Genomic DNA, 72,089 nt, shown 5'->3' with positions numbered 1-72,089 from the left:
GCATGCATGGCTGTCATTGCCCCTCAGTTTGGCCTTGTGCCCCTCAAACCAATGGCATAACCTGACTCCTGAGGCCACAGTGGCCTTAATGCCCCAGCTGACTGTACCACTTTCTCCTGTGTCTCTTTCTTGTCAATATGTAGACAGTAGACACCAGCGCCGCGTTGTGAGCTTGGAGATCGTCTATTTTCACCACTTCTTGAATGTGTTTTCTAATTTATGGAATTTCTTAAAATAAATTATTTTTGTAAATTTAATTACAAAAAGAAAATAATTGAATTTAGTTTTTAATTCATACATCTTTTTCGGGATTTTGATGTATTATTTTTGTTTTGAAATAATAATTAAAAACAAAAAGTAGAAAACCCAAAAATTAAGGGACCCACAAAAATGTGTTCCACGATACACAAATGGGTCCCTTCCCAGTGTTTGGGAAACAGGAGGCAGTCAGAAGTCAAGAAATTAGACAGAAAAGGTAATGGAAATGTGCCCATTTTAATTGGCTAGTCAGCGTCTTCCACAGAAGAGGGAGTGGTGAAGTCACCAGGAAATGTATCTTCTCAGACATCAGCATATCAGTTAACATGAATTTAACTTGGAGTCAGTGTATTCCACAGAAAAAGGGAGTGTACACTGTAAAATAATTCGCTGTAAATTTACAGTAAATTACTGGATAATAATTGCATTACTTTCACAGTAATTTTCACAGTAAATATTGCGCAGTAAATTACTGTAATTTCACGGCTGTGAAATTTTAGTAATTTACTGTGATTTAGCAGTATGTATTGCAGTTATTTACTGTAATATTACAGTAGTTGCCTGTATTTTTACACTATTACTGTGAATGTAATGCAGCTCAGTAGGCAGTAATTTACTGTAAATTTACAGTAAATTGTATCTAATACAGTAAGATATTGTAAATTTGAATTTATAGGCCCATTCCCACTGGGCCAGATAACAGATAAAAAAAGCTCTTTCTCCAGATATTTTTCCATTCAAAGTGGATGGTAGATACAGATAAAAAATATCTGCCACAGATATTTCTTTTATCTGTGACAGATATTCTTTATCTGTATCTATCATCCACTTTGAATGGAAAAATATCTGAAGAAAGAGATTTCTTTTATCTGTTATCTGGCTCAGTGGGAATGGGCCTTAACTGTGATATTACCATACGGTTACACCCCGCCATACCGACGCCCTGCCACTCCGACCATTGACTTCTATGGGTCGAAATGGCGGGGTGCTCCCTCTTTTCTATGCACATCGCCTTTACGACCCTAAACGTCTCGATTTAGAAACAACGCCATTTCGAATAAACCTGTCGGAAAGGCAGGGTGTCCCCGTTTTGCTATAGACATCACCACTCCGACCCTAGGAAAGCCCTTCTATTTTTGCAAAAGCAATGCGCGGCCGCTGCTTCTATAAGCGAACGATTCAGCTGTGCGTAGAGCAACACGTAGAGCGGCAGTTCATAGGGGTGGAAGAAGAAAAAAAAAGGAATGAGTTTATGTGCATCTCCCCTCCCCCCCATCTCTCTCTCTCTCTCTCTCTTTCTTTCTTTCTTTCTTTCTTTCTTTCTTTCTTTCTTTCTTTCTTTCTTTCTTTCTCTCTCTTTCTCTTTCTCTCTTTCTCTCTCTCTCTCTCTCTCTCTCTCTCTCTCTCTCTCTCAACGCAATCTTGTAACGGGCTAGTATTATTTCTGTAGGCCTACTTCAAGCTTGATGGTTTGATGGAGGGACAATTAAAACATTTATATACACATACAGACACTTCACAGATATACAGTACTTAAAATTAGAAAAATCCCTTGAGAATTGACCGAGCAATAAGGCTTTGTGCGTCCACCGAGGCGGCGCCAACACCCAGGCAGCATCGGAGCTTCCTCCGGGGGTCCCCGGGCCCCGCGGACCACCGCCTGTCACCCCGCCGTTCAGTGGGCACCTGGGCCAGCCTGCCAGGCCCACCGGAGCCCCGGGCAGCCCCCTACGCCCTACTGGAGCCACGGACAGCAACGACGCGCCATTCCCCGCATTAATGATTGAATAATATCCTACAGAACAGATGAAATCACGTAGCTGTAATGTAGGCTATATTGGCTTAATTTGTTAATTATCAGGAGCAATAAATATAGTCTATATATGCCTACTTGATTTAACAATAAATAGGCTCAAAAAAGTTGCCAAATTACAATGGGTCACTGTGACATGGCTTATTTAATCAAATCTAATCAAAGCTTTATAGTATGCCTTTGGGTAGCTCACCAGATCTGCAAACTCGCAAGCATGCATGTTGTGTAGTCTGTAGACACATCTCTTTGTGAGCTTGTAGATCGGCAATTTTTCGCAGTTTGGCTGGGGTCTGTCTTGTTATCAAATGATATCGTCGGCCCAAAACTGATGGACATGGAATATATAGCTACTGACAAGTCGCACAGTTGTGCACAACGCTGTCTGTCTGTCTGTCTGTCTGTCTGTCTGTCTGTCTGTCTGTCTGTCTTTATTTAGATCAGATTGGTCATGTAAATGCACCTATTGTCGCGCTGTTGCATTAGGCCTATATCATTATCATCATCACATAAACAATCCATATGTGTGCGCCTGACGGCCCATAGGCCTATAAGATAGTCTAATAGGCTCCAATCGCTCCATATACAAGTGCATTAAACGAACAAAAATGCTTAAATACTTCTAAAATGGACAATTTCTTATATCCCTTTACCCCAGTCCCCTTAATTTATCTGATGAAGGATATAGGATATTTTGCTGGTGGTTTCGTTATTCGTAGGCTATTTATGATCGCAAGCCAAGAAGACAATTAAGGTGGCGTTTCCAAAACGTTTCTGGACACACACGCACACACGCACGCACACACACGCACACGCACACATTTGCGCTCTTAAGTTATGTAGGCCAATCGCCCCTCGGGAAAAACGAATAGGCCTATACACGTAGGCCTAAATGAGTGAGCTGGGAGCTGGGAGTGGATCGATCGCTCTCTCCCTCTCTCTCTTTCTGTCATTTGATTCTTAAATAAGCAGCAGCAGTTAACGGCTGCATGGCGCTGTCAACTAAATGATCAGGTCGCTTTTGGCTGTATCCTCTATATATGAACCTCTCCCTCTCTCGATGAGTCGTTACTGGTCTGGTAGTATGGTAACTGTCGTTTCCATTCTGTGAGAGAGAGAGAGAGAGAGAGAGAGAGAGAGAGAGAGAGAGAGAAGCGCTGGTCGTCTGTCGCGCTGCCTGCCTTTCTGTCTGTCGCGCGCGCTCTGGATGGATAGATAAATACCGGGGGGGGGGGTGCAAGCGCCGCTGTGATGGACGGACGGACGGACAGACAGACAGACAGACAGACAGACAGACAGACAGACAGACAGACAGACAGACAGACAGACAGACAGACAGACAGACAGACAGACAGACAGACAGACAGACGCGTCGCGCTCCAGACAGACAGACGCGTCGCGCTCCGTGCCAGCTATACCGTCAATTCATTTTACGCTTACAGTTAACGGGTGGGTCCATTTGGTTTCATTTTAGTTACAGATATAAGGTGGTCCACAACTCTTTAGCTGGGGACCACCTGGGATCCCCTCAAGGACCACTGGTTGAAAAGCAGCCATAAAGAAATGTGTCCTCCGCTTAAGGCTGTCCATATAGCCTACAGTAACAGTCCATTGATGCCATTAATCCCTATACCCGTTTAATTAATTCATTGCATATTAAATAGGCCTAAGCAAAATAGGCAGTAATAAGCACTGGTGCAAAATGCATGTATGATTGAATAAAGCAAATAGCCTACTCCAAGAAAAAGTACAATGCGTTACTGTTATATGGCCAGCTCAATAACAGACCTACCCAGGGAGTGTGTCTGTGTGTGTGGTAGGCTTCTGTGGTTGGTACAGTAGGTCAAAGACGCACAGGAAAGTAGCCTATAGACAGGAGGGTCCAGTTCAGTCCCCACACGCACACACCTTTCTCTATCTCCTCTGAATCAGAGGAGATATAGAGCACGACGCTACAGCCTCTTATTAATCAGAAACTCTGATTAATAAGAGCCTATTAGCGTCGTGCGAAGGTGCGCCTTGTCAGTAGCCTATATTCCATATCCTTCAGTTTTTGGCCGAAGATTGATAACAAGACAGACCCCGTGCAGCCAGAACCCGCGGAGGGTCGGGATTGGTCGCCAAACAGCGAAAAATAGACGATTTAGGCCTACAAGCACACAACGAGGTGTATGTCTATACAGACTCTACACAACATGCTTGCCGAGTTTGCAGATCTTTCGGTGAGCGACGCAAAGCCATAGCCTATATAAAGCTTTGATTAGATTTGATAAATAAGCCATGTCACAGTGACCAATTGTAAATTTGCAACTTTCTTGAGCCTATTTATTGTTAAATCAAGTAGGCATATATAGACTATATTTATTGCTCCTGATAATTAACAAATTAAGCCAGCAATATAGCCTACATTACAGCTACGTGATTTCATCTGTTCTGTAGGATATTATTCAATCATTAATGCGGGGAATGGCGCGTCGTTGCTGTCAGTGGCTCCAGTAGGGCGTAGGGGGCTGCCCGGGGCTCCGGTGGGCCTGGCAGGCTGGCCCAGGTGCCCACTGAACGGCGGGGTGACAGGCGGTGGTCCGCGGGGCCCGGGGACCCCCGGAGGAAGCTCCGATGCTGCCTGGGTGTTGGCGCCGCCTCGGTGGACGCACAAAGCCTTATTGCTCGGTCAATTCTCAAGGGATTTTTCTAATTTTAAGTACTGTATCTGTGAAGTGTCTGTATTCATTCAATGTATATAAATCATGTTTTAATTGTCTGGAGAGAGAGAAGAGGGAGAGAGAGATGGAGAGAGAGTATGAGAGCAGGAATTAGTCATTAGCCTATTACGCACCAGACCTGCGCCATAATAACAATTATAATAATAATTATAATAATAGCAATAATAAAGAGAGAGAGAGAGACAGAGACAGAGAGAGAGAGAGAGGGAGGGAGATGGAGAAAGAGAAGAGGGAGAGAGAGATGGAGATGGAGAGAGAGAATGAGAGAGACTGCGGGATCCGTGGAGGTCGCTTGCACACCCCAGGTCGGAGTGGGGGGGGGGGGGGGTGGTCGAAATGGGGGGGGGGTCGAAGTGGGGGGGGGGGTCGAAGTGGGGGGGTGGTGCGCGGTCGAAATGGGGGGGGGTCGAAGTGGGAGGGGGTCGAAGTGGGGGGGTGAGGCGAGGTCGAAATGGGGGGAGGTCGAAGTGGGAGGGGGGGGAAGTGGGGGGGTTTCGAAGTGGGGGGGGGTCGAAATGGAAACCTGTTCCCTACCAGGCATACGCAAACATGCTAAAAGAAAAAAAAGAAAGAAAGAAAAACAACTTCATTCATTTAAACTTTTTATTGTACAATTCCAATACAAAGTGCAACATTTCAAATGGACAAAGAAGAACCACACCAGTCTCTCTTAAAGCCTTTTACTCAGTAGAAGTGTTAAGTCTACAAACACTCCTGGAGTTTGGTCTGGTGTCTGGAGGCCAGTTTGAAAACTGGTTGTCATAGACTTTAGTTATTTAGGAGGCTGCAACACTGTTTTCCTGTGAAACTTCCAGGAGTGATTTTGTGGACTAAAAAACTTAACCTGACTTTGTATCAGCATGGTGGTGAGTAGATACAACATTTTCCCTTTTGGGTGAACTGTTCCTTTAACTGCAAAATAACTCATCTACTCACCCTCATGCCAGTTGAACAAAAATATATATACATCGACAAAACTTAATTCAGTGATTGAAATCTGGGGCTGTTGTTGGCTATTTAACAGATAACGCATAATAATGGCACCTTGACTTTTGAAATGGATGATTAACCACTTGAAATTGTTTTTAACAATGCAGTGTTCCCAGATCATAGGGGAATTACATTTATAGAAATAGGCAATATATTAATACTTTTATTTCAACTGATTGCATTGTAAATCATGTTGATGGCTTAATCACTGTATTTTGTTTTGTCAAAGCTTTTTTGATAAATGGCAGTTAATGGTTGGATACTATTTATTTCTTAGCGTAATGTGAAAAGGATGGGTCCTTCATGTAAAATGAACTTGATTAGGAAATAAATCATTGGGTTACTGGAGCCTACTTGTGTCCACAATAATTTATTATTATTTATTATTTTCACTTCATGAAGAAAGCACCAAATGTCACACCGCAGAAATCACATTAGACATTTGTTTGGTTTAAAATTGTCAGTGGGCAATCTGTAGTGCAATTCTGTTTGAATGGGATGGGGGTGGGCAGAGCCCATTGATATTACTTCACTTGCACATACTGTATATATTGATATATACATGCATATCCTCATATACAATTATGCATAGAGACACACACACAACACGTGTCAATGTACTGTACTGTGAGTGAGAGAATGTATGTATGTGCGTAAGTATTTGTGTACATGTGTGTGATTATGTAGGCTTACTGTATGTAGCCGTGTGTGCGTGCGTGCGTGCGAGCGTGTGTGAGAGAGAGAGTTTAAGTATGTCTGGATGCTTTAGGAGCAGCCTGAAGGCAAGACCTAAGGTATTGCAATAATCCAAGCCAGCTAGATGGCATGGGTTTCTCTGTTACTATCTGGTTCAAGAAAGTGAGTGACTATCAGCCTGCATGCTTCAGCACACTTGAACACCCTCCAAACCTTCAGACTCATGAGACAAAGGACTCAACAAAACAAACACCATCTGGCACTAAAAACATGACCACATCACTCCTGTCTTGGCCCTACTTCGTTTGCTCCATATTCATTTTGGAATTGATTTTAAGGTTCTGTTATTTGTTTACTAGTCCAAAAAGCGTTTGTGAGCTCATTAGTACTTTAATAGGAGGCTACGTATTAGTCTACTATTCAGCATTTTTGCCATTATCCTCTGACATTTGTCCATAACCATGTGTTAAAGAGCCATTATGAATTTCCTTAAAACATGTATTGACCTCAATACAGACTAGAATACAATGTGTAGAGAGAGACTATCTATTACTACTGTTTTATACTGTATTATGTCAAATGAAATCATAATAGGCCTACATATTAAAACCGATTTGAGTAATATTAATTGTAGGCTACTAATCAAATTAGGCTATTCAATTCGGTTAATCCAAAACATTTCCAACATCATTTGATGTAGTAACAAATGAACATTTTCTAATAGCCTCCTGTCACGACCATGGCAGGAATTTCATGGAGGCCATGAAGGCCATGCATGCATGGCTGTCATTGCCCCTCAGTTTGGCCTTGTGCCCCTCAAACCAATGGCATAACCTGACTCCTGAGCCCACAGTGGCCTTAATGCCCCAGCTGACTGTACCACTTTCTCCTGTGTCTCTTTCTTGTCAATATGTAGACACCAGCGCCGCGTTGTGAGCTTGGAGATCGTCTATTTTCACCACTTCTTGAATGTGTTTTCTAATTTATGGAATTTCTTAAAATAAATTATTTTTGTAAATTTAATAAAATATATTTTAATTGAAAATAATTGAATTTAGTTTTTAATTCATACATCTTTTTCGGGATTTTGATGTATTATTTTTGTTTTGAAATAATAATTAAAAACAAAAAGTAGAAAACCAAAATATTAAGGGACCCACAAAAATGTGTTCCACGATACACAAATGGGTCCCTTCCCAGTGTTTGGGAAACAGGAGGCAGTCAGAAGTCAAGAAATTAGACAGAAAAGGTAATGGAAATGTGCCCATTTTAATTGGCTAGTCAGCGTCTTCCACAGAAGAGGGAGTGGTGAAGTCACCAGGAAATGTATCTTCTCAGACATCAGCATATCAGTTAACATGAATTTAACTTGGAGTCAGTGTATTCCACAGAAAAAGGGAGTGTAGTGTAGGTAGTAGAGTGCAGTGTTTCCCAACCTTTATTTCTGCCAAGGCACACTTTCCAAAGCCAAAATATCCCAGGGCACACCTAGATATAAGGTGTGTGTGTGGCTACTGGCTATTTTCAAAATGTTTGCCTCTTCCTTATATTATTTTACAATTTACCAGTTGATTACTTTTGATGCAGTGATGGTCTTTTTTCTTTCTTGAGATATTAAAAAGGTTTTAGAAGTCCTTAAATTGTGACTTAATTGTCAAATTTCAAAGGGCACACCAAAGCATCTCAAAGGGTACGTCCGTGGCACACTGGCTGCACTTCACTTAGACAAGTGCCCAGTTGTCCAAGTGCCCACAACCCACATTTCTATCTCTATTTTAAAAAATACAAATGAAACAGGTGCCCACATGTCCCTAGCCACATCTCTATCTCTATTTAAAAAAATACAAATGAAACAGGTGCCCACATGTCCCTAGTGCCCAGTTGTCCAGGTGCACACCTCTCCAAGTGTCTACATGTCCCTAGCCACATCTCTATCTCTATTAAAAAAACAAATAAAAAAAAGTATGCCTGGCCCTGCACCACCTACTGACCAACATGCCAATATTTGGGGAAAGTTATTAAACATTTTGTGATTATGAGAAATAGAGACACATCTGAAGGTTGGAAAAATAGATGGTCAGCAATGCAGAAGGATTATTGATTTTTGTATGTGTATTGAACAATTGCAGGACACGGAGTTAGCAGAAATACGAACGGGCGGACAGACACACATGTGGCTGGTACGCATTCAGGTAGTGATGAGATGAGATTCTGAAATCTTAACTCTTTGAGTCTCCATCTTTAAACCAATCCAGTGACTTTGATTGGTGCAGGGCTGAGCATGGATCAGATTGTAAATGACATAATTTATCTATTTCACTGCAGATTAGGTTATCATCCTTAACCCTTAAATTCAACAAATTCTTTCAATGGACTACAATCTTGTTTCATTTGATGGCCTTCCTGCCCTGGCGTTTGGCCTTTGTGCTCGAAAAAAATGGACAACACCAAAGGCCAAGTGGCCTTGCCCCTAAAATGATGAAATTCCCAGCAAGAGCCGGGCGACATGTAGGCAGAGGAGAATTTCTGCCCCCAGTTTCCGTGAATCTTTTTACTATTTTTACTATTTACAAATTTTTCTTCTCTTTGTTGTTGAAAGGAAAGTGTTAGAATTATACTTTAGTCGTTATTTTTGTCTCGGATCTGTTGAAATAGCGAGGGACAGAAAATGCTCTGGGGGCAGAGTTCTCCTCTGCCTACAAAATGATGTCACGGCTTAAAAGCCCCGTAGGCGAGGTTAAAATGAGACTCTCCCTAACATTCATGGTGCACTTCATAGGAGGTGCACATTAATTCACAACAAGTTATCTTTGAAGGATACCCATAGACCGGTATGTAGGAAGTAGGAACCATTAAACGTTACATGCACGCGCACGGTCGGTGACTTTACGATGTGACCACCACCTGACAACAACGCGTGTAACATGTATTTGTGTCCCCTGTCTGGCTGGTCAGCTGAAAGTGAAAGACATGGCAGGTCCAGATCTGATCCAGACGCTGGTGTACACCGTCAACAACCTGTTGCAGCAGGAGAAATATAAAGCTGCTCTGGCAGTTCTGAAGGGATTCAGAAATGGTGCCGTGTGAGTTATTCCTTCATGTGCACGTTATGGTTCAGTGTGTGTAGGAGTTTAACAGGCAGCTCAGCTGTTACAGTAGTCTGTGGTGGATTAAATAACAAAGTATTTCTACATTGCAGTATGGATACTTTTACTAAAGTAAAACCTTTGAGTACTTTATCCACGGTGGATAAAGACGTACTCAAAGGTTTTACTTTAGTAAAAGTATCCATACTGCAATGTAGATTCTTGTAGAAATACTTTGTTAGGGTGCCCACACACCAAAATACCTAGAGTGGAATCCGCCAATGCATTTCAATGAGAATGGAGCATTTTTTTTTGCAGAAATCCTCTACTGGCAAAAAATGCTCCATTCTCATTGAAATGCATTGGCGGATTCCACTCTAGGTATTGGCGGATTCCACTCTAGGTATTTTGCTGTGAGGGCACCCTCAGACCAAAATACCTATGAGAGTGGAATCCGCATTCCTCCAATGGATTTCAATGATAAAGGAGCGTTTTTTGCAGAAATCCTCTGCTGGCATGAAACCACTTCACTCTAATTGAAATGCATTGGCGGAACGCGGATTCCACTCTCGTAGGTATTTTGGTCTGAGGGCAGCCTTACAAGTAAAAGTCTGGTATTCAAAATGTAGTTGAGTAAAAGTGCTAAAGTATTGGCATCGGAATGTACTTAAAGTACCAACATCTTTTGAAATAGCAGATCTTCAATCTCACAATGCCTAGCATCGCGAGCTTGTTCGGCTATTTTCAAATAGCCAATATTGATATATATTATCACAATCTACAAAGTAACTAAAGTGTTCAAATAAATGTAGTGGAGTAAAAGTACAATATTTGGATCCGAGATGTAGTGGAGTAGAAGTAAAAATATTGGAAATTGGAAATACTACTACAGTAAAGTACAAATACCTCAAAATTGTACTTAACTATTACAGTACTTATTAAGAATGTACTTTACACCAATGGTGTTTACCACACCACTCAGCTGTAGTGCATAACATTACCTGTCAATATAAGTTAGGCAGTTACAGTTAGGGATGGGACGATATGAAAATTTCATATCACGATTATTGTGACCAAAGAAATCGCGATTTACGATATTATCGCGATAATCAAAATATCCCCAACATCCATTATCCTTGGGCAAAACATTTGCCAAAAAATATTGTGAGCTTGTAGATCGGCTATTTTTTGGCAAAGATAATTGGTAGAGAGTGAAAAAAGGACTGTATCAAGTTTGTACAGTATATTATAAGTACCTTTTACCAATTATAGAGGGTTTAAGTGGTACCGGATGTGCAGCTCAGCAAATAAAAGGTGAATTGATCCCAGTGCATGACAGAGGGCGATATCACGATAAATTAAATCTCCACGATATGATTATCGCAAGTGTTTTTTATCACGATATACGATAATATCGCGTATCGTCCCATCCCTAGTTATAGAGTTATGGCTAACGCAATTTGTCAGTATCAATTGCCCTTCTATTGAGTAACAATAGCCTTTCTATCTGATTAATCTTAAACACTGACTTAGTTTGATATGTGCATCTTTCCAGATATGGGGCCAAAATCAGAGCCCCACATGCCCTTGTGATGACATTCCTATTCAGAAGTGGAAGGTGAGAATTAACCCTGCAATGTGCTGCCTGTTTTGACAAGACGGTATCTAAACTGTTTACGATACGGTAGTAATAAATGTTTTATCTCTTCTGCCCCTAGCTTGAAGGACAAACTGATGGCTATTGCGAAAGCCACGTACACGCACTCCCGCAACCTGGCCTACTTTGTGTTCACATATAAAGGACTGCAAGCCTTGCAGAGGAAGATCCAGGGGAAGAGCCTGCAGTCTCAGTCTTTCCTGGCTGCTTGCATAGGAGGATGGTTAGTTTTTGGAGATAACAACAACATCAATAGCCAGGTATGGCCATTACCGCAGCCGCCTACGAAGCTAGGGGTGAAATCACGTGACAGAAATTAATCAAATTAAAGTTGAAGTAAAGTAGGAATCAAGTAATTCATTTAGTGATATATTGTGTAACTCAGTGGTTCTCAAAGTGGTGTGTCCGGGGCGGGGACCAGGACCCCCAGGGCTCTTTGCAGGGGTTCCAGTAGGTCCCCAGCTAAATGTGTTAATATAGTATCATTTTAACCACTTCATCTGTTTATATGTAGGCTATTCAAAAATTGCAGCTGCTATTTTTGTCAAAATTAAAAAATGTTTAGAAGGTTTTTAACCATTTTTTTTTAACACAAATCTTCTCTACTGGGGTTCCCTGGCACAAAACATTTTCAGATGGGGGTCCGAGACTAAATGCATATCAATTTGCATGTAAAAAACAAAAAGGTTTGAGAACCACACGTGTAAATGTGCTATTTACAACATCATCAAAATGTGATTCCTTCTTTGCTGGCTATTAGGCTTTTAAATGAACAACTAGCATCACAATCTCAAGATTTGGATAGCATTGGTAAAATGATGCTATTTGGCACTCTGAATGCCCTCTCCTCTCCAGATCCTTAACCCAATCAGAACTTCACCAATCCCATAGCTATTAAACTGAACTATACTGTACCAACAGTGCCTAACCTTGCCCTTTGAAATTTGACAATTAAGTCACAATTTAAGGACTTCTAAAACCTTTTTAATATCTCAAGGGTTCAACAGCTGAATATCTTCTACCGTAGCTAAACTGAACCTTGATTTGTGCCTTCATCTCTCTTTCTCTGATCTCCAGATCAACATGTATTTGCTGTCCAGAATCATGTTTGCCCTGTCTCGCCTGGCTGTGGAGAAAGGCTATGTACCCCGTCCTAAGCGGGACCCCTTCCCTCTGTTTGCCACCTTGGTGTGGGGCATCGTCTTGTGGTTGTTTGAGTACTATCCACACACCCTCCAACCCTCACTGCAATCGTCCATGAACTACCTCTACCATGACAGTAACGTGTGGCATGACATCTCTGACTTCCTCATTTACAATAAGCCAAGGACTGCTGCACAGGAATGAGGTGGCAAAGCATTTGTTCTAAAAGGTTCTCTCACAGCAAAGTAGAATTAATTATACTTATTCCAATTATGATTTTCAAGTCTGTCACAATTATTGCATCATTAACGTGTGCGATTCAGTCTGACGTTTTAATGTCATTGACATGAATTGCATCAGTGTGGGTGTTATTTTGAAGTAGGACTAAAATTGTGATTCGTTTTTGCGGTGTGACACCACCTATGTGTACTCACTCATCGTTTCCCACACGGAGCAGCCCAGACACACACACACACTGCTGCTCGGCTCGAGTCTTGTCAGAGTGTTAATTTGCTTAAGACAGGCATTGACACTAAGGGTTGCCCACCTGCCCCCGGCAGGAAATAAAACTTTCGGGCAGGTGAAGTTTGCTATAAGGTTGCCCGACTAGGCAAGTGCTCATTTTGAGAGGGGACGCAACCGTCTATAAACACAACACCAGATATCTGTCTAGACACCTGAACGTGGCCAGAGCGCTCTGTCTTCTGGTCTGTGGAATGTAACAAGTGTGAAACGATAGACATATTCAATCATAGCTATGAATGTATTTGGAGGCATTGAGGTATGACATTTTTTATTGCACAACCCCAGAAAGTAAAGACATAAGTGTTAAATTGAGCTGTAAATATCTTACAGTACCTCTCATTTTATAATGGACAATTTACTTTTCAGGGCAAGTGGGCATGACCTTTGGGCAAGTAGAACATGACCTGTACTTGCCCGATGGGTAAGTGCCTTTGAGACCTTAATGTCAACCCCTGCTTATTAAGATGACAAGTGTGCAGAGCTTAGCCTTAGACAAATGAGACCATGTTCTGAAAAAAAGTCAGCTTCCTCTTTCGATCCCTCTTTGGCTTGTTCAGAACAGCCAGAAAACCGTATAAGTCCTGTTTAGAAATGCAGTACTTCGCATTTGAGGTGAATTAACTATAAAAGACAAAGCACGCCCATAAGCAATACAGAGCAGTGGCAACAAAGGCTGCTAAGATTCACTGCCCTTAGTGCCCTACTTTGCAATACCAGGAGATGATGATAATGTTCCATTAAAAACAACCAGTAAGGTAATGATGCATTCCTTCAGTGAATAAATTCCCACTTTCCCTTCAGTGTGGGACCATTACGAAGCAAACATTAGTGAATTTTCAAACGGTACTAGACCATACAGTACTTCTAATAATCCAGTTGGCATTTATTTTAGTTAAAGGGGAAGACCACCCATTTTCAATATTGAAATATGTCATTATTATACCTTAGAGTAGTTGTGTGGTAATAGAAAAAAAGTTCCCCCGCTTCTGTGTTGCCTAGAACTGGAGGATTGATTTTGGGGTTTGTATTGTAAAGTACAATGTGTGATGTCATCAAGTTGTAATTTACAATACAAACCCCAAAATCAATCCTCCAGTTCTAGTCAACACAGAAGGGGGGGAACTTCTTTTCTATTTCCACACAACTCCTCTATATATATTAATGACATATTTCAATATTGAAAATGGGTGGTCTTCCCCTTTAACTACATTTTTCTTTGCATGCCAATACGAGCAACAGCGTAATTAATTTTATAATAATTGTTGGCGACATTCATATTCAATGTCACCGTGTTTCACAGGGTGGTGTTTCTTTATGGCACAAGGCAGGCCATCTTGAGATGTTGTGGAAAATGCAAGAGTATAGACACTTCTCCAGACACCACTACACCACTGAATATACCTATTTTATGCAGATTCCGCTTTAATTTGGTGTTAGTTTGGTTCAAAGTTTTTTGTATATTTGATTTTAAATGCAATGAAAAACATTTGATTACATTGTGATTAATGTCATTATTTAGTTCATGTTTTTAACCTTTTGACATCAATTTTATGATCTTATGTTCCCTGATTTAATTTAGTAGTAGAAAACATTATATAGATGAATCTTTCCACTATAATTTGACAGTTTTCTTTTTAAACTGTCTGAGTCTGATACTGTTCATTCGTTGTTGCACTACAGGGGGGTGAACAAAAAATGTGAGATACATTTACCTAAAACAGCTCTTATCGTGCAATACTTTTGCATTATACCTCATGTGTTGTGCTTGAGTGCCAACAGTTATTCTGATCTGAAATGTCATTGGAATTATTTGTCTTTGTTTTTATTTCTTTTTAGTTTTTGGCTAAAATAGAATACCAGTCTCTCTTTAGTGCTTCAGGAGAAATGCTTTTAGTTCAACTTGATGTGTTTGATGTTGTGAAAGCAACATACAGCAATATTATTGCCATACATGTACGGTATATGGTCATCTTATCATAATTCATGTCCTATTTAGGATGTGGGTAAGGGGCCCATCATGTCAGAATATTTTTCTGTAGCCTTCAACATAGTTTTGTGTAGCCTTCTTTTTCAATAACATTAATGATTTGCACTGAATTAAAGTTTGCCTTTTTTGGAAAATAAATGCATAAATGCCTTCAACATTACTAGTACGCAGTGAGAACAACAATAATTACTATGATACAATAACAGCAAACAGGGGGCATGGTGGCGCAGTAGTTAGCGCTTCGCCTCACAGCTAGAAGGTCCTGGATTCGATTCCCGCCGGGGGACGCTGGGGGCGTGTTCCTCCCTCCGCGTCATCAGCACCCACACCCTAGGTGGGGTTGGCGATAGGGCCTTTCTGAGTGGAGTTTGCATGTTCTCCCTGTGTCTCCCAGGGTAGATGCCCTGACAAAAACATGCAGTAGTCCTGGTTTCTATACTACCTCCCCCTAGCCAGCCAGGCCCTCCCCAATTCCCCTGGCGCGGCAGGGGGAGAGCGGAAACCAGGACTACAGGTTAGGTAGTTGGCACTGGGTGAGAAAATGGGTTGCAAAACCGTGGGATAAAAGTTATTAAGTTATTAAAAAAAAATAACAGCAAACAAGCTCAAAACAAGTCACGCACACCACAAACCTTTGGCAGGTGCTGCTGGTTGCAAAGAGATTGATGACAGAAATTAATGTTTGCACACTGTTGCTCCCTTAGTCACTTAAGGGAGCAACAGAGTGCACATGTGTGGACATTCATTTAGCCTTTTATGGCGTAACGCCTCCTCTCAATTGCAAGACATAATTTTCCTCATAGATGATTTACATTTAACTGTATAAAAACAATGAAAACAAACAGCTCAAGGTCACTGCATAATACTCATACATTTGGGTGCAAATACATTTATGGAATTATGTATTGCAGAATCCCAACATGGTCATGTTCTTGTGTAAAAAAAAAAACAAGGCTGGTATGCTACATACTTCTCGTTATGTCTGTTGCAAAACCTGATCTGAGCGAGCAGGGGACATTGAAGAATTTGAGTTTGCAAACTGCAATCTACACGTGTGTACTGTGTAGTACTAGTTACATTTTGAAGTCACAGAAAATAATTTTCACAAATGTGTAGACTTTCTTCCATGGCTGTGCCTAATCAAAGCAAATGAGTGATGTGTGTTTGTATGCGTGAGGATTGACTGTCAACGGTAGAGTCCTTTCAGAATGAGTGATCCAGGTTCTGGTTGGTGATGAAAATGATGCTTTGGTAATGAACCTGGTGGCAGCAGTGAATAAGTGCAGCTGGAGCTGGTCATTGTCTCCACGATATGCCTTTTCAGAGGTATCGTATATATCGTGATACAATTGAGGGAGCCTTGTAAGAAATCCTGTTTAATCGTTAATACAGAGATTCATTGCAGAATTCAATTTAAACCTGCATTTTGGTCTAAATCAGTAGTTCTCAAACGTTAAAATGTCAAGGTCTCCCTTTAACTCTGACAGTATACAAATGAAACCAAATGGACCCTTACAGGTCCATTTGGTTTCATTTGTATACTGTCAGAGTTACATACTTGTAAAGTTCAATTTAGACCTCCCAAAAGGAACCCAGAGAGTCTAGTTTTTGTCAAGTAACTTGAAAAATAACCATATAAACCAACATGAAAAAGAATCGTGATAAAATCGTGTATCGTGATACAGCTTGGGAAAATATTGTGATATTGTATTTTTCCATATCGCCCACCCCTATATCCAAACCATATAGACCTGAAACCATTTGGGTCCATGATCCAATGAATACCAAACTGGGGGTCCACTAGCAGGTCTGTTGTGTAGTTAGTTAGTTAGTTAGTTAGTTTAATTTTATTGTCCACAATGTGGAAATTTGTCTTTTGTCTCATATACATTTACAACAATAAAACAACAGATAACAGTAACAAACATTAACACACAAAGCATCTTTAAGGCCATTCAGAGGACAACAGTGGCATATGTGAAAAAGAGCAGGCAGATCAACGAGACATGACATCATTCATTGCCTTAATGGCATTTGGAATGAATGAATTTTTAAAAAATATTACGGCTGCGGTGTGCCCAAGCTGTTCTATAGCGTCTACCAGAGGGAAGTAAGTCAAACTCCCTATGGAGTGGGTGAGAGGGGTCATTTATTATCTTGACAGCTTTTTTCCCAAGCACTTCATTGTAGATACAACTTAATTGTTTTTGTTTTTTCCCTATGATTTTTGATGCTAGATTTATTATTCTCTGCAGCTTGCCTCTACATTGTATGTTGAGATTACCGTACCACATTGCCATGTTGAAAGTTAAGATTCCCTCTATGAGGTTCTTATAAACCGTTTCCATAATGTGCTTGCTCACCCTGAAGGAGTTGAGCTTGCGTAAAAGGTGGAGACGTTGGTTACATGATTTAAAAATATAGTCAGTGTTGTCCCTGAAGTTAAGGTTGCTGTCAATTATAGTGCCTAGATATTTAAAGTTGTTTACTATCTCTACATTGTGTCCCTTAATTGTAAGGGGCTGCACAGGGTTCTTTTCATAAATGACCAGTTCCTTTGTTTTTGATATATTCATCTCTAAGGAGCTTACATCACACCAGTTATGGAGAGAAGATACTTGTTTTCTGTATGCTTCTTCCCCAGCTGTGTCCTCCTTTAATAAGGCAACCAGGGCCATATCATCAGCATACTTAAAGAGGCTAAACTTCTCCTGATCTAATTGAAATTCATTGGTATACAAGGAGAAAAGTAAGGGTGATAAAATTGTCCCCTGAGGAGCACCTGTGTTAAGCACAGTGATGTCGGACCGAGTGTCGTTGACACGGACCTGCTGAGGGCGGTTAGAGAGAAAATCTCTGACCAAATACCCCCATTTACCCCCAGATCAATTAGTCTCTGCAGGAGAGTGTGTATCTGCATGCTGTTAAAGGCCGAAGTGAAATCAATAAAGAGAACCCTGGCAAAGCAGGTGGGGACCTGGATATGCTTAGTCAAGGTGTTAACCAGGCTGACAGTTGCATCATCGGTTCCCCTCTGACTTTTGTATGCAAATTGAAGATGATCTAAGCGGTTAGAAACAGATGCAGTAATTTGTCTACTTATAACTCTCTCAAAACATTTTCCCAAGATGGAGGTAAGGGCAATGGGCCTGAAGTCTTTTAATTCAGTGGCTCCAGGTTTTTTGGGGAGAGGTACAATGCAAGACATTTTCCATACATTAGGCATAGTTAAAGAATCAAGCAGGTACTGAAAGAGGTCCAAGAGAATACCTTTAAGTTCATAAATATTTTCTTTCAAAACTCTACCTCTCAGGCCATCTGGCCCAGGGGCAGAGTTAGGCTTAATACAAGACAAGCTGGCTACGATTTCATGTTCATTGAGTGTAATAGGAACATACTCTGGAATGGACCTAGACACACTATCACGCTCAGCACTGAAGTCATTCTTATGTGGCTGCTGATAACAAAGATGTGTCCGTTCTCCTACTGCTGGACCAATCGGCGGCTTTTGACACAATTGACCATACAATTCTAATACAACGTCTCGAACACTGGGTAGGACTGTCAGGTACAGCTCTGTCCTGGTTTTGCTCTTATCTGACAGGCAGAAGCTACTCTGTTAATCTAGCTGACTTCGAGTCAAACAAACACAACATCTGCTCTGGTATTCCACAGGGCTCGATTCTTGGTCCTTTATTATTCTCCCTCTATATACTGCCGCTGGGAGAACTTATTTCCGCTCACGGTGTGAATTTCCATTTCTATGCTGATGACACCCAGTTGTACCTTTCGGTGGCTACGGACGACCCCTGTGCTCTAGACCCATTGCTGACGTGCGTGTCCAGCATAAAATGCTGGATGAGTGAGAACTTTCTCAAGCTAAATGAGGACAAGACAGAAGTTCTCATAATAGGTTCTACTGCCCAGAGAGAATCAATAATAAATAGACTTGGTAACCTGGCTAAAGAAAATAACACCTCTGTTAAGAACCTGGGGGTGATCATTGATGCTGAATTAAATTTTAATACACACATTAATCATGTCACGAAGATTGCCTTCTTTCACCTTAGAAATATTGCGCGAATTAGAGCCTATCTGTCGCTGAACGATGCAAAAACGCTGATCCACGCTTTTGTTTTCTCTCGGCTTGATTACTGCAACGCACTTCTCTCTGGTCTGCCAAAGAAAACAACTGACAGATTACAACTTGTTCAAAATGCAGCAGCCAGAGTTTTAACAAAAACTAAGATAAGAGAACATATTACTCCAGTTTTAGCGTCGCTACACTGGCTCCCGGTTGTTTTTAGGATTGATTTTAAAATTCTTTTACTTGTTTATAAAGCTCTAAATGGTCTGGCACCTTCGTACCTCTATAACTGCCTGCATAGATATGTTCCAACCCGCCCACTCAGGTCCTCTAGTGCAGACCTACTTGAGGTGCCAACAATGACATATAAAAAATATGGTGAAGCAGCTTTCTGCTTCTATGGACCGACAGCTTGGAATAAACTACCACTACACCTAAGACAGGCAGCCTCGGTGGATAGCTTTAAAGCACAGCTCAAGACCTATTTCTTTACTCTTGCTTTTAGCTAAATTTTTTAATCCCTATGCTGCTATTGACGTCCGCACGGCTCTGAAATTGTTCTTCAATGTTCTATGCTTTTATTTTTTCTTGCTTTATTGTAATCATTTTACTTATCTCTTTTTTATGTATTTTTTATTTCTATTTTACTTTTTCTCTGTTAAGCACGTGTGCTTCATTTTATGCTCTGTAAAGCACTTTGAGCTGCATTTCATGTCATGAAAGGTGCTATACAAATAAAGTTTTATTATTATGTTTTATTATTATCAAAACGACTAAAAAAGATGTTTAAGTCATTTGCAAAAGATGGAGAGGGGGCGGGCTGGGGGGGGGGGGGGGGGACAGTATCTCTGTAGCCATTAAACGAAACGGGTTTCTTACATTGATGCTCCTACATCATGCAAGCACCAGTTAAAGTTACTTTCCATCCCTCATATACTGTGTGCACAGTGCACATCCCATAACCCACACACTGCACATCATTTTGGAGCTCATATCTTTGAACGGGTAAGGGCTAGTTATATTCTATTTTTGCTTTTGTCAGTTTAGATCTTAGTTCACATCTCTTTTGTCTATAACTCAACATTACCATTTTTAAAAGCACGTTTTTGCTCACGAATGCATCCCTTCAGATCACTAGACATCCATACGTTGTTATTAGGGAATATTTTAACAGTTTTAGTTCTCATGATTTTACTTTCATTAAACAACACATAGGATGTAAAGGTGTCAATTCGTTCATGAGGGGTATCACATGAGTTCAGAAATAACCAGTCAGTAGTTTCCAACTCACATCTCATTTCCTCCCTACAGTCATCTGTCCAGGTCACAATGTCCTTGGTTACTGTCTTTTCCCGTCTCAGCCTAGCCCTATAATGTGGAAGAAGGTGTATGACCTTATGGTCAGACTTCCCCAAGGCAGGTCTGCTGATGGCTTTATAGGCGTCTGGTATGTTGCCATAGCACTTATCCAAAGTGCGTGCCAGGCGGGTCGGACAGTCCACGTACTGATGTAGGTTGGGCAGGTGATCGGACAGGTCACAAGAGTTGAAATCCCCGAGCAACAGGACGGGTTGGTTAGCTGCACGGGACAGAGCGGTGTTATAGCTCTCGGCTATCCTAGCTGCAGCTCCCACCCTGTCCGGACCGGGTACATAATAGTGTTTTAAGTGGTTCTTAAACATTCCCAAGGGAACTTACGTTTTCAGCTTCACCCATTTGAGTGCTGCTTTAACTAAATTAAGGTGCTTCTTAGTCAGGGACACTTCGAACCATAGGCTTCCCAGTCGGGTACTCTAACCATTCAACTATGGCCACCCACCTGGTATACAAGGAATGACCAATAGACCCTGGTCTGTTGGTGCCCTGCTGGGCACATATCGTTGTAGCAGTTCAGCGAATGGTCTTGGACTTCACTATTAACTATACTTCAAAGTGAGGCTCTACTGGTAACAGTGGTTGACAAAAGTACTCTATCCCAGTACTTCAAAAGTGTCAAAATATAGATACATCTGGTGAAACATTACTCATCTATAAATTAAAGTTCAGTCAAATTAGTTTTGAGTTAAAGTAATGCAAAAAAGATTTTTCAAAAATCGAAATAAAATATATAATACAAGTGAAGATAGCAGCTGTCTACTGTCACGCATATTTCCACTATTTTTAAATAGGGCTTAAGTGTTGAAATGTCCCTGAGCAAGAATCCCTGACTCCTCTGTGGGCAGCACTGTAAGTTCACCATAGGACGAAAAAAGGTTTGGAATGCCTCATGGTTGAAATGGAATTTGAAGTTACAATGGGTGTGTATGGGGAGAGGGCCTGATAACATTTATATCAAATATCTAGATATTAAATCAAGCAAATTAATAACTGTTCAGGGTGTTCATAAAAGCCTGATTAGATGATAAAATGACCAAAAGTTTTTTTGAAAGTGGAATATCACTTTAACAGCATGAGTCAGTCTGATCACTTGAACAAGGTGTGAGGCAGGCATAACTAGTCCAGTACATTTTGCGTAGCCTTTCTATTATGACCTACAGCACATACTGTAGTATTGCCCAATACTGTTGTTGAAAGTTGAAACGTCACGCAAAACCAGTTTTGCGGAACATCAAGGCTGATGCTGATGTTGTGGAAGTGTGGGTGTGTCAAAAAGGGTTATATAGCTGTGTAAGCAGAGCTTTGTTATAACATCTTGTGGTCGAGCTTTCATACAGACGCATCCAAACAATGGAAGGTGAGATGTTTCCCGTTATTATTCGATTTTATTTGTTACATTTCATTACCTGAACATTTATTCTATTACCTCTTTTTTATTTAGGATCTTTAACCCAATTACTATTGTGTAGAAGTTTCAAAAACATTCCAGCTTGTGGCGAATGCAAAAATAAAAGTGTATGACTTCTGTCATTGATTTACAGATTTATTTATAAAACGTGTCAACCTGGAAAATGCTTGGAACCAGGAGAGACACAGGACTCAGTACTTCAGCCACTCCAGCTCCAAAGTCCTGGTCCTGCGGAGAGGAGCCCCGTTCAAAGTCAGTCTGCTGCTTAAGGGAAGATCCTTCAACCCGCAGACGGACACACTTATGTTCAAAGCTCTGCTAGGTATGCTGAATGGAATGGATCTACCACTAGAAGAAGGAAGTGCAATCTGATTTAGTGATTTTACACAGACCTGGGATTATACTTTTGCAACGCATAGAAAATTCTGCCCTAATCATGTGTCCACAACCACAAAAGTCTGTTTAAAGGCATAGATGGAGAGGAGACAGGGGGCCCCAATTGGGCCCCAATTTTGGCATTGGTCCGAAGGTTCATTAGTCTGAAGGTTCATTAGTCCGAATTTGTTAAGAATACTATGCCTAACTCTAACCCTAACCTCGACCTCAGTACCTTCGGACTAATGAACCTTCGGACTTATGGGCAGTCCCCCTATAACCTCCCTCTTTCTTCACACTTCCAGGCCGCCTGTACGTGAGCGTGCCGGTCACATTCTCCGACAAGGGCTCCCCCTCCCAGTGGAGAGCTTATTTCAACCCCCAGGGCGTGAACCCCCAGTTCCCCTCTGTGTTCATCTGCAGCCCAGCCACGGCTCCTGTGGGGATCTACCGCCTGCAACTGTTCCTCTCAACTCCTCACTGCAGACAGAAGCGCTACAGCATCTGCAACTTCACCCTGCTCTGCAACCCGTGGTGTCCTGGTGAGTGAGAACAAAAAGTAACAAGAAAATAATAAGATTGTGTATTTAAAATCTGTGCAGAAACATATTTTATTTGATTTATTTTATGCTGTATTTAAAAAGTGTAAATGACAAGAAAAGGCTATTTTTGACACTCATGCATGTTGAAGACAACAAGGAATATATATATGTGTGCCTGAAAGGTTTGTTAACACCTTCTAAGCCTGGCCGTACTCCCTCGGACTTCCTACTGGGTCCCATCAGCCACGCCGTCTATTCCCGGACTTTTGATATAAATTATAATAAAAAAAAAAAAATCATCGGAAATTCTTCTCTGTGTCTTTTTGGAGCGATCTGAAAGGGTTAATATGCTCTGACAGTCATTTTCTGGTGCTGGGTGTGATACTCCTAATATCCAGCAGGCCACGCCGTTGACTCACATTCTGGATGGATGGCTGGCCAGGAGGAGCCTCATCCTCTCCCCAGTGTTGAAACTCAGCAAGAAGCTCAAACAAGATGGCTGGTCTTTGTCTCTGTTCGTGGATCGCGGTTTCAATCACGTTCGGGCGCCGCTTCTCTATCGCTCCTTTCCCTGCTTCGCCGCACGTAAACGAATGGAATTGATCTCCCCTCCGCCTCGCCAAAGTAAGATCGCCGACCTCTGCAGGATGAATATGTACGCTGTGTCGAGCACTCCAGTACGTGTTGTTATCATGTGGGCTTTGTTTTTTTAAAACATGTTTGTAAATAAATGGCTTATTTCTTCGGCGCTACCTCTGTTCAGAGGGTTCTGCCGCGGCTTGCAACGTGTTAATAATGACTGATATTAATGATAACATTGATAACACATTTCTTTGCATATTAATTACTGATGTGACAAATAAAGTGAAGTTGAAGTTAAAATGAATGCCTTTGGTTTAATTGCAGAGGATTCCGTATTTCTTCCTTTTGCGGACCAGAGAGAAGAGTACATCCAGAATGATTCTGGAATGCTCTACATGGGAACAGCCATGAACATATCGACCAGACCATGGTCATTTGATCAGGTGAGCATAGAATGTATTGAACTAGCATCTTCAGTTAACAGAATTGCAACCTCCCTAGTTACACAGAAGTCTCTGTTTTGCAAGTACAAGTCTCAAGTCTTTGTTCTCGAGTCAAGTCCCGAGTCAAGACTGATGTTTTCCCTCCGACGTCCTGTGTTGTTTATATTATCGTCTATAAATGAAGCTGAAATGGACACAAATATATCCTAAAAAACAACACTGTCTGTCTGCTTTGTGCCTCAATAGTATGAACCTGATATCCTGGAGAGCTGTCTGAATCTGCTCCAAGTCAGCCCCCAGCACACCAGGAACAAAGGGAAAGACTGCCTCCAACGATCAGACCCTGTTTACATCAGTAGAGTTGTATCAGCAATGGTCAGTAGTCTGTATCAAAGGTCATATTTTCAGTCTGCACGTTTTTGAGTACCAAATGGGGGCTGTGATGTGGAAACATCTTCACAAGGAGGTTAAGGTTTCCAGCATTTGTTTAGTTTTTCCCCTGGTCATGAAACGCATTCAGTACTGTATCCCCACAACAGAAAAGCAGTAAAGACTTAAACGTATAACCATGAGCCTGCATTAATGCATTACGGTCAGCCAAAGTTGTTAAAAGTAATACTTGCAAAGCAGTGGCATCCACAAACAGAACAGGTGCTGCACTTTAATTAAGATATTATCTGACTTGTGAATGCACACAAGAACGTCTAATCTTCATCTTCCGTGCAGATCAACTGTCAAGATGACCGTGGCGTGCTGGAAGGGAGCTGGTCAGGCGACTACAAGCAGGGTGTTCACCCTTCCATGTGGATAGGGAGTGGGGACATCCTGAGACAGTGGGCCAAGACTGGCTTTCAGCCAGTCAAGTACGGACAGTGCTGGGTGTTTGCTGCCGTCATGTGCACAGGTGATTACACAATAAGGATTTAAAATGTAGTTGTCATTTATCGTTTAGAAAGTTTATTATGGAGACAAATCGAACAAAATTAACACATCTTCTGTCTGCCGTATGTCAAAGATGTTCTGTTCATATGTAGAGTATGCCACTGACCTGTTATTAGACTACTTTATTTACAAGATCATATTTCATACAGCATTGTATGGATGGAATGTAGGTGTGTGTCTGTATGTGGTTGTGTAATTATTATCTTGTATCTTATCTGTCTTTCAGTCATGAGAGTTCTTGGAATTCCATGTCGTGTTGTTACAAACTTCAACTCTGCTCATGACACTAATGGCAACCTGGTGATTGAGGAGTTCTACAGTAAAACAGGAATGAAGTTGCACACCAGTAAAGACAGTATATGGTCAGTATTGACTTTTTTGTTTGTTTGTTTGTTAAGCTAGAGAATTCTAATAAATAATCAAGAAAAAAAGTCAACTCCATGCGATTCTGCTATTTTCAAAGACACTACGATAAATTGTGATTCCCGCATATACATAATGGCAAAATAAGGACGTCAGGGTTCAAGGGGTTTGCATCAGTTATGTTCAGGCACTACTATTTCTCAACCGGTGTGTGCATGCCATGGAGCGGCTGTAGCTCAGGAGGTAGAGCAGGTTGGCCAATATTCCATGGGTCGGAGGATCAAATCCTGGCTCCTCCTGTCTACATGTCGAAGTGTCCTTGGGCAAGACACTGAACCCATTTGTGACAAGTGTATATGAGTTTGCTGCCATCTAAAGGTTTAAAAAGGTTGAGACCATACTTGGGGCACAATTAAACAACTGCAACTTAATAATGGGTGTGTTAGATTTAGTTGTGACAACGTGAAGGCATTGAAAGTAGTACTATGTTGACTATTGCCACTTGGCATTTGGCACGATCACAGTGGCATACCACCTAAATCGAACAACAATCTATACTATAATTTTGCGAATGTCTGAGTGAGTGAGTGAGTGTCTGTCTGTATGAAACAGCGTTTCTCCTCGGTGGCTGGAGCAATTGATCTGAAATCGCATCACCATCAGCATATGAACACACCTGACATAACTGTGAAGCCCGTTTGTCACTTTCACAAATCGTATGCTGTATAATAGCATTTTTATGGTGTATCTATATCTATTTAGCCTACAGTACCTTTTGTGACCACACATGTTAAGGGAGGGGCGCTGTTGTTCAGGCCATGCACAATCACACACAAACCCACACACACACACACACACACGGGGGGGGAAAGTTAAAGTTACTTTCCATCCCTCATATACTGTATGCACAGTGCACATCCCATAACCCACACACTGCACATCATTTTGGAGCTCATATCTTTGAACGGGTAAGGGCTAGTTGTATTAACTAGTAATAATCTTAGGTCAGCTCCTCTAGGTGCTAATGGCTATTTGGGTTTGTCTGTCTGGGTCCATTCATTAAGGGCGCTGATGGCTTGTCAGTAGGTTCTCGGTTGGTCATTGTCTGTCCGTCCGTCCATCCATCTATCTGTCCTTCGATCTGTCCACTTTGGTTCAGCTTAAATGAACCCATTCATCAAACGTTTTGAAGCAGTACAGCGTCAACCTTCAGCCAAGATATCCAGTTGGTGTGTGGAGAAAAGTAATTTATATCACTCTTACTATTGCTGAAAAAGTAAACCAATATACTGTATATGTCCTGTGGCCCCACTTAACAGGAACTTCCACGTGTGGGTGGAGTGCTGGATGACCCGGCCAGACCTGGGAGCTGACATGGATGGATGGCAGGTTCTGGACCCCACACCACAGGAAAGGAGTGCAGGTGGGTGTTATCCTGACTACTAAGTGAAGCCGAGGCCGAATTGGCCCGAATCGCATGAAAGAGCCCTGAAAGCACATACCGACCCGATATTTGGTTTTCCGGAACCAGCGCAAAAGGTTCGGAATCTCCATATGCGGAGTCCTGACTACTAATTGAAGCCAATTGAAGCCGAGGCGAATTGGTCCGAATCACCTGAAAGAGCCCTCACAGCACATGGTTGGTTCTACAGACTCCAAATTTCTTTGCCTACGTTCTTAGATTATTATTATAATATACAATTTAAAGCTGCAATCGATTACTTTTTTTGCAAATCAAAAGGGTCCTTGAGGGAGTTCCAGGGGGTCCCCAGCTAAATGATAGTTAGGAACCAAATGCAAATGGACCCTAACAGGTCCATTTGGTTCCTCTCAGAGTTACATTCATTGTACTATATAAATTGGGGATAGAAATGCTATTAAATGGGGGTCTGTAGCCTATAATGCATGTCAAACCCGGGGTCCTTGAAATTAAAATGGTTGAAAATCACTGCTAGAGCCGTAAAAATCTTCTCTTATCGGGGTCCCTGGAGTATCTTTTCAAATGGGGGTCCGCGGTCTAATAAGTGTCGATTTAGGGGTCCTTGACATGAAAAGGTTTGAGAACCACTGTGGTAGAGGATGTTACTATAATACAGCAAACACAATAGACATTTAGATCCTGGTCGGGCAGGACCACAACTGGTTGACAAGAGATATTGCATGAAACTGAAATGCAAATAACTTCCCAAAAGAAAGAGGAACATTTTGGTCCTTGTGGGTTAGAATCCTGGAGGGGGTAAAGTAAGACATGGAAATTATGGATTACAGCTTTGAAAAAAAAAAAAAAGTCTCATGTTTCACACACTGACCACTATCTTGTTAACTTTTTTTTATTTTTTATTTTTTATCCCAAACTCTCTCTGTACCTTTTCACAGGAGTATTCTGCTGTGGACCGGCACCAGTCAAGGCCATCCGTGATCGGCGAATAGACTTGATCTATGACGTTCCCTTTGTTTACGCCGAGGTGAACGCTGACGTCCACACGGTCATAATAAAGCAGGGCCAGGTGCTCAGCTATAGCATAGACACAGAGAGAGTTGGATCCCTCATCTGCACCAAGGCTATAGGGGTCCTCAGGCCCCAGAACATCACAGGAGACTACAAATGTGTTAAAGGTATGATCCAAATAATGTTCAACGATTGCTTAATTTATAAGCTGTCATACTAGGTGTTACGTAGTTACTTGTCATAGGCCTACTATGTGTTACGTTAGATTTTCACCACTTTATTATTTTATGCTTTAACTATTAAAAAAATAGCTTACAAGTTCACAGCGCAGCACCGAGTACTGCGCTGTGAGCTTGTGGATCTGACATGTTTTTTTAAATCGTGAACAAAGCAAGCAACAAATGTACGCTTTAAAAAATATATATTCAAAGATTTGCAAAAAAACAAGACTTTTCAAAAGTAGCACATCTACAAGCTGTGAGCTTGCATATCTGCAATTTTTTTGTGGTTAAAGCATAAAATAATGGTTAAACTGTTCCTGGTCTTAAAGGGTTAATTTATAAGCTGTCGTACTATATGTCACACACCAGAAATATCAGATCTGCAAGCTCACAGCATGTGATGTTGCACTGCGAGTGCGACATGTTTTGAACTTGTTGTGAATCTGCTAAAGTGTAATTCAGGCTTATCTATTCACACACTGCTTTTTTTCTCATTTCTATCATCTTTACAATGCAGGTCCTACTCCTCCATCACTCATGTTCAGAAGTTCTGCCAATGCAGATGCTCCTCCGTCGCTTATGTCCAGAAGTTCTACCATGTCAGAGGACTCAACATTAAGGAGAAGTAAGACAATCTGCCTCTGCAACTCCAGATAATTCACATTTCTATAAAACCTGCTTCACAACATAGATATAAACATACATATCGTCGTTGTCGGGTGGAAACCTTGTATGTCCAAAACCGTTCGTTTTGCATTTATCATTTTAAAAATGATTTAAACTAGTGAAAAGAGCCGCTCTACAAGCACACAACGCCTTTTGTGCGACGGCCTTTACTTTGCAAAAAAATTTACAACTTTGAAACCTGGAGATACGAGGTGTCTGCCCGACAGTGACGATATGTATTGTACATTTTACATGTGTATTTTGTCTATGATTCACACTACCAGCTCAGCCTTTTAACATTCATATGTGTAAAAAAATATGTATTTGTATTTTGCATACCTAATCATTTAAGCGAGCATGGTTTAAACTAGAGTATGTTTAGTTCAACTCATTCTGTTGCTGAATGTGTGCTTGGTCCTCAGATTCTTCCAAGGGTGTTTCCATCTCATTAAGCCTTGACAAAGCTCCCATTGCCGGGGAGGATATCTGCTTCACGGTGACGGTCACCAACATGGAGACGGTTGCCAAGGTGATCAAGGAGCACGTCAACGCTCAGGTCAAGGAGTACAACCACAGTCCCTCAGACAGCTTCTGGGAGGCCCACAGCATCATACGGCTGGAACCCCTGGAAGGTAAGACGCTTTCCATCTCAGAATGTATAAAAAATAAAATGATTTTCTGAACATAGATTTACTGGATACTGTAAATGTATTGGTTGTAAGCTAAAAGGGGTGCTAAAAGATTATCGATAATATAATAAACTGACAGAACCCTCGCTAAAAACCTTAGGACAAAAATCCACTCGTCCTAGACAATTTGCCCTCCTGGCCCCCAAACTGTGGAATAAACTCCCTGTCGCACTTAGAACTACAGACTCACTCCCTAGCTTCCGCCGTGGACTGAAGACTCACCTCTTCAGACTCCACCTAACCCTATAGCACTACTGTAACACTCCCCTTCCCTCAATGACCATACATGAAGCTAGATAGCATTTTTTAGGTTTTAAAGGTTTTTTACTTATTAGGTGCGTGGTCTACCTATGTTATTGTTTTTTTTATAGATTGATATTCCTATGCATTTGTTACATTGTTATATTGTTGTTAAAGTACTGACATATTATCTTGCTTATTATAGTGATGTGTATTACCTGCTTATTGTAAAAGCGTCTGCTAAATGCCTAAACTGTAAACTGTAACTAAATCCATCCCTATTTTGGGTATGTCATTATAGAGGGTATGCGCATGCATAAAGTGAATGGCAAATCAAATTTAACATTGTTTAATGTTGTTTAATGCAATCAGATGGATGTATGGAAGGCTAGAAAGTAGTTTTTTACCACTCAGTAGGCGTTCCCGCTTAATTTCCGGGTATGATGATGATGTCACACGCATACCCTCTATTGGTGAAAAACGTATAACTGTGGGTCACAATGCAATGCACGGTGAGCTTGTAGATTTGCTATTTTCACCATTTCTGCACGGCGGAAATGTACAACGAAGTATAAAATAACACAGTTAATAATAATAATGTGATTATATGATATAAAGAAAATGTCAAACATAGTTAAAAAATCTAACCTCGGTTCGAAGTGAAGCGGTGAACTCTTATTCTGTGTGTTCTAGAGCTATGAACTCTGTGATCTATACATTCTGAATGAATGAATGATTTTATCTGGAGGGCCGAATTGTCATGTGAAGCTTGACCAATCCTCAAAGTATGGTCTCATTGGAAATTTTTAATCATCCAATCATCAGACCGGGACGGACGTTACACACATATTCTGGATGTACGGGACAGATAAAACCTGTTCATTCTGGACTGGAATGACCATATATGGACATGAACGGGACACACAAAGCCACTCCTTGGAAGCGGCTTTCACCGCTTCAAAAACTAAAAATGTAATCGAGGAGAAGAATAGAATAATCGATATGCAGTCCAAAAATATACTTTCTGATGAGTATTACATGATAATGAGTTTAATCATTTCGATTAATCTCTCTCTGCCTCTCTCTTATCTCTGTCTCTGTCTCTGTCTCTGTCTCTGTCTCTGTCTCTGTCCAGTCAAAGTGCTGCAGCACCAGATCAGCCCAGGCCAGTATGGGGATGCGGTGCAGGGAGACAACATGATCAACCTGGCGGTGGTCCTGAAGGACCAGGCCAGCCTGGAGTATGTCCTAGCCTCAGAGGAGTTCAACGTCAGCATGCCACAACTCACCATTCAGGTACTGTAGAGTGTTGGTTCTCCGGGCAGGGTGGAGTCCGGGCGGGGACCCCCAGGGGTCCTAGAGGGAGTTCCGGGGGGTCGCCAGCTAAATGATAGGAACCAAATGGACCCTTATGGGTGTGTAACTCAGAGAGTGTACAAATGGAACCAAATGGACCCTAACCCCATTGAGATGCATCTCAATGGGGCTTTCCCTTCAATAAAATCTTACAAATCTTACAAATTTTACTATATCATTTGGGGTCGCAGAGATAGAATAGAAATGGCATTAATTGCAAGCAGGGTCCGTAGCCTAATGCATGTTAAACTGGGGATAAATGGTTAAGAATCACTGTTAGAGCCATAAAATCTTCTCTTATACGGGGTCCCTGAATAATGTGCTATTGATTTGTTTTCAAATCAGTCAACGTAACGGTCAAAATGTAGCCCTACAGTATGTGTGGACATAGCATCTCTTGAGTTCATTTCTATTTTAACTGTTTTCACCATAGACAATTGTAAATACAATCTTGTGGACAGAGATAGAACATATTATCCATCTCTTCCCAGGTTCCAGATGAAGGATCTGTAATACTCCTCAAGAAGCACATTGCCTTAGTGACTTTCACCAATCATTTCTCTGTACCTGTCAGTGGAGTACTGACATTGTTTGGGGCTGGACTATTCAAGAACAAGGTTCAGTTCAGGTAAGATGAACACACCCAGTAATTATATGTACGGTATGTGTAAAACAAATATTACTGAATGTAAAGTTCCTACCACAGTGCTGTATACGGTGCTGTTGAGTCACAACGGCCAATTTCAATAATTTGCATTTAAAGAGATTAAAGAGTATTAGAATGGGTCAAACTAGTAATAGAATGCTTTTGCTTAAATTGTGAATTGCAATCTTCCATAAAACCCAAATAGTCTAGAACAATGTTTCTCAAATGGAGGTACGTGTACCCGTTGGGGGACGCACAGGTAGGCCTACTACAGGGGGTATTTCAGAGAAAATGGAAACATTTATTTTACTGTTATGTTTAATGATAAAATATTGACAAATGTATGGGGCCTTTTCCACTGGCAAAGAACCAGTTTGGGTTTCTTTCTCCTGCCTATGGGATGAACCGGTGGTGAGCTTTTCCACCAAGAACTGGGTTGGTTCTGAACCTTAAAAGTTGGTTTGTGGCCGGTTCGCAAGAATGAACCAAGGTTCAAAGAAAGTTGCCATCCCATAGGCGTGAGAAAGAACCCGAACCGGTTCTTTGCCAGTGGAAAAGGCCCCTGAGTGAACGTGCTGCTCCAAGGTTTTAAACCAAACGAAGTATGAATTTTGACTAGCACAACTGTTACTGAATAGAATACCACCGTGCCTCAGCCACAACAGTGGAGAAGGAAACACTGGAGAAGCTTAGACATTTAAGCCTGTAGGGAGAATGTCCCTGGCCTGTGCCATTCATGCTCCAGTGTCTACTCTACTTCCTCTGCATCACAATTCTACTTATTGTGTTCAGTCATGAGATTTGTCTTTGCTCTGTGTACTGTACATTAATAAATCACTAGAAATGTTTGTGCATCTTGTTTGTCTGGGAGTGGCACTGACAGGGGTCGGATGAGTCAGAGCGATGTAGACATTATTATATTTAACATATTACACTGACTGTGGACACATTTTTGTTTTATTCTTTACTCCCCCCCACACGCCCCATGACTTCATCAAGGCTATTAATGTGTCAGACGTGTGTGTCCCTGCCAAACCCTACCCACGTAAAACTGTATGCCACCTTTTGTTTGCTTGTCAGGCTGAAAAGTGATGCACACTTTTCAGTGAATTAATTCCACTTGTTGTATTTTTCTCTCTGTCTGTCTCTGTCTCTGTCTCTCTCTCTCCCTCCCTCCAGACTGCCAACAATGCAGCCAGGGACACAAGACCAGAAACACGTCAGTTTTACCCCCAGAATGGCAGGAGCCAGAATGCTGCAGGCCACCGTGTCTCTTCAGAAAGACAACACCGTCATCACCAGAGGCTTTAAGATGGTCTTCGTCAACAGACACTGCGTTTCATCATCATAACCGTGTCCAGTGGTCGAAAAAGTACTCACATTTTTCACTTGAGTAAAAGTAGGCTATATAGAAATACCTGTAAAAGTATTCGCATCAAAATGTACTTAAAGTACTTAAAGTAGACAGTACTCGTCATTATGCAGAATATCCAGTTTCAATTGTATTGTAAAATCTTTTGGAAATAGCAGATCTACAAGCTCACAATGCGTCGCATCGCGACACATTGTGAGCTTGTAGATCCGCTATTTTTAAAATGGCAGACATGTATATAGGGCAGCCCTATAATTACGTACATTTTATAATAATAATCAAAAGTATCTACTAAATATCTAGTAACATCCCAGGCTTTGCCATCAGTATTACAGAAATAATGCACAGATGAAGACCCTTTAAACCACAGATTTACAACACTGGATCATTGCTTGAATATTTATCAAAATGTGAATTTACTGTACAATTATATTATACTGTATATAGCTAGATTAATGTGGCCATTGAAACTTCGAATGACACATACCATTGTTAGCGGCCAAAGTATGTAGGCCTGTGTGTGTGTGTGTGTGTGTGTGTGTGTGTGTGTGTGTGTGTGTGTGTGTGTGTGTGTGTGTGCGCGCGCAAAAAATACACACATTTATTATATTATTATGTATTATTTTGAAATGGCTGTATTTACACATTTATTATATTATTAAGTATTATTTTGTAATGACTGTATTTGGGTAATAAAGTGACAATTCTATATTAATATGGCATAGTTCATTGTATGTCCAGCAGAGGGAGACCTTTCCTTTATGTTTCTCCCTTTGGTTCATAAACAGTCACTGCATCTACACACACACACACACACACACACACACACACACACACACACACACACACACACACACACACACACACACGCGCGCGCACACACACACACACACACACACACACACACACACACACACACACACACACATACTATAGTGTACATACATACATACATGCATACATACATACATACTATAGTGTACACACATACATACATACTAGTGTACATACATACATACATACATACTATAGTGTACATACATACATACATACATACTATAGTGTACTTACATACATACATACATACATACATACATACATACATACATACATACTATAGTGTACTTACATACATACATACATACATACATACATACATACTATAGTGTACATACATACAAACATACATAAATACATACTTACGTACAAACGTGCATACATACATACATACATACATACATACATACAATAACTACATTTGGCTTCAATGGGATGTAATTAACTTATCTTTATTATTCTATCATAACTGTCCATCAAAAACAAATCAACAAAACATTATATACACATTTTAGCTAAGCTGACAGGCAGTGTAATAGGCACATGCACACATCCATAACAGTTCATCTATATTACAACAAGGTTATTTAGACAACCACTGACAAAATAAACAACAGAAATCAAACAGAAGAGTTAAAACATGACGACATATACAACCCAGAATAAAAAAGGAAGGATTCAAGCACTAGCCAATATTACAGCATCTTCAAGACAATTGTGTTATCAAAACATTTTTTTTTTACAAAGGTATTTGGTCTCTGTAGCCGACGCTACCATCCTAAACTCCCAAAATGTCTGTCTCTCATTGCTTTGTAGAAATTCACCAATCAATAAATAGCTCACATTATAAAAGGCAAAAAAATATCAAGACTATTTTCAATAGTCTCCAAATATGGGTGAAATACTATTCGATGTTTATTTAGTATATATATATATATTCTCATATAACTTTCTTTTTTTTTATCTATTAAGACCTTGTTTGGAACCATCTCTTTAGAGCACTGGAGTTGCTCATCGGAGATTTGAATTTCAAACGTAACGTCTGAACCAATCAGAAAAAGACGGGACACACAACAGAGACCTTCTCTCTTTTTGGGAAGACTGACCCAATGATCACTCCCAGGCCTTACTGTCAGTGTTTCTCAAACTTTAAAATGTCACGGTCTCCCCTTAACTCTGACAGTGTACAAATGGTACCATTTGTACACTGTCAGAGTTACAGACTTGTATGGGTCAATTTTAGTCCCCCCCTAAAGGAACCACAGAGTCCCTGGAATCCACTTTGAGAACCACTGCCTTATTGTCAGTGCAACACTCTCTCTTACAAAAGTGAGACACCTCTCATAGAGTCATTTGTGAGTTGATAGAAAGATAATGAGGGGGCGTGAGCGGAGGAGAGTAAAGAATAAAAGTAAAATTATTCCACAGTAAAAAATATATAAAATAAAATAAAAATGCTACTCCCTGCAGTCAATTATGAAAACTGTGTTGTGGCTTTTGTGGAGCATGTGAAATGAACTCTCCTTTAGTCCTCAATGGTCCTTTGGTGTTGGGGGTGTGGCTGTGGTGAGGGGCGGAGCTTGGGGTGTGGTGAGGGGTGGAGCTTGGGGTGTGGTGAGGGGTGGAGCTGCCACTGAGTGCTGGTCAGGGATAAGCCTCACTTGCCCCGAGCCCTGGCGAAGTATAATTTGTACTGCAGGGTGAAATGGCAATGCTGACCACGGATCAGCCTCTCCTGGGGCACTGTGGGGCAGCCTCAGCCAGCAGCAACATTGAGGAAGTTCAGGGAAGTTCAAGGGAAAGGCAGTAATTGGAAGAGCAAGATGTTTGGTGTATGCGTGTGTGAGTGTGTGTGTGTGTGTGAGTGTGTGTGATGGCTGGCGCCCTCTAGAGGTAATCCAGCTCCAGTGCATGGCTCAGAGCCTCCAGGTCAGCCCGACATGACACCCTCCAGAACGGCATGTTCTTCTGAAAAAAAGAAAGAAAAAAAACACCCAAACCGTTTTAATGTAAAACACTCTGAATATGTCTGAGGGCAAACATACAACTGGCAGCGTCGGTGATGCACAGCAGATGCATGTTTCTGCCTGTGGTTAGGATGGGGGATTGGGAAAATGGGCCTAGATCCATGCGGGTAACGTGGTGGCGTGTAAACATGCAACAAGCGTGATGGAAAAAAATACTGTTGGTCACAGCTTTTAGCATAACTCGCCCATCTATAATGCCTGAACAAAACTGTGTCTGGGTGACATCTTCAGTGAGAATCCTCCAGAAAGAAACTTTGTTTTTATCCATTTGTGACTACTGAGAGGATACAAATGGAACCAAATGGGTTCCATTTGTATCCTCTCAATGTTGAATTGAGAGAATGTCATTGTGTCTACTGGATCAGTCAGAGAAGTTACAGTAAGCTACAGCAGTGGTTCTCAACCTGTGGGTCGGGACCCCCAGGGGGGTCCACAAATTATTTTGAGGGGTCCCCAGATGATTAACTTAGTGTGCAAAAAAGATTTTCTCCTCACTCAACAGTAAACAAACCAACATAAAGTTTAAGTGTATAGAGGGTATTTGCACATTTCTAAAGTGACAATTTAAGAACTTTTTTAATACCTGTAAAATGAACAATTCAACATTGGCCAAGTTGTGAGCATGTAGATCTGCTATTTTCACAATAGAACCGTGTTAAACAAAATGTAATGCCTCAACTCTTAGTGCTTGTAGGGTGGGGGAGTCCCCAGTTAAAATATGATTATTTTGGGGGTCACGGTCGGAAAAGGTTGAGAACAACTGTTCTACTGGATCAGTCAGAGAAGTTACAGTAAGCTACAGTAGCATAAGGGTAACCGATTAGCTGAGGTCTGTCTCTCAACGGTCAGGATCATTCCTGAGGAGAGAAGATGGATTGGTTTTTCTCTTACCTTCTTGGCCACGGACTCCTCCTCCACTCCGTCTCCCACAACCACATACACGGCTCTCCGACCAAACCTCTGCGACACACGCTCAAAACAGCTCTCTTTCCCTGTGGAAACGAGGCGAAAGCGAAAAAGAATTTAAAACAAGCAATACTGTGCTTGTATGGGGGGAAAAGAGAATTACAGGGAGGAAATTGAATTGGGGTCGACTTTCTACCTCCCCCTGCTGTGCTGTCAGTTCTCACCTGTCTTGGTGGCACTGTATATGTTCTCTATGGGGAAGGCAGATCCCAGTCCATAGAGCAACACCTTGGAGAGCGCCGGAATGAGCTGGGTAGTCGTCACCAACACGTTCACACAGTTCGGCCTGCGAGGACAGGAGCGACAACTTCAATTAGATACACGTTTATGACGCTTTTAAAACATGGGTTATAACCAGTGTTGTAAAGTAACTAAGTACATTTTATTTTTAAGTACCGTACTTAAGTACTTTTGAGTTATTTGTACTTTACTTGAGTAATTCCAATTTCCAATACTTTTACTTCTACTCCACTACATCTCGGATCCAAATATTATACTCTTATTCCACTACATTTATTTCAAAACTTTAGTTACTAGTTACTTTGTCGATTTTTATTATTATTACAAAACATACATTAACCACTTCAGCCGTATATACCTTTTGGTCATTTGAAAATAGCCGATCTACAAGCTCACAATGCGTGGCGATGCAACGCATTGTGAGCTTGTATATCTGCTATTTTCAAAAGATTTTTATACATAACTTAAAATGGGACATTCTGCACAATGAGTACTTTTACTTTTGGTACTTTTAGTACATTTTGATACCAATACTTTTGTACTTTTACTCAAGTAAATGTTGAATACCGGCGGACTTCTACTTGTAACAGAGTACATCTACATTGCAGTATTGATACTTTTACTTAAGTAAAGAATGTAAGTACTTTTTACACCACTGGTTATAACTCCAGTAACTCCAGCTGTTTTTCATAGAGGCATGCAACAGCTCAAGTATAAAGATGAATTAAAAAAAGCAAGAAAAAAAACCCCAAACAAAATCCTCCTAGGCTGCACAGTAATCACATCGACATTGTCTTGCTCTGTTGTAAGTTTATCACGCTAGCGTATCATTAAAGTTTGTTATTTATTTATTTAATTTTTTTGGGTTGTTTTTCAGATGTGCAAAATCAGTTTGGGTTACGTACACAGCCGGGGTTTCGACTTGGCAGCATCAAGTCAAGTGGAGCGCACGGTAACACGAACTGACCTTGAGTTGATGAGAGCCAGGGCCTTGAGCGCCTGAGTCAGCCACAGGTCCGTCAGAACCTCCATCTCCCTCCTCAGCTGGAGCCACTCCTCCCGCTTAGGGCTGCCCAGCAGACCTGCCAATCACATCGACGCGCACATGTTGACTGATAGCACTTATAGGAAAAATCAAATAATGACGAGACATCGCGAAACCATGTTTTGACAGAAGGGGCTGTCTCCCAGTCTCTGGATGGACAACTCTCACATGAGCGTTGTTTGCCAAAAAAACTCAAACACATGGTTTCCAGCAGAGTTAAAACAGCCAGCTGTAATCAGCGGTGCCTGCGCTCAGCCCAGGCAGTATAGCTCAGCCCGGCTTAGGGCTGTTTGGATCACTAAAGCCTGTAGACTGTAGAGGTTCAGTACCCCTATGACTTCCTTGACTAAATGATGAGCAGTGCAGTGTGTACACTTATCGTACCGTGGTGCTGTGTTCTGAATGTAGCCGATCTACACGTTCGCAGCGCGTCGCGATGTGAAGCGCTGTGAGCTTATAGGTTGGCTATTTCCGCTGTGTCATCATATCAGGCTTAACACTAAAGCTGAATTATTATCGTAAACACCTGGTTTTGAGTTGCATATCCTTTGGCATGATCTGCATCTCACTTGTCTAATGACCCATAATGATTGGTCAGACTGTTAAGCGAAAACAGCTTTCACCTGGATGCACTTACAGTAGTTAGCTAGTTCCAAATGCTCCAAATACTCACTCATTGTATTTTGGTATTCAATGAGTGGTATTCATCCTTTGGTGCTAAATTCCACAAACGAACTAGTAGATTACTACCACGTTATGACTTATGATACCATACAGGACATCCAGTCAAAACATTCAAGTTCAACTTCCTGCTAGTGAGGTCCCTCTGAAACCACAGTGGGGACCTTGCTGTCATCTTATATTTACTTTATACCATTAGAAAAAATTATAATAAGTTACACCAGTGGTTCTCAAAGTGGGGGTGCCATGGCACATACTGTATATCGTTGCTGTCGGTCAGAAAATTTCCATATTGTAACTTTTTTTCGTCATACTACAGTGTCACACTAAAGTACAAAAATAGCAGTCCTACAAGCTTAGATATCTGCTATTTTAGCTATTTTTTTCATTAGAATCCTGAACAGAAACAGTTTTGGACATATGAGGTTTCCACCCGACAGCAACACTATAAATGACTAACTTGGGGGTCCTAGACATGAGAATGTTTGAGAACCACTGACTGAGCCACACACCAAGTTGTCATACAGTTTACAGTTTTGGCATTTAGCAGACGCTTTTAATCCAAAGCGACTTACAATAAGCAGGTAATACACATCACTATAATAAGCAAGATAATATTTCAGTACATTAGTCATGACTCATGATAAAGTGCAACAAGAATCAAACCCACCCCCGATATTGTTCTTGTAGGTGTTGTAGATCTCCTTTACTCGGCGGTATCGGAAGGCCAGTTTCCTCATCCAGTCCACCCCTCCATGGACCCCGGAGCCCAGACACAGGGAGCCCGCCCCCGCCGGGCTCTGGAAGCCGTCTGTCCCAAAGTTATAAGTGCTGCACGACAGAGGAAACACAGGACATCAGAACAGAATCAGCATGGGAATCAGAACTGCTGGACACTAACTTTGTTTCCCCATAGCTCGTTATCATTCATATGGTCTGATGGCAGGCATAGGGAAGATAATACATTGTGACCTTTATCGTAGTAATAATAATAATATTATATTAATACCACCTCAGATTTATATAGTGATCTTCTAGGACAGGTACTCAAAGTTGAGTATAATTCAGATATGCTAAGTAAACAGATTTTTTCCCCTTATCAATAAATCGTACTAAATGCAAAGTTAATGCCAATTTACAAACTAGTTAGTGACCTAACCAAAAATATGCCAGAAACCATGCCATGTTATGACATAAAGGTTGCTACTGGGCTCAGTGGGCTGCCTGTCAGTGTAATGTAACTTAAAGTAGCATAAAAAGAAAAAAATGAGTGAATAGTATCTGTAATAAAATTCAATAAAAGACAGAATTCACAGACGTACGTATATAGCTAATATATATTGGTAACAATGGAGCTCTTTCTCAAATCACTTCAAAAAACCTCCACTAAAGTGCTTCAAAACTTTTACACAATAAAATGTCTGGAGTGAGCGAGACAGATAGAGAGCTAAGATGATGAGATCTGAAAGAATTATGGAAATACTATGATGTATCAAATAACCACGGTGCTGGAAAGAATAAAACATGTGCGCTCGCTCACACACACACACACACACACACACACACACACACACACACACACACACACACACACACACACACACACACACACAGTCACACACAGTCACACACACTCTCTACTGCTATATCCTGCGCTGAATATAAAGCTCAGGGGCAAGTCTGGTTCAGAATGAAGGCCACAATAGAACTGTCAGGCTGTCTCTCTCTGTGGGACGCTACCTAGAGAGTAATACTCTCAGTTGCATGCTGTTGTCACGCACCAGAAAAAGACATTTCTTTTTCTTCTTGTTCTTTTTTTCCCCTTGTTCTTTTTTTGGCTTTTATGCCTTCATTGATAGGGATAGACACTAGACAGTAGGCTGACTGGAAATGGGGGAGAGAGATGGGGAGTGACATGCAGCAAAAGCTGTGGGATCGATCGGGACTCGAACCTGCGACACATTGTCAGGTTAAATTGAACCTAGGTGCCTGGACCGCTGCGCCAGCGGCCCAGACCCCAAAATAGCCATCCTACAAGCTCACAACTCATTCAAGTGTGATTCGTCGTGAGCTTGTAGACCCGCTATTTGGGGCCACGCGACACCAAGCATAAATCAGACATAAATAACAGTAGGAGCCTTACCTCAGGTCCTGCCCGTTGTCGTCAGATGCCACATCATCAATATGAACCTGGTCACATTCCTGGGAAATGAAAATGAAAGAGGATATATTAGAGAGAGAGAGAGAGCGCGAGTGGGATCTGTTTCAGAGCAGGAGCTCTGTACGGGCAGGTCTCTCACTCTTTTAAGAGAGCCTCCGGGAACGGAGGGGGGGCCGAGGAAATAAAGAGAGAAAGAAAGAAAAAAATATATAACATAAGGCAGCAGCAAATAAGTAGCCGAGATGTGGAACAGTGTGGCGCCAGAGAGCAGAGTGGGTACGCAGCAGACAGAACCACACTGCTTGGCAGTGCCACGCCGATCCAACCATGCAAACAAGTCATTCTCGAACTTTTACATTTCAAGGACCCCCAGTTTGATATGCATTAGGCCACAGAACCCCATTGGATCAGATTTTTATCTATGGGTGTCCAATATATCAACACTGTAAAATCCTCAGTGTTACTTAGACTCTCATAGTGCTTCATATCGTCACTGTCGGGCAGAGACCTCGCATCTCCAAGTTTCAAATTTGTATGTTTTTTTCGCGAAGTAAAGCCCTGCTTCATCATACAACAGCCGATCTAAAAGCACACAACGCCTGGCGGTGCGAGGCGTTGTGTGCTTGTAGATCGGCTGTTTTCACTAGTTTAAATCATTTTTAAAATGATAAATGCAAAACGAAGAGTTTTGGACATACAAGGTTTCCACCCGACAACGACGATATGCTCTATGGGCAGAGACCCGTAAGGGTCCATTAGGTTCTTAACTACCAGTCATTCAGCTGGGGACCCCCTGGAACCCCCTCAAGGACTCTCGGAAATCCTCAAACCTCACGTTGACTCAATCTACATGCTTTACTGTGGATTTGATGTTTGGGGTCAAAGGAACACCTATCCAGAGAGTTCCTTTGCTATAGCCTATAACAGCAACACTGACAGCACAATAAATATATCGTCGTTGTCGGGTGAAAACCTTGTATGTCCAAAACCGTACGTTTTGCATTTTTCATTTTAAAAATTATTTAAACTAGTGAAAACAACCGATCTACAAGCACACAATGTGTGCTATGTTGTGTGCTACGTTTTGTGCGACGGCCTTGTCTGATGAAGCAGGGCTTTGCTTCGCGAAAAAACGTACACATTTGAAACTTGGAGATACAAGGTTTCTGCCCGACAGTGACGATATATGAATGTACACAGTACACAGTTCCTTTTCATGTTTTTAAATTTGATCAAAAGTCTTAAAAATTTTTTTCTCCTTTTCTTTAAAACAAATTAAAAACACAATACACCTTTGTAAATGTGAGTGTGAGTCAGCCCATCATAAGGTAGAATGCATGGCTGGCTGTGTGTGCTATTCCTGTCTGGGTCAATGTGGTCAGGGAAACACAGTCACAGGGAATATAATGCCACGCATTATCTTGAGAATTTGACTATGAATATGACTTTCCCCACAACACCTACACACACATCACATGCATTCAAATCCCCCTGAAAACAGACACATTTGAATATGTGTGGATGCTGTGGGAGAAAAGGCAAAGTGTTTGGTAACTAATGCCACGTTTTCATTACAGTGGCAGAAATCTTTCCAGCAAAAATAATTAGCATTACTTGGTGGAATGGCAAATTGGAGATACCATTTTCACATGCCCACATTGGCAACAAAAGTTCTGGTATAATATTGCCGGATAAGCCACCATTTTCATTTATTTCTTTTCTAACGAAATAGTACTTTATACCAGTGTTGTTTTTGATTTAGTTTTAGTCATAGTCTTTTGAATAAAATGTAATTTAGTTTTAATCATAATTTTGTCACCTGAAAAGTATTAGTTTTAGTCTAATTTTAGTCGACTAAATATCTTAAGATTTTAGGCAACTAAATCTACAGTTGATTTAGTCAACTGAAATTTATTTTGTCAGGCCTTGATGGCATCATAATGACTGATTTTACACTTGGTTGTGTGCTGAAAATAGCCGATCTACAAGCTCACAACGCATCGCAGCTTGTAGATCTGCTATTTTCAGCGTGCAACACCTGAGAGCAACCAAACATAAAATAACTGTCTTCTCCACTAGTCCCTCCCTAACGTTTTAGTCTAGTTTTTATTTTGTTGATGAAATTGTCAATATATTTTGTCTTAGTTTTAGTCATCATAGTTTAACTTTTATTTCGTTTTTATTTACTTCTTTATACTCTCCAGAGAGGTGACTGTAAGCACGCAACAGGTGGAGTTGTTTTATTTTAGTGTAGCGTTCATTCATTGTAAAAAAACACATATAACCCAAACCAAATTAATGTATAACATTTGAGTTAATGAGTAAAATCAACACTGAGATTCCACTGTGTACTTTATTGAAATCACGGTAGGCTAACAGACAACAGTCATGTGTATCACACAGTCATCATCCACGCATCCACCACTGCTCTTAAGTCTGGACTTTAATATTGAGTCTGTGATCTTTCAAATCTGTTATTCTCATTTCACTCTTCCCGCAGTCTGTCTACCCACCGACTGATGCTCCGAGCCTCGAAATCCTACCACATCTAAAATAGACAGTTAGACACTGACCCCCACACACACACACCACACTGTATAATATGGACAGCACACGCACACACACGCACACGCACGCACACACACACACACACACACACGCACACACACACACACACGCACACGCACACGCACACGCACACGCACACACGTGATCCCACTATAACTCCTACAACTGTGCTTGTCACACAGCGACCCAGAAGGAGAAGACAGGCCCTCCTATCACCTTTCAGCTAGTCTGAGACAACAGAGTGAGACGCTACCTCATCACCCCCCCAACCACCAGTACTGTTCTCTCCATCTGTACAGTATATCCCCCAGTTCTCCATCCAGGACAGTGACCCAGCACCCACTCACCACCAGACCCTTATGCTGGGATGCACTGTGCATGTCAGCAGGGCTGCAGTTAGTTATCGATTATTTTCTTATTGGTAAGCCTACTTAAACATTCTAATTGATTTCGTTTAACAATTGACTAAATTGGTTAAGCTGATTCATCTGAGTTTATAGGCTACAAGTGTCGCTCAAAAAATAGCAAAAATATGAGATCTATCTAGAACTGGCATTTTCGTTATTTAAAAATAAAATATACGATTTTCTTTTTCAATTCAAATCTGTTATTGATATAGCCCTATATATTTGTTTTTCTTTTTTTTGTTTACAATCGATTAAATTGATTAGTTTGATTAACTGTTGCAGCATTAGCACTTTAGTAACTCATTCAAACTCACAGCAGTCACACTCAGATATAACCCCACTGCAAAAGGTCAACCTACCGAGTACAACCTCTGCCAACCTGGCTGCAGCACATACTAATGATGTGATCTCCTGGATATGTTTATATTAAAGCTATAACAGCAACAATGATGTTGAAAGGCCCCTGATATATACTGATAAACTACTGTTTGTTCTATATTCACTGTACATTCACATTTATTGATAGACTGCACATGTTCACTCATTCAGGAACCCTGTGCAGATTAGATACCAGCTCATAATCTTAGACACTTTGATACCTGAATTTAACTCTGGGATCTACAAAGGTTTACCTCAGCTTATTTATTTATTTTTAACCAGTGGTAGAAGAAGTTCAAAATGTCGTCACTGTCGGGCAGAAAACTTGTATCTCCAAGTTTCAGATGTGTACATTTTCTCGCAAAGTAAAGCACTGCTTTATCACACAAGGGTGTCGCACAAAAGTAGTGAAAACAGCTGATCTACAAGCACACAACGCCTCGCGGTACGAGGCGTTGTGTGCTTGTAGATCGGCTGTTTTCACTAGTTTAAATCATTTTAAAAATGATAAATACAAAACAAACGGTTTCCACCCGACAACGACGATGTGTGAGTTAATAAAGGGAAAAGTACTCATTATGCAGAACGGCCCATTTCATATTGTTATTAGATTGTAATTAGTAATGCATTAATATGTTATCACTTTAATGTTGCAACTGCTGGTATAGGTGGGTCTGATTTTAAATACGTACTGTTGGGTATATGTGTGCATTGATAATTTGTGCTTTAAGTATTGCTATTTATGTTGTGATGTGACACTTGTGTCCACCACTGCACAGGACACGGACAAGATAATTGAGCTACAAGAACTGACATGAGTTTGTCACCTGGAACGTGCCTGAGTCGCGTTAGATCGATTTTAACCACTTTAACCATTATGTTATGCTTTAACTATTGAAAAATAGCAGATATACAAGCTCGGAGCCCGAGTGCCACGCTGCGAGCTTGTAGATCTGCTATTTTTGAAAAATCGTGAAAATGTGTGCAAGTCTTTGAATATCTTTGACCCGATCTTTGACCCGACTTCTAAATCCTTCCTCTAAATCAGCTGTTCTCAAACGTTTTCGTGTCAAAGTACAGAACTTAAAGTAAATTTTACTTTCCACCACTGCACAGGACATGGACAAGATAATTGAGCTACAAGAACTGACATGAGTTTGTCAGCCCGCTGTGGCCTACCGAGATTTCCTGAGATCTGACAACAAAGTGGGGATAAAACAGAGTTTGTAAATGGCTTTGCTGGCCGGCTTCCCTCCTTCTACAGTACACGGCTTCCACTCCCATGTGACTAATTTCCCTCTTGGAGACACAGACACAGCTATAATTACAGCACAAAGTGTCCTTGTTTTGTCTATGTGCATGTGTGTGTGTGTGTGTGTGTGTGTGTGTGTGTGTGTGTGTGTGTGTGTGTGTGTGTGTGTGTGTGCGTGCGTGCGTGCATGCGTGCGTGCGTGTGCGTGCGTGTGCATAATCCTTCTCTTTGTCAGAACAAAGCAGAGGAATGCAGAATCGAGAGCTTTTACATTGTTCAGCCACTGACAGGTAGTAAAACTACACTTTAATAACCCCTTGGAAGATTCCTAGAGTCCGCCTCCATGTATTTTCTGGGCCCAGCGTTCATATGTTAACTATTAAACATTTACATTATTAGGTTTTGGACTGATCTACAGGTCACAGTGCAGATGTTCAGTAGCAGCCAACTTATACACTCCTATGTTTTATCAGTGGTGCAAAAAAAGTACTCAAATGTTTTAAGTAAAAGTATCAATATTGCAATCTAGAAATATTCTGTTACAAGTAAAAGGCCTGTGTTCAAAATGGTACTTGAGTAAAAGTACACAAGTATTGGCATCAAAATGTACTTAAAGTAGCAAAAGTACAATGTTCGAAAATAGCAGATCTGCAAACTTGTATATTGGCTATTTTCAAATAGCCTATGTATAAAATAGGGCTGAAGTGGTAAATGTATGGTTTATAATATAATAATTGATATCTGCAAAGTAATTAATAACTAAAGTATATTTTCCTCAAAGATGTAGGATAGCAGAAGTAAACGTACTGAAAATTGGAAATACTCCAGTAAAGTGAAAGTACCTCAAACTGTACTTAAGTACAGTACTTAAGTAAATGTACTACGCAGTAGTACATTTACTAGTCAATACATTCTATTTGGAAAACACCATACAAGTTGTAACAAGCCCCTTGCTATGCTGTTTACTATTACCATGATGTTACCACCTATATTTTCACATTGGTATCTAGTTAAATGTACAACACACACACACACACACACACACACACACACACACACACACACACACACACACACACACACACACACACACAGACAGACAGACAGACAGACAGACAGACAGACAGACAGACAGACACACAGACACACACACACACACACACACACACACACACACACACACACACACACACACACACTGTAGTATCCGGTGGATGTGTATTCCCAAAAAGAAAAAGAAAAATACTGTTTCAATGACAAAATGAATAAAATCAAAAAGATTACTATTCAAAAGAATATTCAGAAGATAAAATGAATCATAATGGAAGATAAATTGCACAAAACTCAGTTCTGCCTCACCGTCTTCTTTAAATTGTTTTTGGACACGTAACGACACTCCCGTTTTCCCCTCGACGTCGCCCACAACTATTAAACCCAGTAATGATCATAAAAGCTCTCATGTGCATTGAAAGGGGAAAAAGGACTCATAGTCTTTGATTAAAAATCTCACCTCCAGGTCATTGAAGAAGAGCCGGGAGTCTGCCAGGTTGAAAATCATCTCTTCCATCCACAGACCCAGAGACACCGCCTTGGAAGAGTCCTGAAACCCAGACGCACCACAACATTAATAACCTTTTCCAGCCCACACTCAACACCATATTTTATTCTCTGACATATACAAACAAGAGTGAGAATGGCAGCGCCGCAAGCTTCGCCGACGACGTGAAATTGCACTGCAATTTCAACCTAAACTAAAAACTCCAGCACCATGATGTTGTTGTTATTTTAAGCTTTTTACGCTATGAAATCTAAACAACACATCCACGCTTTCCTTTTGTCAGTTCCATGATGCAAGACAATACGTGACAAGACGGCTTCGTTTAAGACAAGACAATTTAAATCAAGGCAATCACAACTGTGCACTTTCAGCGTTCCGTTTAGCCTTGGGTAACTGGAGGAACTAAAACAGTTTTCTTGGCTCGTGGCCTGAGCTAGTTACACAGGATTATGTGCAGCTCGCCTTATGATTTGAGGGTTGCATGGTTAGCATAAGACACAAGATAGACTGTAGAGGGAAAGGACTGAGCATAATGGCATGGCTAGGAAGGTTGATATTTTTTTTGCTGTTTACTGTGATGAGTCATCATCATTATTCATGTCATTATTCTTTCCCTGTCAGTCCGGCCGCCCGCCTGTCTCTGCAAACAACCGTTCACTCAACCTCTCGGCTCCGCTGCCAACTCCTCGTTTGGACTGACGCTGCAAACAGGTTTCATCAGCGCAAGAAGGAAGTGTGATTATTTATCTGTCAATCACTGCTCCTGCTCTGTCTTATCTCCACGGTCTGTCTAGTTGGTGGACTCCTACTTAGGGCATTAACGAAAAAGTCGACAAGTCGACTTCATTACACAAGTTGACTCCCACCAGAGAAAGTCCAAAGTCGAAGTTGAAAAGAAAAATCCTTTGTATGTTTTTCTATCATTAGTTTTTGCTCCATGTGTGCGTCTGTACAGCATTCAGCCATTAGGAGTGCTTATTGTAAAGAATGGAATGATCCAATATTACCGTGCTACATTACATTTGGTAACATGGTTCTATAGTGAAAATAGCAGATCTACATGCTCTCAGTAGATATTTTCACAATTTCTACCTCTATATATTTGACAATTTGGACAATGTTTAATTTGTCATGTTAGAGGTTAAAAAGTCCTTAAATTGGCACTTTAGAAATGTGAAGATACCATATACTTAAACTTTATGTTGGTTTGTTTACAGTTTAGTGAGAAAACAATGTTGCACATTAAGTTAATCATCTGGGGACCCCCCCAAAATATTTGGTGGGTCGTGATGATGGCGTCATCAAACGATAAAGTCGACTTCAACTCAACTTTTTACTGAGTCGAGTCGACTTGCAAAAATCACAAGTCGTTAATGCCCTACTGTCTCTCTTTAGTCTGGTCCTTTTCTGCTCTCCATTTTTTACACACCTTTATGTTAATTATGCGGTAACGTCTATTGTGCCACTCACTTCACCCCTAACTTCACCTACATTTTGATATAGAGGCTTATAAGTCTACAAAGTGTCCCTGAGCAAGACACTTGGGTTTTCAGTTGTGTCAAATTCTTTTCATTTGAAAAGCTGTAATCATTGACTTCGAGTGATGTTGACATAAATACGTACGTGGCATAATCCTTCACCAGGTCCGTGTGTTATGGAAAAATTGTTTCTAGGAGATATACTCCTCCATGTCAACATGTTCTACTCTAAGCTAGGGGTACCACGGTTCATTGAAATAATTGATCTACTTTACAAAAAATGTTGATTTTAATCCAATTAATAAAACAAACAAAAAATAGGCAATCTTTAACCATTATGGACGGGAACCCATTTTTGTGCTTTTAACCCTCAGGACGGGAACCCATTTTTGTTTTTATGAGATTTTGTATGAAAGCCAAGGGTGTAAGCTATAAAATAGTTTGGAATTTTGTTTCTAGCTGCTACAGAGGCTGAGTAATGGTTTTCCAGAAAAACAGGGTAATTTTCAAATCAGACTTAAATGGGTTAAGCTAAAAAATGCAACTTGTGCGTATATAATGTACTGTATATACATATAGTATATGCAAACACATAACACGCTTCTCTATTATTCAATTAATCAAAAAAGAATAATCACTAATAATCGATAGTTGCAGCCCTACTCTCACTTCACACCACCCGTGCCTCTTCCTCATCATCTCAGATTTTCTCTCTTTCTCTCTCTTGTTGAAAACAAAAAAAATATATTCCGGTGTTGGATTACTACACCAACAAACCAACAACACTTGTTGTTTGATATGCAAAGCATGTCATGAGCCAGTCGACTCAACGGGCAACGAACCAATTGCGAGCTCTCAGCTGGCGTTGGATAGATAAACAATGTAGGTGTGTTGTTTTCCAACAGAGTGGAAAAGCAAGTGCGTTGCGTGTGTGCGTGTGTGTGTCTGTGTGTGTTGTTTTAATGGCACTGGTGGTTCTTTGGCTGGCAGCAGGGACGGGGACGTCAGCCAAAGGTGAGCGCCCGATTAGTGAGTCTGAAATGACAGCCGGCCTGCCTCCTCCTCTACCCCGGTCCCAACCAATGGTGGAAATGAGTTTTTTAGGTATTAGGTGGTTTGAAAGGGGGTGTAACAGGTAAAAACTGGGAAGGGGGGGTATTAAAAGGTGTAAAAGGAGATGGGGCGGAGGAGAGGGGTGAGGACGGGAGGGGGGGGGGGGGGGGGGGGGGACGAGTAGGAGCACAAAGAGGTGAGAAAGAGAAAAAAAATTGGAAAACAAAAACGCACAGGGGAAGAAAGATGAATGCGTAGAGAGCACTGAAAGCTTACAAGGGCCTTCTTGTTTTTTTTAATAATGGAGATAATCATCATCCGTGATAATCACTTTCCTCAAAAGATCGGAGGGCGTTTCAACGCGGAGGCACGGAGCAGAACTAAAAGCAAAGGTCCTGCCTCTCGTCGCAGATAATCCCGGTGGCCGAGAACAGCAGCAGAATAACCAAATACGGGGGAGGGCGAGGGGGTGAATAAAAGAGACGGAAGAAGAAAAAACATCTCGAACCGTTCCAAGCCCTCTCTTTTATTGTTATGCAGGGGGAGGAGGGCGGCGTTAAAAAACAGAGGAAAGTAAACCCGTTCAGCAGAGGAAGGAGCGGGGTGCCGTCGCTTGCAGAATGATAGATGAGATAAGGGAAGAGCTGTTACAAGCGGAATCAACTCCTGATGTTCCTCCTGAGTTCACCTCTGGCTCTCCAGAACCGCTGAAAACAACTGTCTTTCAACGCGGCCATTAGTCTTGCCTGCTCTCGCGGCCCTGACTTGCCGTAAACGATAGGCTCAAAACATTTGTTTATGGCCAAAGTTTAGCTGGTATCAGTCTCAGTCATGGGAAAACACGGGGGCCTTTGAAACTGGACGAGAAAGAGTGAGAGAGAGAGAGAGTGTGTGAAAGGGAGTAGAGTGAAACCCCCTCCCTTGAAAAAAAAAACCCAGAAAGAGATGAAGCTGTGATTTGTTTCAGGGATGAAATCTATGCCACATCGGCCTTGCCAAAAAAAGAAAAGAAAGAAATATCTTGCATTATTGAGTGACAGCGAGAATAATAGTCCATCGTACGAGGATGAACGTTATATGAGCTGTAAATTCGGGAGGGAGACAAAAGGACACAGTGCTTTGGTTGTAAGCGACGACGTCGGCGCAACGGACCCGGGTCGTAATCTGTTTTTCCGCTGCCGATCACTCAAATTCCTGTGTCTGCGTGTCCGAGTTTTGAAGTCAGCCGTCTATCCGACGAAGCTCCTCGGTTCCAGCAGCGGGGAGTCTGGGTGGTGGGTGGAATCAGGAATCTTGGCACATCAGTCACATTTCAACACATCCACTCTCTCTCTCTCTCTCTTTCTCTCTCTCTCTCTCTCTCTCTCTCCATAAGCTTTTCTCTCTGTTTTTTCCTCTCTCTCTATTCTACTTCTGCTGCCGCTCTCTCTTCACCAGTGGTGTAAAGTAACTAAGTAGATTTACTTAAGTACTCTACCTAAGTACAGTATTGAGGTATTTGTACTTTACTTGAGTATTTCCAATTTCCAGCACTTCACTACATCTGGGATCCAAATATTTTACTTTTACTCCACTGCATTTATTTGAAAACTTTAGTTACTAGTTACTTTGCAGATATAAACTATAATATTATAAAACATACATTAATCCACTTTAGCCCAATTTTATTCCTTGGCTATTTGAAAATAGCCGATCTACAAGCTCACAACGTGTCGCATCGCAACATGTTGTGAGCTTGTAGATCTGCTATTTTCAAACATTTTGTACTTTTACTTTTGGTACTTTAAGTACATTTTGATGCCAATACTTTTGTACTTTTACTCAAGTACATTTTTAATTCTGGACTTTTACTTGTAAGGGTGCCCTCACACCAAAATACCTATGAGAGTGGAATCCGCGTTCCGCCAATGCATTTCAATGAGAAGGGAGCGTTTTTTGCAGAAATCCTCTGCTGGCATGAAACCGCTTCACTCTCATTGAAATGCATTGGTGAAACGCGGATTCCACTCTCATAGGTACTATGGTGTGAGGGCACCCTAACAGAGTATTTCTACATTGCAGTATTGATACTTTCACTCAAGTAAAAAATGTGAGTACTTTTTTCCACCACTGGACTTCTGCTGCCGCTCTCTCTTCACCCCTCCACAACAGGGGGAAGAAAAAGGAAAAAGAAACAATGGCATGCACTGCTTGGCCTGGCGGAGCCGAGCGGATCCGAAACGGAGCGCCGCTCGGCCCCCTCCCTTATCAGCCCCCTCGCGTCAACCTCACCAGGGGGACCGTGAGAATTCAAAACACGGAGCCGAGCCAAAAACAAGAGACTCGCCGCTGTCCTTCCCCTTGTCTCCGTGGCCGCCCGCACCCGTTACGTAAAGAAAGGTCCCCGCTGGCTGTCCATCAAGCCGCGGGACGTCGGGGCGGCCAAACAAACCCCCGGCACATTATGTAAAGAAACAAGAGGGCAGAAAGGCAAAACAGCCAGCGTGTGAAAACGCTCACGGAGGAGACCTGGGGGTCACGTACACAGCTCACACCGTCACCCCTCGGATGCTTAGCCAAATAAGCTGCTTCGTGACAACCAGCAGGGGGTAGGGGTTATCTGAGCGGGGCTGGGATCAGGTTGGTCAGGTTGTAAGGAGGGAGATTTTTGCATGGCGAAGTGTGCGGCGCACTTTGTAAGAAACTGGTGGTGTCGTGTGCGAGCGGATGAGGCACGCACTATTAGGGATGGGACGATAGTCGTTATTGTCGTTTATCGTGATAAAAATCACTCTCATTAATCGTATCGTTGGAGATTTATATTTATCGTGAAATTATCCTCCGTCATGCACTGGGATCAATTCACCTTTTATTTGCCGAGCCGCATACCCGGTGACATTTAAACCCTCTATAATTGGTAAAACGGACCTGGAAATTACATACTTGATAGTCTTTCAGTCTCTACCAAATCTCTTATCTACAAGCTCTACACACAGATCTACAGGCTTGTGAGCTTGTAGATCTGCTATTTTTTGGCAAACATTCTGCCCCAGGATAACGGATGTTGGGGGTATTTTGATTATCGTGATAATATCGTAAATCACAATTTCATGTCACAATAATCGTGCCATGAAGTTTGCATATCGTCCCATCCCTACGCACCATACAGCGCTCATCGTCATGAAGGAAAGCAGAGGAAGAGGTTTGCGTTGCCGTTACCTTGCCAAATCGCGTGGAGAAGGTTCCCGTGAGAAGGGAGTGGAAAATTATGATGGTCTCGTCCAGGTCCCAGATAAACACACGCTGCAATGAAAGAAGAGAAACGGAACTTCAGCCTGATGCCTGTGTGTGTGGGTGATGTCTGTCTGTGTGCAAGTGATTATGAGTGTGTGTGCTTGTGTGAGAAGTGCACGTGAGCGTGTGTTCGTGCATGTGTGTGTGTGTGTGTGTGTGTGTACATGCATGGAAGCCACGTGTACAGTATGTACACAGTCAAATCTTCAGTGTTGATTTATCCATTTGTAGATCTGAGTGTGTACATGTGTAACCCGTTACACTTGGGATTCTAGTGTGTGTGTGTGTGTGTGTGTGTGTGCGTGCGTGCGTGTGTGTGTGTGTGTGTGTGTGTGTGTGTGTGTGTGTGTACCTCGATATCAGAGTCCAGCGGTGGAGCAGGGTCACTCACTCTCTTCCTCCCTCTCAACTTCACCTCGGAGCCCCTTCTGGATGACACCCCCTCCTCTTTACCTGGGGTGGGCGGGCTGGGGGGCGGGTGGTACTCCCCTGGGAAAACACACACAATCACAATCACAATTTATCAGCTTTATTGTCACCTCACAGGTTTAACCCATTTCGACCGGGAACGCATTATTACTTATGCATTAATTATTAAGCTCACAGTGAGCTTAGATCTGCTATTTTTGAAAAATCTTTGCAAGTCTTTGAATATTTTTGACCCAATTCCAAAAATGTCTTCTAAATCCTTCTTCCAAATCAGTGCTTCTCAGAAGTACTGATTTGAATTACTTGTAGAATGTTATTTGGCAGAAGACCCCCCATCTCAAAATATGTTGTTCCAGGGACCCCCCAGAAGCAAATATTTTGAGTTACTAATGTTTGCTTTTAAAAAGATATATTCAAAAACATCTTGATTTTTCAAAAATAGCAGATCTACAAGCTCGCATCGCGGCACTCGGTGCCATGCTGTGAGCTTGTATATCTGCTATTTTTTTTTATAGTTAAAGCATAAAATACTGGAAGAAGAAGAGGGGGCAAAGGGGAAAGGAGATCAAACAAGAAAACTAATTATCTATGTATTTACACATGGTACCAGAGCTGTCATAACTCCTTATGCTCCCAACGGTGCAGATATAAAAAAGAAAGGCTATAAAATATTAAAAAAAAAGAAAAAAACACTACAGTGTTTTGGACTTCACACGAGAGAGAGCAGCCATCTACTCACACACACACAACTAGAATAAACTATTGAACCACAATATGTAAAGGAACCATTTTCCAAACAACAACAACATGCATAGGTTATTTGTCCTTCCTTACCCGTGTGTGAATCTGGACTGTGATTGGGCAGCATGGCGGGGTGCTCCGGGTGTTGATAGGCTAACGGGGCTGTGATGGAGGCGGGGCTGATGTTGCTACCAGTGAGGTAAGGGTTGTTGTAATGATGGGAGTTGTAGTACGGCGAGTACTGACTCTGACTGTAACTGGAGTACGCTGAGAAGTCCTGACAAGAGAAATTTATTATTAATAAGTCAAATCAAAATCGATCGCTTCAAATCAAATTTTTTGTTGAAAAGCGATATTTTGAAGATGTTATATTTGCTCTTATAAACGGGTTCATTGATTGTTTGTTTGGGTCGTTGGTTGGTTGATTGATTGATTAATTGATTGATTGATTGATTGATTGACTAAATGTATTCAATTTCTTTCTTTTTTTTAGCTTTTAGAGGTAATGAATGATTCCAAAAAGGCTAAATTAAAATGATATTGTATATGCATGCAATTAATAGTCAACGAATCATCAAATTAAATATGACACCAAACATCACCAAATATGACACCTAAAACTAAACTTCCCAATTATGAACATGAAAGCAGTCAGACTGGATGAGGCTGTATTGTCTTGGCAGTATAGAGATACTGTGTGAGGTTGGGTACTGACTTGTTGAGCAGGGTTGAACGGGGTTGAGGCGGCGATTGCGTTGGTGCCTTGAAAAATTCCAGGCGAGATGCCGGCACCTGAGATACAAGCAGAAAACCACATCAACACGGTCTCATAACACAGTAACACAAGGTAAAATTTAAATCACAAAGTGTTTTTTTGTTTATTAAATACATAATTCAAACCAACAACTCAACAAAGAATTTCTCTTGTTCGGGCAAAACAAACAAGTTCCCCGACTTTTGCCAATTTGTTATCATTATCTGTGAACTGTTGTCTGAAACCCCCCGCGGACAGGAGGATTTGAAGTGGAGGGCTGTGATTTATTGGCAGAGACAACAATACAGGTGGGAAAGTGTGCGTCAGGCAGCAGTACACTGCTGCTTACTGCTGCTGTTGTACACTCCATCAGTCTCATCAAGCCAAGGCATGAATGTTTACCTATCGGCAATATGCCCCCTCATTGTTGCCGTCTCCCTTTCCAGCTTGCTTCTATAACCCTAAACATATTGCATAATTATCTACCGTAATTAATCTTTTTACATTATTAGGTATCACATTTCTCCCCGCTCACCCACCCACATTGCTGTGAATAAACAATATTCTCCGGCATGCAGATTGGATGACAGAAGTTATGTGTTGCGCTACTGTCCCCATCCATAGACTAAGGAACAAATAGATAATAGATTTAATTAAAAAGAATCTCGCTCCGGGCTGGGAAAAAAGGTTCTAATTGAAACGCATTGACCAGATGTCTGCTATGGCCAGGTTTGGTCATTTTCTAACCCTTTTTTGGGTGGGTTTCCAGTTACGCTTGAAAGAGAAGCAGTACAGCACAGCAGCTAGACAATTGTTTCAAGTTTGTTCCAATTTCTTCAGACTAAGATTGCCAAACCAGAAATGCATATTAAAAGAAAGAACAGGCTCAATAATAGTAGAATTAAACATCTCACTGTACATGTACTTTTGTACATATAGCATCAGAATTTGCATCAAGTTAATAACCAAGCCTGCATGAAGTGAGGGTTATCTCAAAGGAACAGACCATTGTTTAGGACCCTCAACATCCTTGACCTTTACACACTGATTCTTCCATTGGGGTGCAGATTTGGTCTCCCCCAAAGGTAGCACTAAGAGATACAGAATGTCATTGTGTTTCTAAACAAACCATCACCTCGTAATCATGTCATCTCATCTTTCTTTTCCTTCTCATCTGCTTTCTTTTCTTTTCCCTCTAATTCATTGTGACACTGTTGGTGATATGGATCTTGCATTGTGTTTGTGTATGAATGATTGTATTGTGTATGTCTGTTGGACTATTATCTGTAAAGCAAACTGCCCTCAGGGACAGTTTTAACTCACGTTACCTTACTTTACCTTACCTATAGATCATATATTGTGGATTATTTTCCCTCACTTGACTTGTGAGCCTTTTCTCTACTTTTAAATATATCATCACTGTCGGCCAGAAACCTCGTATCTCCAAGATTCAAATTTGTAAGTTTTTTCGCAAAGCAAAGCCCTGCTTCATCATACAAGGCCGTCGCACAAAAGTAGTGAAAACAGCCGATCTACAAGCACACAACGCCTCGCGGTGCAAGGCGTTGTGTGCTTGAAGATCGGCTGTTTTCACTAGTTTAAATCATTTAAAATGATAATTACAAAACAAACGGTTTTGGACATACAAGGTTTCCACCCGACAACGACGATATGCTGTTTACTTGGAAACTTACGGAAAATATAAAAATGTATGCAGCTATGGTACTGTGAATGGTGTTTTAGGTAAAAACATCTAATGGTATCACGTGTTGATACCAGAGCTGCATGAACTCCTGATGGACTTACAGTAGGCCCCGAAAATTACGACTTGAGACTTAACTTGGACTTGCACCAAAAGGCGTAAAATCAGCTCGGCTTGATACCGTTGAAACACCCGTTAAATAGGCCTACCCTTCAGCTATAGCCAGCCATGGTGGTGTTACCATTCCTAACCCTGGGGGGAGTTGGTATTACAGCAATGTTCATCCAATGTCATCATTCAACTGTAGAGATTTAAATTATATACATCATGCTTCCATCCATTACGCTAGTCCTCTTTTGTTGATGTTTATTTCTTTACCTATTCCTTTACCCTCTATACCAGGGGTCTTCAACAGGGGGTCCGGGACCCCTAGGGGGTCCTCAGCGTTACTACAGGGGGTCCTTCAAATCTTTGTCTGATAGAAACTTTTTTTCTCCTTTTTTATATTAACCACTTGAACCCTAACATCCATATTCGGAGAACTTTAGCCAAAAATAGCAGATCTACAAGCTCACAATGCCTCACAACGGCTATTTTCGGCAAAGAGGTTTGGTGTAGAGGGGAAAAAGAGCAGACTAAGTACAGAGTGAAAGGTCAAGTTTATTAAGTATTGACGGTTCAAGTGGTTAAATATCTGAAATCACAAATTGACATGAATCCAAAATACACTGACGATCGTGCTGTCAAACAATGAAACTATATGGAATCTATGAACAGGTTGTGGGGGTCCCTGCTTCATCTCTCTCTCAACTAAGGGGTCCTTGGCCTGAAAACGTTGAAGACCCCTGCTCTATACCGTTCCCTTTGTCACTCTGTTTTCTAGTTCTCCTTTCCGTAACGTGTCCGTGCCCTCGTTCCACAGTTGAATGACAAACAGGAGAGTAATGACTGTGCGGTGGAAGAACACAGAAGTCTCCCAGGACTTCAAAGAACCCAGAGGTCTTGTCATGTAAACACCGACTGGCTCCCATGGCCCACCATTTGGTTTGGGTTGTTCATACAGTAGATGTGTTTGCATGTTTGCGTGTTTGTGCATGTGAGTCTGTGAGTGTCTATATGTGTATTTGTTTGTGTGTGTGTGTGTGTGTGTGTGTGTGTGTGTGTGTGTGTGTGTGCGTGCGTGTGTGTGTGTGTGTGTGTGTGTGTGTGTGCGTGCGTGCGTGCGTGCGTGCGTGCGTGCGTGCGTGCGCGTGCGTGTGCGTGCGTGCGTGCGTGAGTGCGTGCGTGAGTGCGTGCGTGTGTATTTGTTAATCGGTGTGTGTTCCTATTGTATCTGTATGTTTTGTGTATTGCGCAGATGGATCGCTCGGAAACATTTGGAAATTCTACAAACATCCAGTTTTTGTGGCAGTTTGCTGCTGTTTGAAATCTGTACAGTATGTAAAGCTTAATGATTTATGCATAACAATGTCTAACAATTTTCTCAGTTTGGAAACAGCAAAACCTCTTTCCAGCCCACACTACAATTCTTTATTATATATACATTTGTTTTGTTTTGGTTGTTTAGCGAGTGTTTGTATAGAAACATAGGCTAGATAGAGCACTATTACATGCTCATTGTACGTTCACTTTTTTCTGATACACAACTATTCAATTTAATAATTGGTCATATTATTTTACAGTCAATCTGGCTAGCCATCGTCAGGTCTGTAATCGAGAGACTATTTTACAGTAGACACAAAGTAAAATTATTACTGTTAAAATAACTTGTATGTATGAGTGTATACTGGTACATAATATGAAACCAAATTGACTTGTAAGGGTCCATTTGGTTAGAATAAAATTAACACTATGGATACGGATACAATTAACACTCCTATCCATACCATACAGCTACTGCATACAATACATAACCTGACATACCACCAACGCATGTAAAGAACTTATCACAGGAGCTGTGCTCCGTCTATCCAGATATGTGAAAATGAAGTGTAACCTAAAAACATCATAAGACCAGGCTTCTCCCCGTCTGGCGCGCCTCCCATAGAGTGGAAACGGTGCCCCATTCCTCTGCCCTTTAGTGTGCCGTCCTCTACTGCCAACATTAAACCTGCTCACCCCTCCTTAAAACACACCTTAACCTATCCCCTCTCACACAGGAGGTCAATTTCACGCTGCTTTGAAAGCCATAAAGTCGCACTGAGCGAAGTATGCTTTGGGCGCCGAGCGACTCGAGGAATGCGAAAAGCAGAAACGCGCGCGCATGCGGCCAGTGCGTGGGTAGAAAGCCACAACGCACTCACATTTCGCATTTGAGTGTTTGCCTTTTTGGCAAGAACCCTTGCCCATCTTTCCTTTTCAATCTCTCCTTTCTTCGCCTCTCTGCCCCTTTTCTGCCTGTATCTCTCGCCCTCTCGCTCTGTCTCTGTTTTCTTCTGTCTCCCCCTCTTGTCTCTCACACGCACACACGCTGTGTTGTTGGTCTGAGTGGAGAAAGAGGGCCTGACCCCCAGAAATGAGGAGGGGTGGGGAGAAGTCTGACGCCAGGAGCCTAGACCGCAGCTAATGTAGAACAGGTGGGCTTGAGAGGAGAGGAGAGGAGAGGAGAGGAGAGGAGAGGAGAGGAGAGGAGAGGAGAGGAGAGGAGAGGAGAGGAGGATCTCTGTGTATGGATCCCTTCTTTTTGCTTACGCATGCATCCATGCATGCATGCTGATCCGTGCTATGGAGATCCCTGTGATGCCAGGGGAACCACATCCCTTGTATGCCCATATATGGAGATATGGAGATCCCTGTGATGTCAGGGGAACCAGATACCCTTTTATGACCATAATATGGAGATCCCTGATGTCATCAATAATCTTGCCCTTTAGGGCAAGGTCGCTTTTCGCCCGTAGGCGTCTTACTGGTACCATTCACAGACTGACCCAGAATCTGGCGTCCCTATTTTTGCCATGTCATTACTCATTATAGGCAAAGTTTTTCAAAGATGAAAGAAATAGCCAAAATAGCATATCTACTGGCTAACAACGCTTCTAACCTTAGCACGTTGTGAGCTTGTAGGACATTTGAAAACAGGCCATTCATATAAGGAAAAAAAGCTGTAATATGGAGATACACTGTTTCTGTCCGGCAGCTGCAATTTGTACGTGTGCATGTGTGGGACTAACCGTGTGGCTGTGTGCATGTGTGGGACTAAATGTGTGACTGTGTGCATGTGTGGGACTAAATGTGTGACTGTGTGCATGTGTGGGACTAACCGTGTGACTGTGTGCATGTGTGGGACTAACCGTGTGACTGTGTGCATGTGTGGGACTAACCGTGCGTGGAGTAGCTGTAGAGAGCTTGGCTGGAGGGAGTGCCGCTGAAGTTCGAGTAACTCAGTAATCCAGTCTGTCCAGGAGAGTGGCTTAGTCCTTCCTCTGTTTTAATATCTACACATTGAGAGAGCCACAGCTCAGTGGATGGGGTATTGTGCACCGTATACAATCACAGCTCAACGTTACTGTCACATCACAGGCTCACAGGTGTATAGATGTGGGTGGGAGATTTTGCTGCATGTGTTCCTGAGGCGTACAGCCTCATACAGTACATAAACTGAGGAACTGAGGTACTGCAACATTTTAACTGGAGTTTACAGCGAGATATACGCAGCCTGTACATGAAAAAACAAATGTACCTTGTTTAACAAGATGATGATGTGTGTGTGTGCACGTGTGTGCGTGCGTGTGTGCGTGCGTGCGTGCGTGCGTGCGTGCGTGCGTGCGTGCGTGCGTGCGTGCGTGCGTGCGTGCGTGCGTGCGTGCGTGAGTGAGTGAGTGAGTGCGTGCGTGCGTGTGTGCGTACGTGCGTATGTGCGTGCATGGAGAGAAATAGAGTGCTGTTGTACTTCTATATAAAACAGAATTGCTTTCTAGGATTAGAATTATGTGATGGGTTAGGGTTAGAGTTGATGACAATAAAACAACCATATCAAGAACATAAATATAAGGTGTACTCACTGTAAGAGGGCATGCGGTGTGGTTTGAATAAGGGGTATAAGGTGTACTCACTGTAAGAGGGCATGCGGTGTGGTTTGAATAAGGGGTATAAGGTGTACTCACTGTAAGAGGGCATGCTGTAGCCCTGTGTGTGGTGTGAATAAGGGGTATAAGGTCCTGGGGGCTGGAGGGCCGGACTGTACTGGGTCTGACCGTACGCCGCCATGACACTCCTCTGGTCAGCTGTTCTGAAAACAGGAAATTTTTATTTCAGACAGCCTGCATTTCCCTCAAGACGATTTTCCTTTTTTGTGTTTTAACTGAGAAGGGGATAAATGTATGTTTCCTGAGAACTGACAAGAATGAACAAAAGTGAACAAAGTTTTCAGTCAAAAACCTAATTAACTGACAACTTCCCTTAACAATGTTCTGTCCCAGTTAGCAATAGCATTTCCTTAACCTGTGGGTCGGGACCCCCAGGGGGGTCCCCAAATTATTTTGGGGGTCCCCAGATAATTAACTTAATGTGCAATGCTGTTTTCTCACTCAACAGTAAACAAACCAACATAAAGTTTACGTGTATAGAGGGTATCTGCACATTTCTTAAGTGACAATTTAAGGACTTTTTAATACCTCTAAAATGACAAATTAAACATTGGCCAAATTGACAAATATTAGAGGCAGAAATTGTGAAAATAGCCGATCTGCATGCTCATGTAGATCTGCTATTTTCACAATAGAACCGTGTTATACAAAATGTAATGCCTCAACTCTTAGTGCTCATCAGGTTGAGGGGGTCCCCAGTTAAAATATGATTATTTTGGGGGTCACGGCCTGAAAAGGTTGAGAACCACTGTAATAAGAAACCCATGCATTCCAGCTTCAGCAATGGACAAGAAAACTCACCGTCAGTACAAAGATGACTCTAAGATATAGACCAAGATGTCCTGTGAATGACATGAAATCATGGTCAGAAAATGCTGACAGATCTTTTAAGATAGTTTGAAAAATAAACGTGGTCTCAACATGGCAATACTTTTCTATATACTTGTGTGAAGATGACTGTTTTATGTACGTGTAGAAACAGACTTCCCAGTTGCCACATATTTAACTGAATGACTAAATGTTAAAATATATCACTGTTTTATATAATATAAAACAGTTGTCCCTTTAGGGGCTCCATACATTTCTGGCCTACAAGCATGTTCATCGTGGCTGTACAAAAAAGGACACATGTTTTAAAACAGCTTATTGCAAATGGTCCCCATATCTGCGTTCTTTAATTCACTTCTTTCTGTATATACCGGTATTTGTATTTACCATCACTAAAAATTACAAAGAAGGCATATTTTTAACCCTCTGTTTTCGAGTGCCATGCCCCCAATAGGCTACACCATGTTCATGCAATACTAATGAATTAATACTAACTAATAATTCATTGACTGGGGTCCCCCAAGGCCCTTATTTTCGCCAAACGATCGCCTATAGCGACATGCCCAGATTATGGACGACTGCCACCTCTGTGAGCAAACCGTCTGTTTTCATAAGCTCCGACGCAGATCTGAACATGTTCACTTCTTCATGAGGCTCTTACCTGCCTCTGTGGAGAGACTTATCCCCTTTGTCCTGTCACACTGTTGCTCGTCAGGTTCCTCCAAAGCCGTCAAGTCTCCTGTGGAAACAACAGTGAATAAACTCCATGAGGACAGAGGTATGCTGCTGAGTGACAGCTGATGAAGTGCCGGGGGCTCTGACAGACGCCTCTCCCCTGGCCAAGTAGGACGAAGAGGAGAGGAGAGGAGAGGAGAAGGGCGGGTAGTGTTCACCCTTCACGCAGTTGAGGAAGTGACACGGGCAGGGGTGTAAAGTAATTAAGTACATTTACTTGAGGTACAATTTTTAGGTATTTGTACTTAGTTTCCAATACTTTTACTTCTACCCCACTACATCTCGGATCCAAAATATTGTACTTTTACTCCACTACATTTACTTGAAAACTTTAGTCACTAGTTACTTCATAGATTTTGATTATTATTACATGCATTAACCACTTAAGCCCTATATACATTTCAGGCATTTAAAAATAGCCCATCTATATATCTATCTATCTGCTATTTTCAAAAGATGTGTATACATTTGAAATCCGTGAAATAGGGATATTACTTTTACTTTTGGTACATTTAGGTGCCAGTACTTTTACTCAAGTAAATCTTGAATTCCGAACTTTTACTTGTAACAGAGTATTTCTATTTTGAAGTATTGATACTTTCACTCAAGTGAACAAATTAGTACTTTTTCCACAACTGAAAACAGGGTAGGAGAGGGAGAGTCAGAGATGGAGGAGGAGAGAGTGAAACAGAGAATGTGGGGGACAATGGGGAAGAGAGAGAGAGAGAGAGAGAGAGAGAGAGAGAGAGAGAGAGAGAGAGAGACAGACAGACAGACAGACAGACAGACAGACAGACAGACAGACAGACAGAGTGGATAGTGATGAGGACACAACAAATGTGGGACCGACAGGAGTTTGCCTAAGATCACGATTATGAGGAACCCGTTGACAGACAGCAGTAAATGGTCGGTGGTAGGAACTTGACGGGTGACATAGTTTCCTGGGAAAGCGCTGAGGAAGAATGCCTCGCTTCACTGCCTCACAGTCACTCTGCCGTTTGGCACCCCGCACTGCGGTTGTTACATCTTGTAGAGCTACTTTAAGACTTTGAATGAGGGGAGAACAGACAGAACAAGGTTTCACAGGCCTGTTTCCAACCGGAAATTCACTGGGAATGGAATTTCAAACCGAAATGACAAAAGGACTGTGTCTGGATTTTTTTAGGCATATATATAGATATATGTTGTTGTTGTCGGGTGGGAACCTTGTACTGTATGTCCAAAACCGTTCATTTTGTATTTATCATTTAAATGATTTAAGATAGAGAAAATAGCCGATCTACAAGCATTTGTGTGCTATTTTCACTAGTTTTGTGCGACAGTCTTGTATGATGAAGCAGGGCTTTACTTTACAAAAACAAATTTGAAACTTGGAGATACGAGGTTTCTGCCCGACAGTGACGATATATAGATAGATAGATAGATAGATAGATAGATAGATAGATAGATAGATAGATAGATAGAAGATTAAAAACTGAGAAAGAGAGAAAATGCTCGGGAACGAAAGAAAGGGCTGAGTGAACGAGACAAGAGGAAGAAGAAGAAAGTCTCAGGTCAGCACACTGGAGGTCAAAAGGTCAATGCCAACACGGCCTAGTCTAAACAGGAAGGTAAGAGCGGGTCATTCTCCCTACTGGCAGTTCCCATAGCTTGCTTCCACGAGTCCTTCTGAGCGCTGCTGCATCATGACCATACGCAGCTGTCAGCCCAGAAAGGTTCAATGCATCTAAGAACTAATGACCCTTCAAAAGACATAGAAGGAGAAGTCCTTTGCCTTGCAGCTCTCATGTCTGTCTGTCTGTCTGTCGCTCTGCTTTCTCTCTCTCTCTCTCTCTCTCTCTCTCTCTCTCTCTCTCTCTCTCTCTCTCTCTCTCTCTCTCTCTCTCTCTCTGTGCCTCTGGGCAATTCCAATCTGGCAATGTTGGAGCTCGCCACGTGAACTTCGACCCTGCTGACGAAGCAAGGACAAAGACAGACGACGGACATGAAATATGGGGGAAACAGAGGTATACAGCAGTTGAGAATTGGGCTGAAGGCAAAAGAAAAATGCAGTCTGAACGAGACAGAGAACCAGAAAGAGAGAGAGAGAGAGAGAGAGAGAGAGAGAGAGAGAGAGAATGATTGTGACAGTCTGTCTCATTCTAAGAGGCTTTAAACACAGGCAGTGTCATTGCAAATCATAAAACCTGACGGAGGAACTCAAGGTGTGTCAATTAGGGATGTGATGATAATCGTTATTGTCGTTTATCGTGATAAAAACAATCGTATCGTGGAGATTTTAATCTATCGTGAAATTATCCCTCGTCATGCACTGGGATCAATTCACCTTTTATTTGCCGAGCTGCATCCACCACTTAAACCCTCTAATGGTAAAATGGACCTGGAAATAATACTTGATAGTCTTTATTTTTATCACTCTCTACCAAATGTCTTTGCCAAAAGATAGCCGATCTACAAGCTTGTAGAACAGCTATTTTTTGGCAAATGTTTCGCCCCAGGATAATGGATGTTGGGGATATTTTGATTATCACGATAGTATCGTAAAAATCGCAAATTCTTTGGTCACAATAATCGTGACATGAAATTTTCATATCGTCCCGTCCCTACTAGGTTTTACTGAAGAGCAGCAACTGCTCTGACATAGCAGGGAAGACAAATCATATGTTATGGTAAACTCCAACTGATGCTGCAGCCCTCCCAGCGTTTTCAAAACACGCAGCATGAATCATGATGTTTTCTTAGCAAATAACGGCATTCCTACCGAGTACCGGGGGCCGAAAACGAACCACTTATGTGTCAATGTTAATGACCATAGAGTAAACACAAGTAAGAGGGACAATAAATGTGACAGTAGAGCGGGTGATCTATGGTCACTGGAAGGCAACGGCGGTTGCAAGTGGACTTGAAATCACCGTAAAGGGATCAAGTGAGATAAATTATTTCCATTCATCTCAGTGAAAAGTACATTTTAAGCTCAGTTACTGTTTTTGATTATACAGTATATCATACTTATTATGAATCAAATGATTTGTTTTATTTGTATAATTATATATTCATTTTATTTTTGTTTCATTATAGTTCAGTTCAGTTCAGGTCTGACAACAGACTTCACTCGGCCTAGGATACACCACATTTACTTGAATTCTACTGGATTCCTCTGATATGAATTTAACTTGAGCCAAACTACTATCAATTCCATTTCACAAGTCATGTATGTGCTCGACACCAAAGCAAGCCAGCGACGCTGGAGGGAGAAACATTGACCTCAAAGCATAGCGGAATGAACCCTACAGTACAGAGACAGAACAAGAGCAGAGATAGCGGAACTGGTGCTGTTTTCCCCCCCTGCACTTCAGAACGTAGAAGTATGGGTAGAGCACACTGAGCATGACCCTGTTCCCTCGGAAACTTTGTGACATGAACGAACAAACGATCAAACAAACGAAGACACGCATGCACCCACACGCACAGACACACTATGCTATCACAGGCACACGCACATATGCAAACACAGGCATATGGGGAAACACATATCGTCACTGTCGGGCAGAAACCTCGTATCTCCAAGTTTCAAGTTTGTATGTTTTTTCACCAAGTAAAGCCCTGCTTCATCATACAAGGCCGTCGCACAAAAGTAGTGAAAACAGCAGATCTACAAGCACACAACGCCTTGCGGTGCGAGGCGTTGTGTGCTTGTAGATCGGCTGTTTTCACTAGTTTAGTTCATTTTTAAAATGATAAATACAAAATGAACAGTTTTGGACATACAAGGTTTCCACCCGACAACGACGATATACGCATGCATTGCACACAGTCCGCACGCAAGCGCGCACACACTGCCTGCACTTGTGTAGGCACTTCCTACTTCAGGACGAGGGCTGGGAGGAGGACGCACAAGGGCATGGGAACAGCAGGGCACCGGAGGAAAGAGGAGCACCGCTCTGCGGAGATGTGGAGCGCAGAGGGTTGAAACTAAACCCAAAACAAACCCAGCAGGGGCCACTGGGGCCACTGGGGCCACAGGGCCAGTCCCACCAGCCTCACCTGGGTCCTGGGGTCCCTGCTACACCACTGCTTCTTTCACGGATATCAGATTCTCTCTCACTCTCTCTCGCTCTCTCGCTCTTTCGCTCTCTCTCTCTTTGTATGGATGGATTGCATCATAGGAAAATGCATTGCTCTTAGAATTGGAAGGAAATCTGATCGCTGGTGTGAAGGGGTGGAGCTCCATGGGGTTTGTTTGCCACATAGTTTGCTGAATTTGCAGTTCACAAGCCGTGTGCGGTTCCATTCACATTTGGTGGAATCAGGGAGACACATCGGCGGGTTAAGACATATAAAAGACTGGCTGCACAATAGCAATGACCCACCGATGGTTTTTTGACCTCTCACTGAAACAGCATGGCTCTCAGTCAACAGCTGATGTCTGTTCTTGACAAGGTGACTGCTCATTCTCTAATGGCGCCATATGGAGTCCCACCTGGAACCATCAATTTGGATGGGCTGCCTAAGTGCCCCGGGGGGAATAAATTCACTGTCGCCGCGCACTGGCAAGGACCCCCACCACCCCCGCTTTCGAAGTCCTGAACAAAAGCCCAGAGAACAAGGACCCAGTATTTTAGTTCCTATATGTCGCTATCGGGGTCTTCATGGTAGATATCAGAGCCATCTGCTTGTCGCATTGCTGGCTGGCTGTCCTTTGGCAGTTCAAAACAACAACATTAAATAGCAATCCAGTCGTACTACGGCACATACGATAACCAATTAACAGATAAGCCTTGTGTTCAAATGTAGAAATGATGTTCAATATAGAACACCAGGGCCAACACACAGCCTCAATGGCTCAAGATATTACAGCATACCATACAATAACAGAAGATAAATTAACAAAGTAAACTAGGCTACATGACAAATTGTCTAACTGTCCACACAGAGCCATGGCTTGAAAGTTCTGTAGATATTTAAACTAGGCAGGTCTGGTGTCTATAAGGGCCTAAGGGACCACAGTTGGCGAGGACAGCTGTGCAACATACAGTAGAGCAGACAAACTCCCTGTGGAGTGCCATCAACTTGCCTTTAACCACTTTCAACCTGGCATCCCTATTATACTGTAGGTAAAAGTTTTCAAAACAATTCCAAACATTTCCAAAAGAATCCCAGTATTTTGAAAGAATTTCCAAACATTCCCCAAAAAAAGTAAAAAAAAAGAAAAGAAAAAGAAAAACAGATCTACAAACTCATTTCTCAAACATCACATTGCACCACGTTGTGAGCTTGCAGGCCATTTCCACTATAATTTAGGGCTTTGTAATAGGGCTTAAGTGGTTAACAAAACATGCTGCGTCAATGACAAAAGCATTCTCGTATCAAAGGATTATGGAGAACATTTTTCTTTTGATGACATGAAGCATGGTGATATATAAAGCAAGGTTTAATAAATTAAACCATTTGGGGAGAGGGGTGGTAAGCAGATGCCAACGGCCTGACAGTAACAGATGTTGCGTACTGAAGGATCATGAGCCAATAATGAGTTCCTGAGATAACTTATACACCGCCATGATCTCAGCAACCAGGGAATTCATTGTCATGGTCCAACTGTGTAAGCAAGTGTGTGTGCGTCTGTGTGTGTGGGCGTGTGAGCGGGTGCGCGTGTGTGTGTCCAATCACTACAAATTCATGCAGTGATTTTTATGATGATATAGTATCATATACTTATGTGAGTGTATAGAACTGCACCAAATTATCTTGTCACTATCAATTAGCATCCAGCGTTTAGGAACCTCTAAAACACAGAAATACAAAAGCAATAGGAATGCATACAATGCTAAATAAACCATAATAATCAATAGATATAGATATTATATAGAGAGATACAAAGATATAAAGAGAGTTTGTGAGTTCGCTATCCTACATGATGATAATGACGGGATAGTTTTGATGAATACAAACAACTGACAGACAAATGCTATTTGCAACCAGAAAATCCTATAAATATCCAAGAAAGCGTGTAGTCAACAACATTTCCAAAAGAGAAGCACCAGAATGGTGAGACGTGAGTGAGTGAATGGAGGGGGTGGCTGCCATTAAGCTGTGGCAGCAGTGAACCTGTTGCCGTCTCCGCCGAGCGTAACTCTAGCTGCCAGACTTGGTGGCCTTTCCTCTCTGCTTGACTGACTCGAAGCAACAAGACTGCTTTTATGCCAGCTGCCCCGCGCTCCTGCCTTCGCCCCTCAGTAATCAGAACCCTCCTCGTTCAATCACACCACTGTCTCCGTTGCTCTTTTTCCCTTTCTCACCGACAGACTCCCACTCTCACCACCCATTCTAAATTGCTGCCCGACCTCCCCATATGCATAATATTACTGTGTATTCAACTTTCCGTCATTCCATCTCTCTCTCTCTCTCTCTCTCTCTCTCTCTCTCTCTCTCTCCCTCTCCTACGCTATCTTCCTGTAATAACTCCAATACTAATCTCTATGCTATAAACCTTGGGCGAGGACCACCTACCCCCAGCCCCTTCCTTCCTCCCCCCTCACCCAAGAAGCAGTGCCCCAGGATGGGGGTCGGGAGAGGGGGACAGCTGGCAGACCTCCCAGCAGCCTGCAGGAGAGGTGGTGGGGTTGGAGGACTGGGCTGACCCCTGTCAGATGGTGGTCTGGCTCCCAGGTAAAAACATCTGGCGGAGTGATGGGAGGGTGGTCACAGCACACCCACCCACACACACGCACAATCCTGACTGCATGAATGCACACACATTCCCTAATGATCGCAGACACACATAATGCTTGCTGCCTCGCTCAGACACACACTCACGCGCACACACACACACGCGCTCACACACACACACACACACACACACACACACACACACACACACACACACACACACACACACACACACACACACACACACACACACACACACACACACACACACACACACACACACACACACAGACCTGGCTCTTTATTAGTCATTAGGACAAAAAGGTTTGCCCTCCACCCTCTTCCTCTACTTTTCCACAGCAGATGACATTGAACGGCCGTCCTATAGTTGCTAGCAGCTGGCCAGACACAACTCACTGGTAGCTGAAGCACAGCTCAACGACATCACACACACAGAGACTGAGGTCCAATTACTGCCGTATTGTGACAATTACTGTATGTGTGTGAGGCGTATATGTGTATATGTGTCATCATCACAAACACACCTGTTACTGTTACTAACTAATATCAATGTTGTGTTTCTTTTTATCTCTTAATATCTCTTTATCTATTGATTATTCTGATTTATTTTGCCTTGTATGCATTCCCTTGCTTTTCTTTTTGAAAGAGGTTGACAGTGGTTCTTTTTACTGTAATTCCAAGGATGCCATTAACTCCATTAGAAACTTTATGTATGCCATGCACTACATATTCGAAGAGGAAACTTCTGGTGAGAAGACATTTTGACTCCTAAGTCCTAATAATATTCAGAAAACCACGGATAATTTGTCAAAGTGTGTCTTTTAAAGGAATCTATGCAGCTTGAGGGATGCAAAAGAAATATGTTCACTGTAGGCTATGCAGCTATGTGTGTGGTTTCACCCTCTATAGATGAGATAAGGAGAGATAGCCAGCTGTCGTCTGCTGACAGACACTCGCACGCGCAGACACACACACACACACACACACACGCACGCACGCACGCACGCACGCACGCACGCACACACACATGCACGCATGTATGTATGAATGCAAGATGCAAGCATTCACAAATGTGTCTGCATGCAAGCACACAAAAACACACATAATGTACATAAAACAGCACTCTCTCTCACACACACACACACACACACACACACACACACACACACACTCACACACACACACACACACACACACACACACACACACACACACACACACACACACACAGTCAGATCACCCTAGGCCTCCCTGGGTGCTATCTGGGGCTTAGAGGAATGGAGGGGTGGTGGTGGGGGGGGGGGGGTTAGTAATTTGGGGGGACCTCTTTGCAAGCTGTTCAAGCAGATCAACCCAATAGAACCACCAGAATCTACTCAATTATTCTCTCTCTCTCTCTCACCCACACACACCCACCCACACACACCCATACCCACACACACACGGTGCACACACACGCACGTCGCACGCACGTACTCACTTTATGCAGCACTAGTCGAACTCAGCACAATAGAATCATTGCTCCTGCTGTTGATTGATTAAAATAGACCTTTATGACATTTCTTGCACACCAGCCTGAGTTCAAATACAACTGCAGAGTTGCATACAACTCTGTTAATGTAATGTTCATTACAGACAAATAAAGATCACTACATCTGCAGTAAGACAGAAAACAACACAGGTTCCTTACAGTAAATAAAATAAAGTAATTACTTTTATTTTATTCCTTTTATTCACTGATGAGACATGCCACGTTTTGAATACATTCTTTAACTGTAACTGTTTTATTCACCACATTATTATAATGCCATTGCTAAAAACTGAACAAAGAAAAAAATGAAAACAATAATTTGAGCAGCATCTCTGGAGGTTTTGGTCAGTTACTTCTGAGGTTACAAACAGCTCAGAACTGAGTCATTCCACGAGCACAAACTTTAAACTGACCCCAGAAACAGATTTCTTTCCCCTTACTGTAAATGCATCTTTCACGGATTGGTCTGTGGTATAAAATCCAGTTACATTTTTCTTTTGAAATGAAAAAGAAAAATGTGGTTTATTTTAACACACCATACAAACACTGTGTGAACTCAAACCTATACACTGAGAGAACTAAAAATAACGTCTTTCCTGCTCTGAGAACTCAATCATCATGTCACAATAACCAAAGAACCCAACAACACCGTGAATGAAGCCTCCAGCTGACTATGGTATTACAGATATCACTACTATAGGCTGCTTATATTGTAGCTCTTGGTGCAGAGAATATCAATTCATCTTAGACCCAGGAGATCGGTGGGGTGGACTGCAATTTTACCACAGGGACAAGATGGACTTGTGGACTCTCTTCTAGGCCTGCTGCTGAGCCCCCAGGAGTTCAAGTCCTCTACACTGACTCCCGGAGGAAGACGGAGAGAGAACGATAGAGAGGGAGCGCGATGGGAGTGAGCTAGGACACAAAGGGCTTAAAGGCAAGCCGTGAAATATAATGAATTTGGTGCAGATAAAGTCAGGAAGAGCAGCACTTCCTATGAAAATATTTATCATTCCACAAACTTTTGGCTACAGAGGGGTTTGGAATTAATTCGTGTTTTCTTAAGAGGGGGTGCCTCGCACTACAGGATGGGGAATTCTCCACAGCCCAAGACTTTTTGGGCCGCCGCTTATTCACAATTTATTAGAGCCAGTAATAGGAACCATGAAGCCAGAGAGAGAGAGGGAGAGAGAGAGAGAGAGAGAGAGAGAGCGAGAGAGAGAGAGAGAGAGAGAGAGGGTCCGTGGCCAGCCGAGGAGAACGAGTCCAGAAATGGGGCCTAATGTTATTAGGAGACGAAACAGAGTGTTAAATCAAGCACGCCCAGGCACACACTGCCTTCGGTATGTGGTCTGAAGCCCCTCGACTGCCTCCACCCCCAAAACCCCAATCTCCTGGACGGTTATTTGTGGGGGTTATAATACAGGTATTGAGGAGATTTGTGGAAATTTACAATCTGCCACCACATGCAGGCCTGATAACAGCAACCCTCTCTGATAATAATGGACCGTTCTCTCTGGCCAGCCCCCCTGCCAGGTTTATCTCAGGTAAAATTGGCACTGACAAAGAGATATATACATCCAAATTCTGTTAAGGAAGGCGGAAATGATATGACATTTTGGAGAACCTGTATATGGGAAACACATTTCGGTGAGGCTTGTGTACAATTCAAAATGGAGGGATATTGTCGTCCTTGCCCTGAAGCGATGATGATACTGTGGCTGAAGTGATATGCAAACAATCTACTATTGCTGCTCACTAAGGATTGTCCCCCAAAGGTGAATTGTCATAAATTAACTTTTACTGTACATGTGTGACTGTTTGCCTGCAATTAAAATGTAAAAGAGACACAAGCAAATTTCTGCAAAGTTAAGATTATAACCTGAGATTAAGCTTAATATAGCCCAGCTAGGCTACAGATAAAAACAAGATTGATATAAATCACCTTTTCATTTAGCAAAACTTGCTGGTTTGGGTTTTCCCACTAAGTTTTTTGTTGTTTTTGTTTTAAGTTTATTTTGTTTTATCTTCATGCAGACC

The 72,089-nt window shown here is 41.9% G+C and overlaps 3 protein-coding genes across 3 annotated transcripts; 2 read left to right on the top strand and 1 right to left on the bottom strand.

The window, feature by feature from the left end:
• Positions 1-9,428: 9,428 nt before the first annotated feature.
• On the top strand, positions 9,429-13,864 carry pxmp4 (peroxisomal membrane protein 4). The gene is made up of 4 exons (XM_080727719.1): positions 9,429-9,560; positions 11,119-11,181; positions 11,282-11,480; positions 12,298-13,864. The coding sequence occupies exons 1-4, from the start codon at positions 9,448-9,450 to the stop codon at positions 12,565-12,567; spliced, it is 645 nt and encodes a 214-aa protein (XP_080583845.1). The 5' UTR covers positions 9,429-9,447; the 3' UTR covers positions 12,568-13,864.
• Positions 13,865-21,689: 7,825 nt separating this feature from the next.
• Positions 21,690-32,612, top strand: tgm5l (transglutaminase 5, like; the record flags this gene model as incomplete). Its single annotated transcript, XM_080728244.1, has 13 exons — positions 21,690-21,696; positions 21,881-22,069; positions 22,428-22,664; positions 23,571-23,689; positions 23,936-24,064; positions 24,416-24,593; positions 24,858-24,993; positions 26,314-26,417; positions 27,371-27,610; positions 28,753-28,962; positions 30,395-30,555; positions 31,107-31,243; positions 32,441-32,612. The coding sequence occupies 13 exons, from the start codon at positions 21,690-21,692 to the stop codon at positions 32,610-32,612; spliced, it is 2,019 nt and encodes a 672-aa protein (XP_080584370.1).
• Positions 32,613-35,325: 2,713 nt separating this feature from the next.
• On the bottom strand, positions 35,326-60,389 carry eya2 (EYA transcriptional coactivator and phosphatase 2; the record flags this gene model as incomplete). Its single annotated transcript, XM_080727570.1, has 13 exons — positions 35,326-35,438; positions 36,389-36,489; positions 36,628-36,749; positions 37,671-37,785; positions 39,100-39,260; positions 40,573-40,631; positions 46,706-46,795; positions 52,483-52,566; positions 52,910-53,046; positions 53,821-54,004; positions 54,443-54,519; positions 59,504-59,617; positions 60,287-60,389. The coding sequence occupies 13 exons, from the start codon at positions 60,387-60,389 to the stop codon at positions 35,358-35,360; spliced, it is 1,428 nt and encodes a 475-aa protein (XP_080583696.1). The 3' UTR covers positions 35,326-35,357.
• Positions 60,390-72,089: the final 11,700 nt, after the last annotated feature.

This window comes from Nannobrachium achirus (genome assembly GCF_963921795.1).
Source record: "Nannobrachium achirus genome assembly, chromosome: 6".
NCBI classification, from domain to species: Eukaryota; Metazoa; Chordata; class Actinopteri; order Myctophiformes; family Myctophidae; genus Nannobrachium; species Nannobrachium achirus.
The sequence above is the reverse complement of the archived record's forward strand: the minus strand, read 5'-3'. Positions and strand labels throughout refer to the sequence as shown.

Excerpts from the sequence above, each read along its gene's own strand:
- pxmp4 (XM_080727719.1), top strand. The coding sequence starts at position 9,448 with ATGGCAGGTCCAGATCTGATCCAGACGCTGGTGTACACCGTCAACAAC. Across the intron at positions 9,561-11,118 it reads GGATTCAGAAATGGTGCCGT|ATATGGGGCCAAAATCAGAG; the intron begins GTGAGTTATTCC and ends GCATCTTTCCAG. Across the intron at positions 11,182-11,281 it reads TTCCTATTCAGAAGTGGAAG|CTTGAAGGACAAACTGATGG; the intron begins GTGAGAATTAAC and ends TTCTGCCCCTAG.